Here is a 58,358-nt window from a genome sequence, read left to right as displayed (position 1 = left end):
GTTCTATAATTGACTGAAGTATATTGGCATGATGGTTGAGACAATTTACAGTGTTAATTACTTTTGGGAGTTTCAAATATATAGTTAATATTCTGATTTTGCTGTTTTAGGAGAAAGATAAGGAAGGATTTGAGTGACTATGGACGAATTCTAGTTTATTCGAACTAACGAATAAGTGGCATTCAAAGGTTTATGTAATTATTGGTTTGTATTTATAAGTTCGATAAACAGTTTTATAACCTCTCGGAAGGGTATGCCGGTGCCTCGCTCCACATTATAAGTTAAATATTTTTAAATGCGGTTGTTGGATTTGGGGTGTGACATTTGAAGTTTGAGTATCCCTCTAAAAATCTCCATTTTCCTGTGGAGGTTGCTGAACAATTTTCTTCCTTTTCCAGAGGTGTTACAGAAATTAGGAGTCCATTTGCCATATAAATGTCCTTGTTGCACAAATGCTGACAGTATATATCATTCTTTCGCTGTTTGCACTTTGCAGTAGAGCGAGGGGCACATGCAAAGCTTTCGAAGGCTCCTGGAAATCCCCTCAACTCAAAGACTTAAGACATCTTCCTCAAGCTGCAACATTGGTGGTGTTTCTCCAGCAAATCATCACCTATCGGAGAAGTAATTCTGATCCTGCCTACTTTGATTTGTTGGGAGTTATGGAAGGTTTGGAATCGATTCCAATTTGAGGGAATTCTACTTTTGTCGGTACAAATCATTCATCAAGTGCATGTTAGTTTGAATTTAATAGCATATGCATGGCCATTTCAAAATCTAAAGTCTGCAGACAGCAGACTCCTTTCTTTTGGAGTGGTTCCATTTCTTTTAAAAAGGAAACGGATGAAGCATTTTCCAGTCTTTTGGATAAGAGCTTCAGACAATGTTTTAAAACTGAATGTTGATGGCTCGTCTTTGGGAAATCCAGGCTATTCGGGAGGAGAAGGAGTCAGGAATAGTGGGGGAAGCGCTCTGGCAGCATTCTCAACTTTTTTTGGTCTTTGTTCAAAAATAGAAGCCGAAGCCAAAGCTTGGCTCGAGGGTCTTCAACTATGCCTGTCCTTAGGTCTCACGCACGTCGTCGTTGAGGTGAACTCACGGGTGCTATTATCTTCTATTTCTTCTAGCTCCCCGGAGAATGGATCATTACATGGCAAGTATTAGAAGGTTTAGGTCCCAAGGAGATTTCTTTTTTTTTTTTGTCGAATACGATAGGTTGTATACTATATCTACTCCTATTCTATAATAGGAGAAGTCTATAATAGGGGAAGGGGGACCCTAAGGGGTTAAAAGGGAAACTCGACGAGGACTGAACTACCACCGGTTTAGACAGATACCTACTCCTACTCTATACTGGGGAGAAGGGGTACGCTAAAGGGTTAAGGAGAACTCGACTGAATCACCATTAGTTCAAACGGATACCTACGCACTCACTAACGAAACATTTCAAAAAACTTTAGATATTAGAATGATGCGAAGGATAGTAGAGATCACTGAGGAATACTCTCAAACAAGAGTTGCAATTTGGAGAAGACAACTCAAGTGAGAGTGTGAGAACCCTCATTTTTAAAATACAATTTCCCCAAACTACATGCTTTGCACCAAGATTTAAACCACCTCTTATATGCCCTAGCATTATATTTTACAATGTGTTACAACAAATCCCTTGTATTGACCCTCACTTTAAAACACAATTTTCTTATTTACATGCCTTATTAGAAGATCTAGACCATTTAATATATGCCCTTACAATATATTTCCTATGTATTATAATAATTTCCATGCATTACATTTCATTTCATTTTACTTGAAGTAAAATATTATCTTGAGTTGGATTCTAATAGTTCACCACTTGCATTTTACCAAGTGTTCTTTTATTAGTGGTTGGAACTTTACATGTAGGATTAGAGGTGTTAAATATGTATTGGTACATTTGGAAAAGTTAGTATGTCATTAGTCAAAGATTAAGAAAGGATTGGACAAGGATGGAGCCAAGTGGCAAAACCGTAGCCATGGATCTTGTTTGACCAAGGGATTAGAAAGAATTTAAACCAAAATTGGCCCATTTATTTCCTCCTTGTGGCCGACTTTCATGAAGCTTAGAGAGGAAGAGAGAAACTCCATTTTCCTTACTTTCTAACCCTAGTAAATCAAGAGCAAAAATCAAAAGAGAAAGATCTTGAGTGGGTTGAGAAACTTCCCTTTCATTCCTAGTGGTTGATCCAAGCTTGAAGCTTCCATCTTGGTGGACTGTTTGGTGACCTAAGCAACTTGTAAGAGAGGTAAATGACCAAATTTGGGGGTTATGATGTTATATCATCTATTTTAAGTTTTCATGATGAAATACAAGTTGTTTTAGTTGAGATTTGGGGTTAATTTCTTGAATTAAATAAGTAGTAGTTAAGCATGTTAGTATGCCTACCAAGTGTTTGATGAAATGTCTAGCCCTTGTTCATGTGTGTGTATGAGGTATTAACATGTTTTTAACCCCTTTTTAGTAGATCTAATACTTGGTATGTGATTTAAGTGGAAATCATGAAAGGATGAAAGTTAGAAAATTTGGAGAACGTGCTGTCCGAAATTTCAAGGGCTTGCTGCCCTGTTTTGCTTTGATAATTTCGTGCTTAATTTGGCTACAAGTGTGAGGGATATATGTTGGGTTATATGTGTGGAGGTTCTCTACAAAAAATTAGCCAATTTGGTTGGATAAATCTTGAGTTATGAGCAAAGAGGCAAAACTGGACTAGGTTCAGGAATTTTCTGACCAGTGATCTTGTGAGGGTCATAACATTTTACTCGATGATTGAAATTGAGTGCCGTTTGTGGCATTTGAAAGTAGACTCTTATAGCTTTAAAATGGTACCAAGTTCATTTTCTGGTTCATCCCGACCGATTCATGGCGAGTCTTGAAAGTTGGCTGCCCGGTTGTTACTATTCATCCGAGACTGTCCAGAAAATTCATTTGGTTGCTCGATTTTGACCCACTTACGTTTGGGTTTTGGAAATGATTTCTTCTACACAAATATAGCCTTGTGAACCTAGTTTCTAACGGCACTGACGGAACCTATTTCTGACTTTTCTACAGTGAATTATAACCGTTTTCCCGAGACTGCCGGGCAAGACTGTTTAATCCGAATAAAGAACCTTCAAGTCTAAATGAAACATTTCTTTTGCCGAGCTTTCATGTACACACTAAAATTATTTTCTCATGAACTTTTACCATTGTATGGACCTCATTGCAGGCTGGATTAAGTAGCCTAGACTGCTCACTCGGTTTCTTAATGAACCTATACTTTAGTAAGGAACGAATCCAATTGTTAATGATTTCACTCGTTGACCTAGGTTTGGGAAACGAAGGTGATCGTAACTGAGACGTTTGACGTCGATTGCTACTTTTGCTTGATAGGTGAGTGTTCCACTACCTGCTACCTATTACTGAATATTTGAAATACTTGATTTATGACTGTTGGAGCCAAATACTGTTTTGATAAAATGGAGGCGAGTGTGTACTTTATCGCACTCGACCTCACTTGTTTTCCAATGAGGCTCTGTATACTGTTATTATGAGATGTGATTTCTCTATATATGACTGTATTTAAGTTGTTTGGGTGATATCCCATCAACTACTACTACTGTTTGGATACCCAACCTCTTAGGTGAGTCGGTTGTATCGAGCCAGTAAGGGCTTGGTCGAGAAGGCCGATAAACCTTGGGGACTGATGTTTGGAGGTCCCTAGTGAAGTATAGCCGTTGTGCTTGCTTGTTGTGTTGCCCAGCACCACCAGTGATAAAATCCTCGACTTGATCATGTTTCTTTGGAATCTTGAATTCCTGGTACACTCGAGTATTACCAAACTACTGTTTGTGGCGTGCGGGCCCGGTAGGGGGTTGATTGATGGACGGAGACTGGTGAAAATGGTGTTCTACGGACCCTTTTATACTGTGCATACAAGTGTTGACGGAATGTCAACAGGAGGCAACCATGATCAAGCTCAAGTAGATCTTTGGCTTTTGAAAGCCACCCGTATCCTTGAATTGAACTGTGATTAAACTGTTATTCTACTGTACAGTGTTTATTTGATTATTTTGTGACCTTATGTGACTATCTGTTTACTTGTTTTACTTGGAATCTCACTGGATTTTAGCTCACCCCATTCCCTTTGTTTTCCTTAACAGATCGGGGATGGATTGATCAAGAGCTTTCTTAGCTTTGTTTTGTTTTGAACTTGTATTTTGAGATTGTAACCTGTTGTTTAGGGAGACCTTACTTTTGACTTCCGTAAGCTTGAATCTATAAGTTTGACTTATGTTATGTAAGTTATGTGGAGAGTGATAAGTTGACATTTAATTATGTGTATGCTAACTTTCAGATTGTTGGTGTAGTGTTTATGTTTAATTGGGGTTACACTCCCGTGAATTAAAGATATCTCATCCGCTTCATTTGAGTTATTAGTACTTTGATCGACTGAGTTCCGGCGAGAGTTGGGCAGGCAGTCCGCTGATACCCTAGGGTTCGCCCTAGGGAGAGGTGGGGCTGTCACAGAGAGAGAAAGTGTTATTTCAAAAAAGAGAACAGAGAATTGAAATGAATACAATTGGAAAAGAATACTTCAGACTAGCCTTCCTCCCATCCCCCTATCTCCTTTTATACTACTTCAACTAACTAACTTCTAATTCAGCAACCTTTCTATTTTCGTACCAGACTTCCTGCACAATCTTTCCCTTCCTACACAAGCCTTCCATTTCCAGCTACTAACTAATTAACAGAATAGATGACATGGCGTAACTAACTCAACCATCTCTCTGATATGGCATAACAAACTTCTGGCAATACAACTCCAGCTGTCATCATTCATTTCAGACGTAACAATACTCCCCTCCCCAAACAGTTCTTGTCCTCAAGAACTGAAATGAGGATATTGCTGATGAAGATCAAATTAGTATTCCCACATTGCGTCCTCTGGGAAACTGTTGCTCCATTGTACCAGGACCTGTGTGGCAGCAGTCCGCCCCCGGCGTACCAATCTCCTATCCAAAATAGCAATTGGCTCCATGAGCAGATGACCCTGGTCATTGACACGAGCAGGAATGTGTTGCTGCACAGGGTGATCCCCTACATGTTTTTTCAGAAGGGAAACATGAAAGGTGGAATGTATCTTGACATCTAGTGGAAGTTGGAATGTATAGGCAACAGAACCAATCTTGGCAATAATCTGGAAGGGACCAAAATACCGTGGAGACAGCTTCTGGCAAGAATGATTCCTGAGTGAGTACTGCCTATATGGTTGGAGCTTAACATAGACCCAATCTCCTGGCTCAAAGACTCTCTCAGACTTGTGCTGATCAGCCTGTTGCTTCATGCGATATTGAGCTTTTTGCAAGTTGTGCTTCAGCAGGTGTAAAGTGGCCTCCCTCGCGGCTAGGCTCCTGTCCACACTATCAACTGAAGAGCTACCCGTCATGTAAGGAATGTGTAAGAGAGGTGGCTGACCATAGAGAACCTCATATGGAGTGCTCTAGATAGCTGAGTGAAAGTTTGTATTGTACCAGAACTCTGCTAGTGGTAGCCAAAAACACCATTGCTTGGGATGATCACTACACATACACCTCAGATAGTTTTCCAAGCAGCGATTAACAACCTCAGTCTGGCCATCTGACTGAGGATGGTAAGCAGTAGACAAACACAACTGTACCTTCAACAAATGAAACAATTCCTTCCAAAAGTGACTAATGAAGGTTGCATCCCTGTCACTAACTATAGTTTTAGGAAGGCCATGGAGCCGATAGATGTTATCCAAAAATACCTGTGCCACTGAGAGTGCAGTGTAGGGGTGCTTGAGGGCCATGAAATGAGCATACTTGCTGAACCTATCCACTACCACAAGAACAGTATCCTTCCCATGAGATTGAGGCAGTCCTTCCACAAAGTCCATGGATATGTCAGACCACACACGGTCTGGAATGCTTAATGGTTGTAGCAAGCCTGGGTACGCTACATTCTCCCCCTTATGCCTCTGACAGACATCACAAGAAGCCATATATTGTTTGACATCCCTCTGCATGTTCCTCCAGTACACTAACTCCTTAAGTTTCTTATAGGTCACCTGTACACCTGAATGCCCCCAATGGGGGTGTCATGCCACAATCGAATGAGTTTCTGCCTTAAGGCAGGATCATTTCCTACTACCAACTTTCCCTTCCTCCTCAGCTGCTGATGCTGGTAGGAGTAGTGCACCTGCTGGGAACTACTTGTAGGGTCCTGCAACTGCTGGAAAATGCCTTGCCACAAGAGGTCCTGAGTACAGCTCTGTTGAATCTCAGTAAGCAATGCTGATCGAATGACTGAGATGGGAGCTAATATTGCTGCATCGACAGGAGGCTGCCTTGATAATGCATCTGCCACCACATTATCAACCCCTTTCCTGTAGTGAAGCTCGTAGTCAAACCCTATAAGTTTAACTACCCACTTCTGTTGCATAGGCGTGGATACCCTTTGCTCAATCATGTAATTAAGACTCTGGTGGTCAGTCTTAATGACAAAGTGCCTACCCAACAGATAAGGCCTCCACTTTTGAACTGCACTCACGATAGCCAACATTTCCCTTTCATACACGGATAGACCCTTATGCTTGGTGGCCAGGGCCTGGCTATAGTAAGCCAAAGGTCTTCCCTTCTGACTCAAAACTGCCCCAATACCATCTCCTGAGGCATCTGTCTCTACTTCAAAGACCTGGAAAAAATCAGGTAGAGCCAGCAGGGGGGGTGAACTCATGGCCGTCTTCAATGCTGAAAATACTGCTGTAGCCTGGTCCGTCCACACAAAGCTGTTCTTTTTGACAAGTCTGTCAAAGGTTTGGCCAACTTCCCAAAGTCTCGTATAAACCTCCTGTAGTATCCTGCCAATCCCAAAAATCCCCTTAACTCCTTCAGGTTAGAGGGTATAGGCCATTGCTGAATGGCTTGTACCTTTTGAGGGTCTGCCTGTACTCCCTCTCCTGAGATTACATGCCCCAAATAAGCCACCTGTGCTTGAGCAAAGGAGCACTAGCTTTGCTTCACCTTTAAACTATGCTGCCTTAAGGTGTCGAGCGTGATCTGCAAGTGCCTAATATGGTCAGACCAGTTTGAACTAAACACAAGAATATCATCAAAAAAAAACCAAGATGAACTTCCTCAGATAAGGCCTAAATACAGTATTCATCAAGCTTTGGAAAGTAGAATGTGCATTGGTCAGGTCAAAGGGCATTACTACAAACTCATAATGTCCTTCATGAGTTCTAAAAGCAGTTTTGGCAATATCATCGACACACATTCTTATTTGATGGTAACCAGATCTGAGATCCAGTTTAGTGAAAAAATGGGATCCAAACAATTCATCAATTAGCTCTTCTACCACTGGTATGGGAAACTTGTCCTTCACAGTAGCTGCATTTAGCTCCCTATAGTCAATACACATCCTCCACGTTCCATCCTTCTTTTTGACCAAAACTACTGGGGAAGAACAAGGGCTTGTACTGTGCCTGATGACCCCAGATTGTAGTATTTCCTTAATCAGTTTCTCAATCTCATTTTTCTGAAAGACAGGATATCTGTAAGGCCGTACATTCACTGGTGCTATCCCTTGAGTATAATTTGGTGGTCATGACTTCGGTGTGGAGGGAGCTCAGAAGGCTCTTCGAAAACGTCCTCAAACTTCATTAACAGCTCCTGCAGTTCACTTGCTTCAGGATCGTAGATAGAATCTGTTACCTGAGAATTCCCTTCTAGCTAACAACAGCTGCCTGCTTGTTCATTTGTTGCTGCCTGCACAGGTACAATAAAGCATAGTTGTGCAGAAGCAATCTGCTCAAGCTTATGTAGAATCTTCTGCATGGTCCTTCTTTTCACTAGCTGAATGGCCTGTTGACCCTTTCCTTGCAGCACTACCTTCCTTTTCCCCTTCAGAAATTCCATTTTCAGCTCACCAAAGTTCCACTTGATATTCCCCAAGGTTGACAACCACTGCACCCCCAGTACCAACTCACATCCTCCCACCGGCAGCACCATAGCATCAATCTTGAACGTCTGATTTTGTATTTTCCAAGTAAAGTTAGGGCACAATTTGTTAGTGTTGATTTTGTTGCCATCTGCTACTTCCACCACCAGAGATGGTACTTCCTGCAACTTCAGACCTAGCTTGTTAATTAGATCTGGATGGACAAAGTTGTGAGAGCTTCCACAGTCAATGAAAATATTTACTGAGGTCTTTCCCACGTGTCCAGTTACCCTCATTGTTCTAAACTGAGGGACAGTAGTAAGGGTCCTGGCATTTAAAGAAATGTGAGCCAAGTTACCCTGTGAAGCTTCTCCCTCCCCCTCGGACTCGACTTCCAGTTCCTCACCATCATCCTTTGCACATACTTCCAATCGAAATAGCTTTCTGTTCCTACACCTGTGGCCAACTCCATATTTTTCATCACACCAGAAACAAAGGCCTTTTGCTCTCTTCTCATCCATCTCAGTGGAGGTCAACCTTTTGAATGGTCTTCGGGGGGAGCCTTCTGGAGCCCTTTCACCTCTCTTCTAGCTAGGAGTGGGCAGCAATGCCTTATCATCTCTTCTCCAGGCTCGATCAAGGTTGATCTCCTTTTTCCAAGATCCTTCAGAATTCCTGTCTCTCCTCCACCTGTCTTCTACATTCGAGTGGAAGCCAACTTTACTTACTCCTTTCCTCTGCTGAGTCAAAATCTTGGCTTCCTCCAATTTAGCTAGCGTTCTGGCATGTTGCAGCGTCTTAGGCATGAACATCCTCACAGCTAGCTGTATCTCTGTCTTCAAGCCACTGAGGAAGCAACTTGTGACATAATCTTTAGGGAGGTCTACCCTATTTAGCAGCTCTTCAAACTACTCTTGGTATTCCAGGACTGATCCTTCTTGTTTCACGGCCTTCAATTCTCCCATTGGATCATCATACAAGCATCCTTCAAACCTCGACGCCATCTCCTTAATAAATTCTTCCCAGGCAGGTAATTCTCTTGTGATGCGTGATCTTAGAAAAATCTGATGCCATTGGAGAGCCTTCCCCTCCAAGTTCATCGCAACCATCTTCACCCTCACATGAACTGGCGTCTCGTTCACCTCAAAGAACTGTTCAATCTTGAAAAACCACCCTTGGAAGTCCTCCCCATGGAATCTGGGGAATTCCAGACGAGAAAAACGCGTAGGAGCTTGGTAACTCCTCCCCTGAGATACCTCATTTTCAAACGGTGAATTTCTGGCAGATTATCCTCTTTGAGAGTGCAATTCCAGTACCAAATTCCTGAGGGCTGCCATCTCTTGCTCAAACTGCTCCTTCATCATAGCCTTCACGCTTTCTTCTAAGCTTCAGTTATCCTGCGATCTAGTACCCTCCGCCATTGTTATACGAGCTGGTCTGTCCCCCAGCTCTGATACTGTGACAGCCCGACCTCACCCTAAGGCGAACCAAAGGGTTCGACGGACCGCCTGCCCAGCTCTCGCCAGGATTACGGAGTCGATTCACACAAATCCAATATAGTACGCGCGATAGGACCCAAAGAAAACGAACAATCGGAACCTACTAAGGAGAGAACATGCTTACCGAACCATAAAATCATAGTCTCGACGGAATACATTTAATAGACACCGTTTCGAAGCTAAGAGAAAGGGCTACAATGTTGAAGAAGGCCACTCAGTCCAGTTCTCATTCTAACTAGGTCAAAGTTACCAAAACAACCCCAGATTTTCCAGTTCGAAGCTCACTGTGAAATTCAACTAGCAGTCCTGATTCATTCAATCATATCTCATCACACACAACTCCGATTCAGGTAATTCCAAATCCATTTGAAAGCTAAGAGACAAGGCTATAATTCTTAAGAAGACATCAACAACCAAATCAGTAGTATTTCTGGTCAAACTAACCAATTACAGAAGCTGATTATTAGTTTCAGACAGAAACAGGGCAGCAAGGGTAATTCGGTCTTTTTACAGGCTACGTTGCTCCGATTGGACTGAAATTTTGTAGCCAACTATAAAACATCATTCTCTACAACTTTCATGTTTTAAACCAAGACCAATTCGGCCTCTAACTAGGGGTAACAGTACCGGGCAGAATATGGGAAATTGAAACCCCAACCTAGAATTTTTCGCACATGGAAATTTTTCGCATGTAGCTACAATTTACGCACTATAGCTTCATTCTAGACTATCCCAAGCCATAATCCATGGCCACACAATATTAAACATATAAAAACAGAAAAATCAAGAATAAATATAAAAATCATCATTCTCCACCAATAGTCATGATATTGTCCACAAATTCACCTCTTTGACTAACACAAGCTACTAATTTAACATTAACAAGACCAAAGAATGAACTCCTTAGCTACTCACCTTGCAACTCAAGAGAAGAGCCAACCAAGCACTACTTTCTTCCAAACCACTTCACCAACAACCTTAATTCTACCTTGCAATTGATTTTTATGGAGAAATTTGGAGTTTTATCGGTTAACTTGTAAGATTGAGCAAGATTGGAATGAAGAAAGTTGAAGGGTTTTCTTTCTTTTCTCTCCAAGGAGTTCGGCCAAGAGGATGAAAAATGTGATGAATTTTTGATCAATTTTTGGTTAATTGGTAAAGGTAAGTAAGATGGTCAAAGTCCAGAACCAACCGTAGCGCGACACCTAGCATCTTTAAGGTTTAAACTTATCCTTTTGTCTCTCCAATGATAATCCATCTAGGTAACCTCTAATTATCTCTTAACACCTGATAAATTAAACCCGGTATACACAACTTAACCTAATTGACCGAATTTTATCAAACTTACCGCACTAGTGGGTCCCACATCCGATATACACTCTTAAAACCTTATAAACTAACTTATACTAGAAAAATAATTTAAAAACCATATTTACTCATAAAAATTATTTTTAAAATTTTTCGAAAAAAGAAAATGTGGAAAAACGTGTAATTAAAAGAAAATAAAACCTAGAAATTAAGAAAATTACGGGTCCTCGCACTCTCTCCCCCTTAAAGAAATTTCGTCCTCGAAATTTCTTATCAACGGAATCTATCAAAATCTAAGGTACCCAACGGATCGTACCTTCTACGTCCTCAGACGAGTCAGGGACCTGATGGTGCTCTAAAGAATATACCAGAGCCGTACCTTCACTCCAGCCCCTTCCTTTTTCGACTGTCCAGGGTTAGTCTTCATTGGTTGCAGGGTCCCTTTTCCTTTTCGCAATCGAACTGGGCAGTCAGCAATCCGATGATTGGCACTTCCGCAGCATAGACATTTTCCCTCTTTTTTCCAACAATATGCCTCCGTATGATTGGGCCCTCCGCAATATCCACAGGGACCACGAGTAGCAGAGACCGGTCCCCCATGAGAGACATCACGCGACATCCCCGGTTGTCGTACTCCTCCGTTTCCCTTTCCAATCTTAGGGGGTGTACTTATACCTACTTGCTTAGAGCTACTCCCAGGAAAGGCCCTTTTCTTGGCTTGGAAGTTTTTCACCTGCAGCCTAGCATTCTCTACTCGTTGCGCCTTCTCTACGGCATCGCTAAAGGCATTAATTTGGGCTACGGTTAGATCTTTCTGGATCTCCACGTTCAGACACTGGACGAATCGCCGTATTCTTCGTTGCTCGGTCACGATGAGTTCGGGCGCAAATTTGGATAGCCGAGTGAATTGACTCTCGTACTCGGCCACTGCCTGGGTCCCTTGACGAAATCGGATAAATTCATCCTCCTTTTGTTCATGAACTAGAGGAGGGAAGAATTTTGCGTTGAACTCCCGTATAAAGTTCACCCAAGTCCTGGGTGTTTGCTCTCGGTCCCACTTTTGTCGTATTACATTCCACCAGGAACGGGCCGCTCCTTCCAGCTGGAAAACAGCAAAAGTCACCTGCCGTTCCTTCGTGTAATGCAGGCCAGCAAAGATATCCACCATTTTCTCTAGCCACCTTTCGGCTACATCTGGATCGGATCCCCCAATAAACTTTGGTGGGGCAAACTTCTGGAACCTCTCAAGGGCCCGGTCCTCGCTCTCCACGTGATTACTAGGGTTCCCAGGGTTAGGGTTGTGACCCTGTTGGTGCACCACTTGGGCAAGCAAATCAGTCATTTGATGCATAGCAGCAGCTATTTGGACGTTGGGGTTAACCCTAGGTTCAGGGTTTGGTCCAAACAAGGTTTTCCCAGTGCCCCTTTTAGACGTGGGTTGCCTAATTCCATGCCCACGGCCTCGTCCACTACGAGTGCCCTCCATTGATGTAAGTCAATCTAAGGTCGAGGTGCAAAAATAAGATTAAAGATAATTATCGGCATAAACAAATAACAAGAGGAACACACAGATCAAAAGCATATATACACACAACTGTACTGAACCAGTCACACAGTAGCAGTCGGCTAGATACAACCAAAAGAGATCCATGAAGGTAGCGGGGTCATCCAAAAGTACTATAGACGAACTAGGTTAAAAACACAAAAACAACTAACGAAAAGTTATTTCCCCTCTAAGCCTCCGTCCATAATCTACGAGAATACCACAATTTAAATCTTAATCCAGGTTAATCATACTCACTAACACCCGAACAAACCACATGAAATTTCATAGAATCAAATTTCTAGTTCGCCCAAGTCCTTTCTAACCTAGGCTCTCATCGATTTAGTAGCCGGGCACTAGAATCCCAAATAAGATAATTCACAACTCGAGCCGGCCGGTCCCAAGAGTAAATAATCCGTATTAAAGATTCCTACCCGACATACATACCTAGTTTCCTCAAGTCCCATGCTAAAGATCTTTACACTTATGACATGCACGGTTCATAGCTTATGATCAAACGAGCACTTAGACACATTCACGAAATCAGGACCATAACACCACTGGCCCAAGCTCACTCCGCGCAGAGACCACGCGAAGCAGCTCTGATACCACCTGAGACAGCCCCACCTCACCCTAAGGCGAACCAAAGGGTTCGGCGGACCGCCTGCCCAACTCTCGCCAGGACTACGGAGTCGATTCACACAAATCCAATATAATACGCGCGATAGGACTCAAAGAAAACGAACAATCAGAACATACTAAGGAGAGAAAATGATCCAAAGCACAGAGCAGAGAGGAATCGTTCAAAACTTCATGCATCAGAAAAAGGGGTTATAAGCACCAGTAGTTTTATGATGCAACTAAATGCGAAATTGCAGCAGAGGCGAAATGACACTCACGGCAAACATTTTTCTATTTTCCCCATAAAACTTCAGATGTTGACACACAGATCAGAAGGGAGACCCTGCGGCCCTAGCCAAATTTTTGAAGCTTATCTGATGCTTTACCATTTAGCAGTCTCACGCGACAGTAACATGCAAACAAAGAAAAGCTATGACAACTAGCAAGTTTGAACTCATTCATGGGTTCGTTTCTACAAATGTTTCAGCTTCTATATGCGCAGGAAGACGACCATGAGCATGAACTCCAAAGAAACGTGTAAGCCTGTCCACCGATTCCACAAAACTCAACTCAAATCACTTTGAATCAAAACAACTAAATCATGATATAAAACCATAGCTACGGTTGCTGGATGAACAACGCAAGCAAAAGGAAATCAGCAGGACAGAATGAATGCACCCGTGAGCTTAGCCGTGAAAGTTTCTAACTTTTCATCTCCTTTTTCCTTTTTATAATGAATCCATTTCCGTAAGAAAAATAACTTAACCTGCTTGACCCAGAGGTGACTTTCATCCAAGAACCCTTTCGAAAACTAAACAACAGCAATCTCCCATGTACTCAGGAGCAGAAAGTAGGCATACAGATCTCTAAGATAGTCATTACTCTATACAGATTTCCAAGATAGCAATGAAAAATCATGCGAAACATGAATCAAGAAAGCGATGGTTACCTTCAATGAAGATGCTTGCTAAAAAAAAGGTTCTGACTTTGGAACAAATCTTTTCAGTTTGCTCTTGGTTCCCCTCGTTTTTTCCTTTTCCCGACAGTTTCCTTCCTTGCTAATCCTGGTCTGCCGCCTCCTTTGCTTGTGAAGCCCTCTGCCTTTCCCTTAGTTTTCCGGCTGGCTCTTTTTCTTCCTAGCCTCCGCAGCCGTCAACCTCTCTCTGGTTTTCTCCAACAAATCTAGCCCGAAGCTTTCTTCTTTTCCTATTTTTCCTCAGCCCCGACACCCTCTTGCTCAGCTTTTCTCCCCTCCAGTCCGTCCAACTAGATTCTCAGCCTCACTCCCAAAAACCCCCAGCCGCTGTTTTCTCTATTCTCTCCCTTACTCTCTAACCTTAGCCGTCAAAAAAAACCTCTCTCTCTGTGTTTTTTCGTTTCTTTTCCCGTCGCCCTCTCTAGCTCTCTCTAAGACTCCAGCTGTCATAAAACTCTCACCTTCCTCAAGATCCTATGCCCTCAGCCGTCATTGCCCTTCTCTGTTTTCTTTCTTCCCTACTCACAGCCGCCAATGTTTCCCCTATTTTCAGATTTTCAGCCGTCACTAAAATGCTCCCCCATTCGGCTGTGTTTTCTGTTCTATTTATACCAAAGAAAAACACCTCTCAAACCCTCACCTCAAGGGTGAGGATGAAAGTGGAGATTTCTTTCGCAACCCAGGCCATCCGATGAGCCTATGATTTTTTTTCAAACTTCTGCCCTGCTGCCGCGATTTTGCTACGCGCAGTTTTTTTTCCTTTTTTTTTCAGAAAATCTTAAACAGCCCAAAACCCGCTCTCGGGTTTCCCTTTTTTTCTTTTTTTTTCTTTTTTTTTGAAAATTAGTATGAAGACAAAATAATAATAAAATAAAAATAACCAATAAAGAAAAAATTAAATGAATTAAACCAATAAAGTTAAAAAGTTAAAAAAATCAAAAATTTGGTGGCTACAGGCACAAGAATCCCAAATAAGATAATTCACAACTCAAGCCGACCGGTCCCAAGAGTAAATAATCCGTATTAAAGATTCCTACCCGACATACATACTTATCTTCCTCAAGTCCCATGCTAAAGATCTTTACACTTATGACATGCACAGTTCATAGCTTATGCTCAAACGAGCAGTTAGACACATTCACGAAATCAGGACCATAACACCACTGGCCCAAGCTCACTCCGCGCAGAGACCACGCGAAACAACTCTGATACCACCTGAGACAGCCCCACCTCACCCTAAGACGAACCAAAGGGTTCGGTGGACCGCCTGCCCAACTCTCGCCAGGACTACGGAGTCGATTCACACAAATCCAATATAGTACGCACGATAGGACTCAAAGAAAATGAACAATCGAAACCTACTAAGGAGAGAACATGCTTATCGAACCATAAAATCATAGTCTCGACGGAATACATGTAATAGACAAGGTTAAACACTTATACATATATTTACATTGAAGTCTTGAACAAATTAACCTACAGTGCGATCCGATGTACTCATACTATGTGACAGCCCCACTTTCCCCTTAGGCGAACAAGAAGGTTCAGCGGACCGCCTGCCCAGCTCTCGCCGGGACTCAGTCGTTCACTCACACAAATTAGAAATAGAACCACAAGAAAGAGCAAAACGAGGATCCAAAACTTAAGTGAAACTTATATTTACATTGTTATCTCAGAAAGAAGTACAACCGTCGAGAATACAAAAGTTCTCAAGTCACCATACAACCAGCCCGTGCCAAGCACTAGGGCGAGAACCAAAATAAAACCAAAACTAGACCCAGCCAGTCTATACAGAGCTCTCGTCCTTGCTCGCCTTCCCCTGTTAAGGAAAACAAAACTAAAGGAATGAACTAAAAGCTCAGTGAGGTTCCGAACATAGAATCAAATCATAAATCCAATGATAAGTCAAGAAACAGTTACAACATTTACAATAAATCATACATGAAAAGGATACGTTCGTTCGTTCATTCGTTCGTTCGTTCGTTCTCCTGTCATTCCCCTTTCCTTCATTCATTTGAAAATGCATTTTTCGTTTATACATAAAACCCTCGTTCGTTCGTTCATTCGTTCATTTCATTCACCCTTTCCTGGACATTTGCCAGGCTCCACCAACCTCCACCAACCTACAAAGTAATACTCAAGTATACCAAACGTTCACCCAGGCCACCATATCGCCCGACCGAGTCCGCTTCTGGCTCGAGTCGATCGGTAACAAGGGGCAGTGGCCAGTTCAGCCAAAAGGCTTACATTCATGCACAAGTAACATTTCAATCTTTCAATCATTGAAAAGTTCACAATCATTTAGGCTGAGTGCGATAAAGTACACACTCGCCTAGAAAACTCATTTTGGAAATCATTAAAAGCGTTTAACATGTTATCAGTCATATATACAAGCCATATAATCAAGAAACATACAAACAAGGAACACTCACCGAATTATGCAAAATAACGTCCAAAATGTCCTATCGGATCTTAACCTCGGTCATCGAGAAAACCTATATTACTATTCATCTAGCAAAACAAGTAAGTGGAATCAAGGAACTCGACTAGTTACGAGTAAAACGGATAAAAGTGACTTTAAAGTGAAAACAACCATTTGGATCTGTGGACGAAAATAACCAGGGTGTCATAAACCAAACTCAAAGGGTTATAACAGTTCCAATGGAAAACACTTGAATCAAAGTCAAGTCGGAATCCAACTAGATAGGCTCAGAAATATTATTTTTCGGAATCGTGTATGTGGTTCAAAATCGATATACATTCAAGTAGGTATTATAGCCTACATGTCTTGACTGAGAAAATCTTAGGTTATACCTCGATATTTTGGTATGAAGTAGTGAATAAACATTTGAAGGTTCAAATGGAAAAGGAATCATGTTTTAAGATGGAAAACGGGCATAGTATTTGCCAAACGAAAATATACAAGTTCAAATAGAAGCTTAGCCCTTGAGCGAAAATTTGGGCAGCACGCCCTTTGTATTTTCCTATTTCCAGCCATTTATGGCTTCATTATTTTTCTCATCCAATCCCAAAGTCACACACAAAATAAGTTCATTCAATAGCCGTTCAGTAAACTCCAAGTAGTACAAGCACAATTCAAGCTAGGGAAAAGTCCGGAAATGAAAGTCAAACCCTAAAATATTCAAATAAGCACAATAAGACTCGATTACAAATCATAAACCAATTCCACATACTACCAAAATAGGGCTCCATAAGCATACACAAGCATTAGAGGAAACCAGAAAAATCCGGAAATGGAGTTAAGTGTTAACCCAAAAAAAATAGTTTTTGACATTATTTTGCGGTTTTGGTACCAATGGCACTACGATTATCGGATAGAGGTTCAGGATACACCGTTTCGAAGATAAGAGATAGAGCTACAATATTGTAGAAGGCCACTCAGCCCAGTTTCGAGTGTAACCAGGTCAAACATGCAAGATACTACACCAGAACCGGAAAAACAGGTTCACAAATCACATTCTGGTACAAACATCATAAATCAGGCTACCTAAGTCCAAATCCAGTAATTCCAAATCCATCCAAAAGCTAAGAAACATGGCTAAAATTCATTAGAAGACCTCAACAACCAATTCCGAAGCATTCCCAACCAAAATAACCCATTACAGAAGCAATTCTCAAATTCGGGTAGAAACAGGGCAGCAAGGGTAATTCCGTATTTTCATAAGCTACATTACTCCGATTGACCTGAAATTTTGTAGCATCTCTAAAATATCATTCCCTACAACTTTCATGTTTTAACCCAAGGCCAATTCGGCCTCTAACTATGAGCTACAGTGCCAGGCAGAATGAAGAACATTGAAACCCTAACTTTCCAATTTTCTTTCCAAAACAGAAATTGCTTGCAATTAACCACTTTTTCCACCTTCTAGCTTCCTTAAATATCATTTCCAATCATCATACATGACCACATAATCATATTCATATGAAAACAGAAAAATCACCAATAATTATAAAACTTCACCAAAAGTCACAAAACCTTGCACAAATCCAACTCTATGACTAACACAAGTCACTAATTAAACATTATTAAGAACAAAGAAAGGATTGCTAGACATGATACCTTGAAATCTCAAGAAAGGTGATGGCTTAGTCCTTTCCCTTCTCCAATCACTCCACCACTACCTTCAATCTTCCTAAACAAGTGATTTTTGTGGAGGAATTTGAAATTTTAACGGTTGATTCACAAGATTGAGCAAGAAATGGAGTTGGAGTTGAAGGCTTTCTTCTTGTTTTTCCTCCTCAAGAATTCGGCCAAGATGCTAGAAGAATGAAGATGATTTTGGTCAATTTTGATTTATTGGTAAAGTTGGTCCAAAGGTCAAAGTCCAACCAGATCACAAAGTGACACTTGTCACTCTCATTAATGCTTGGCTATCCTTTTGTCTCTCCACTCTCATCCATATAACAACCTTTAATTATCTCTTTGCACCTGGTAAAATAAATCCGGTATCCAAAACTTAACCTAATTGGCCGAATTTTTCCGAACCTTTCGTACTAGCGGATCCCACATTCGATATACACTCTTAATTTCACATGAACTAACTTATACTAGAAAAATGATTTAAAAACTATATTTTGCTCATAAAAATTATCTGGGGAATTTTCTAATAAAGAAAAGGTATCAAAGTGTGAAATTAAATAAAATAAAGCCTAGAAAATCGGTAAATTTTCGGGTCCTCACATACTACACAAAATATAATTAGGGCTTCGTTTTCAAAAGAGTTTAACAACATGACATATATACTAGCTTGACCACTTTTTCTCCAAAATCGTGATTCCCAAGTTTGTCCCCTGTAAGGAAAACATAGGCAACAGAAGGGGGTGAGCTTACGCTCAATGAGGTACCAAACATATAGGGGTAAAATCATGGCCTTTCACGTTTAATCAATCAGATACATATACCAGATATAAAGGAAAGCATTTAGACACAGTGATTCAAAGGGAAAGGATACAAGTGGCTCTCAGGAGCCAGATTTCCATTTGCAGTATTTGATCCGAACCCGTTGACTCTCCGTCAACGTAAATAGAACCAACATATCCGTAGACCCCACTTTACACCAATTTCCGTCCACCAAACATACCCCTACCGGGTCCGAACTCCATTCAGGAATAGTAATGGTAATACTCGAGTATACCGGAATCAAGAGTCTCAATACCCAAAGATTTTCAAAACAGACTACCGTGGTTCGTTATATAATTGACCAGGCCCTTGCCGGCCCGACTTGAGTAACTAGCCACAGGTGTTGAGCTCAGAGGTCACAGAAAGGTCGTTGGATACCAGCCTCCAAACAACGTCCGAACAGACTCAGATACAGTTAACAGATTATACATAGTAAATAGGCATATGGACAGACAAGAGAACAAATGTGATAAAATACACCCTAATCTCAAACAGAATAAACAGATAGTGCAGTCATTTAAATTGTAGATTACAAGGGTAGAAACCAAGTTAAGCAGCAAATGAGGGGAGTGGTACACTCACCGGTTCAAGTACAGATACTTCAAAAGTTTTGACTTCAAACTGGATTTAATCGCCAAGAAACCATAAAATCATCAAAATAAAACAATTGAAGGTTTCACATCCAAAATCGAGTAAACGGAATGCACAAGTGAGGCTCGACTACATGTCGTACGCCTTTCCAGTTTAAGTACTAGTACAAAAGAATAAAATATGACTTTTGAGCAAAAAGATAACAGTTGATTCTAGGGTTACAAACAACCCCCAAAACCCTTCATTTGTACTAAGATCAACTCAATTGAAGGAATCGCGTAGCCCTAAAATTTTGGGCAGCATGCCCTCTGTATTTACCTATTTTCCCAACCACTTATGGCTTCATTATTTTTCTCAATCAATCCCAAAGTCATACGCAATATAAATTCATCACAACAGCCGTTCAATAGGCTCAAAGTCATTCAAGTACAAGATTTAGCTAGGAAAATGACCGGAAATGAGCTTTAAGCTAAGGAATCAAAAAGGCAGATTTGCTGTTACTTAGCGGAATTAACACAACTAAAGTTACCCTTGTCGGATTGAGGTGTAATTTACACCGTTTCGAAGCTAAGAAAAAGGGCTACAATGTTGAAGAAGGCCACTCAGTCCAGTTCTCATACTAACTAGGTCAAAATTACCAAAACAACCCCAAATTTTCCAGTTCGAAGCTCACTGTGAAATTCAACTAGCAGTTCTGATTCATTCAATCATATCTCAGCACACACAACTCCGATTCAGGTAATTATAAATCCATTTGAAAGCTAAGATACAAGGCTATAATTCTTAAGAAGACATCGACAACCAAATCAGTAGTATTCCGGGCCAAACTAACCAATTACAGAAGCTGATTATCAGTTTCGGAGAGAAACAGGGCAGCAGGGGTAATTTGGTCGTTTTACAGGATACGTTACTTCGATTGGGCTGAAATTTTGTAGGAAACTATAAAACATCATTCTATACAACTTTCATGTTTTAAACCAAGGCCAATTCGGCCTCTAACTAGGGGTAAAAGTACCGGGCAGAATAGGGGAAATTGAAACCCTAACCTGGAATTTTCCGCACAACATGGAAATTTTCCGCATTTAGCTACAATTTACGCACTATAGCTTCATTCTAGACTATCCCAAGCCATCATCCATGGCCACACAATATTAAACATATAAAAACAGAAAAATCAAGAATAAATATAAAATTCATCATTCTCCACCAATAGTCATGATATTGTCCACAAATTCACCTCTTTGACTAACACAAGCTACTAATTTAACATTAACAAGACCAAAGAATGAACTCCTTAGCTACTCACCTTGCAACTCAAGAGAAGAGCCAACCAAGCACTACTTTCTTCCAAACCACTTCACCAACAACCTTAATTCTACCTTGCAATTGATTTTTATGGAGAAATTTGGAGTTTTATCGGTTAGCTTGTAAGATTGAGCAAGATTGGAATGAAGAAAGTTGAAGGGTTTTCTTTCTTTTCTCTCCAAGGAGTTCGGCCAAGAGGATGCAAAATGTGATGAATTTTTGATCAATTTTTGGTTAATTGGTAAAGGTAAGTAAGATGGTCAAAGTCCAGAACCAACCGTAGCGCGACACCTAGCATCTTTAAGGTTTAAACTTATCCTTTTGTCTCTCCAATGATAATCCATCTAGGTAACTTCTAATTATCTCTTAACACCTGATAAATTAAACCCGGTATACACAACATAACCTAATTGACCGAATTTTATCAAACTTACCGCACTAGTGGGCCCCACATCCGATATACACTCTTAAAACCTTATAAACTAACTTATACTAGAAAAATGATTTAAAAACCATATTTACTCTTAAAAATTATTTTTAAATTTTTCGAATAAAGAAAATGTGGAAAAACGTGCAATTAAAAGAAAATAAAACCTAGAAATTAAGAAAATTACGGGTCCTCACACTCTCTCCCCCTTAAAGAAATTTCATTCTCGAAATTTCTTATCAACGGAATCTATCAAAATCTAAGGTACCCAACGGATCGTACCTTCTACGTCCTCAGACGAGTCAGGGACCTGATGGTGCTCTAAAGAATATACCAGAGCCGGTACCTTCACTCCAGCCCCTTCCATTTCCGACTGTCCAGGGTTAGTCTTCGTTGGTTTCGGGGTCCCTTTTCCTTTTCGCAATCGAACTGGGCAGTCAGTAATTCGATGATCGGCACTTCCGCAGCGTAGACATTTTCCCTCTTTTTTCCAACAATTTGCCTCCGTATGATTTGACCCTCCGCAATATCCACAGGGACCACGAGTAGCAGAGACCGGTCCCCCATGAGAGACATCACGCGACATCCCCGGTTGTCGTACTCCTCCGTTTCCCTTTCCAATCTTAGGGGGTGTACTTATACCTGCTTGCTTAGAGCTACTCCCAGGAAAGGCCCTTTTCTTGGCTTGGAAGTTTTTCACCTGCAGCCTAGCATTCTCTACTCGTTGCGCCTTCTCTACGGCATCGCTGAAGGCATTAATTTGGGCTACGGCTAGATCTTTCGCGATCCCACGTTCAGACCCTGGACGAATCGCCGTATTCTTCGTTGCTCGGTCACGATAAGTTCGGACGCGAATTTGGATAGCCGAGTGAATTAACTCTCGAACTCGGCCACTGTCTGGGTCCCTTGACGAAATCGGATAAATTCATCCTCCTTTTGTTTCTGAACTAGAGGAGGGAAGAATTTAGCGTTGAACAGGGATAGCTAGCTCACCATACCGAACCCTCTCCTTCAGCTGCCTCTTCATAGCGAAGAGGTGCTGCTGTGTGTCCTGAAGCTGACGGCGTAAAGCGTCCGCCCTATGCATCTCATCTCGGAGACCCCGCTCCAAGTCCCTAAGGCGCATCGCCTGACCATGGCCAACCTCTCTGGCCTCCTCTAGCTGACTAATCAGGCTGCGTCGCTCATCGTCCACTGCCAGGACGACCTCGTCAGGATAACTGTACGTATACCAACACCTACAAGGTCGGTGTGACACCTGACCAAAAGGGGAGTACAAAGTGTAAGGCTCTCCAGGTCTCTACCGATAACGGATCGCCCGCTTACGCAGCGCTCGATCCTCTGGGCCCCTCGCACTCGGAGGTCTCGGTCCCATGCCACTGGGTCCCGCACCACTCGAACTGCCCGGATACATACCTACAAAACATTAATTCGTCAGCTCACCAGCATTTCAGCTTAAAGTATATCATTCAGCTTAAAAGAATAAAATATGCCTAGTGCCTATCGCGTATGTCCCACTTGCCCAAGTCCTCTAACCTAGGCGCTCTGATACCACCTGTGACGACCCCACTTCTCCCAAGGGCGAACCCAAGGGTATCGGCGGGCCGCCTGCCTAGCTCACGCCAGGACTCAAAACCTAAAGTAATAAAACTAGGTAAATCGAAAGAGCACAATATACAATATATACAAACTCCAAAAGTGTTCTAATTACATTCTTCAAAAGTACCTGCTCATACTATTACATCCTTATAATTATAACCAAAACCAAAGAGTAGACCCTAAGGAGGGTCCTTATACATACCACCACAACAAAAACAAACATCCTAATTGTCCAACTATTACAAGGAAACCCAACTATACTAGTGTATGTGTCAAAAGTCCCCGCGTCGGCCCCTGCTAAGGAAAACAACAGGAAAGGGGTAAGCTATATGCTTAGTAAGTAAACATGGGCAAAAGCGTAAATTTCACGTAACAACAGTTACACAGTAAGAGTAAAGCAAAAGCAGAAAAATAACATCACATAATAAGGATACGGGTGGCTCCAAAGCCAATTCATGTGCCATGTATGATCTCCTGCCGACACTCCGTCGACCACAAATAATGGTCCGTAGAACTCCACTTGTTCTCCCACCGTACACTTTATCACCCTCTCTGGCCAGACACCTCACAAACTTGCTCGAGCGAACGAAATTGAGCTTGGTTCACAAGCTCGGGTCACAAACTTGGTCCACATACTCGGTGAACCGGATTCACAAACTTGGTGACCTCAAACCAGGTTGGACTGACTTCGACCAAGCCCTAACCGGCTCGAATATTCCATCTAGGTCATGAGATCGGGCCCCAAACTCACAAACTTCACAAAATTTACTCAAAAGTCACCCCGAGCCACAAGCTCAAGGGGTTTAGTTCCAAAATGATTCATAGACATATGCCATGTACAACTATGTGCGTAAATTAGGGTTTAGGTCGAGTGCGATAAAGTACACCCTCACCTAGGTACCCTTTTTATATATATCGAAACACATAAGCAACTAACACATAAGAGCGGCCTGAATACTTACTCAACGAACAAAAGAGCAAAAGTTCGAAATTTGTGCCGCAAGGAGTAGCTAGTAGGCCCCACCGGCTTCACCTAGCTCACCAACGTCTGAAAGAGAAGATTGCGTCACATAACATCATAAACGGCTACTAATATGCCTAAAACAAGCAAAACGGCAAAATCGGCACATACGAGTGCGGAAACGGCATACGGAAACGGGAATGGTGGCCTAGCCATTTTGCCGTCAAAACGGTTTTGAGCCTAAGCGAAGCTACGAGTGTCGGATCAAGGTACATGAGGTACCTTTACGAAGCTAAGAGGAAGGGTTACAGTTTTCATGAAGACACCTCAATCCGGATCTAAACGGAAATAGGTCGAAAGTACAGAAAACCGTTCCAGGAATTCGCACTCTAGAGTAACGAACAGGGTATGTTTGCTGGACCATAACTCCCAGCTCACAAATCCAAATCAGGAAATTCCAAAGGCATTAGAAAACTGAGACATAAGGATAAAACTTCGATGTTTTGGTGAAGACCTGAATCAACTCATAATAGAACGAAATTTGAGTGTCAAAGTACCCGTCAGAACTGTCCAGATTCAAGGCAGTTCTAACGATCGATCTTGTTTTGGTCATAACAGGAGCTATGGAACTCGGATTTTGACGCACTTTATACCGTTTCGAAGCTAAAACCAAGATATACATTTCTTATGAAGGAGTTGACACCCATATCGTACGGGATCAAAACGGAAAAAAGCACGGTCAGAGACTGACTTCAAAACGCAGCACAAACTAATGTCTAAGACAGGCCTGAGTGTTCTGTCTATAACTCAGGATACACTAATCCGTTTGACCTGAAATTTTACAAGAATATTCAAGACTTAAGGGGTTACAATGTTGAAGAAGGCCACTCAGTCTAGTTTCGAGTGTAACTAGGTCCAAAATGCAAGATACTACACCAGAATCGCAAAAACAGGTTCACAAACTGTATTCTGGGTCAAACATCATAAGTCAGGCTACCTAAGTCCAAAACAAGTGATTCCAAAGCCATACGAAAGCTAAGATACAGGGATACAATTCATCAGAAGACCTCAACAACAAATTCTTAAGCATTCCCAACCAAATTCACCAATTACAGTCGCAGTTCTCAAGTTCGGGTAAAAACAGGACAGCAAGGGTAATTCTGTCTTTTCTCAAGCTACGCTACTCCGATTGACCTGAAATTTTTCAGGCATCTCTAAAACATCATTCCCTACAACTTTTATGTTTTAACCAAAGGCTAATTAGGCCTCTAACTATGATGAACAGTGCCAGGTAGAAAGTAGAACTTTGAAACCCTAACTTGCTAATTTATCTTCCAAACCAGAAATTTGCTGCAATTAACTACCATTCACACCAACTAGCTTCATTCTCAATCATTTCCAACCATCATACATGACCACATAATATTAATCATATGCAAACAGAAAAATCCCAAATAAATAGAAAACTTCACCAATCTTAACTAAAATCAAGAAATAATCCACCAAATCACACTTATAACAACCACAAGTCATTAATTAAACATCATTAGATAGAAGAGAGGGTTTCCATAGTCACTCACCTTATCAACACAAGAAAAGAGACCACTTAGCACCTTAAGCTTCCAAACAACTTCACTAGTCACCTCACAACTACTAAGAGAAGGATTTTTATGGAGAGTTTTCGAATTTAATCGGTTGAAATCGAAGATTGAGCAAGATTGAAGCTAAGAAAGTGAAGAGGTTTTTCTTCTTTCTCCTTGGAGAGTGGCCGGCTATAAGGAGCTAAAAATGAAGATGATTTTGGTGATTTTTTTTTTTGGTTTATTTGGTCAATTAGTAAAAAGGTGAATAGTAGTCAAAATTGTAAGGTTTAATCATATGGTGACACTTGTCACCCTATTTAATACATAAATATCCTTTTGTCTCTCTCCACTCTCATCCAAATAACAACCTTTAATTATCTCATAACACCCGGTAAATTAAACCCAGTATCCAAAACTTAACCTAATTGGCCGAATTTTACCGAACTTTCCGCGCTAGTGGGTCCCACGTCCGATATATGTTCTTAATTTCTCAAAAACTAACCGATACTAGAAAAATCATCTAAAAACTATATTTACTCAATAAAAATTATCTGGGGAATTTTCTAATAAAGAAAATGTAGAAAAAGGCGGGCGATAAATAAAACTCCACTTAAGCTTTCTAATAAATTGTAACACTAGAGGTTTGCTAATATAGAGTTTGCTAACCATTTCAAACTAATACATAAACTAGGGTTTTCAATCTTAACCGAGATTAGGGTTTCCTCCTTAGCCCTAACCCTAACTTCACCACACCGAAATAATGAATAACCCTAATATCAACTTACGAACTGATTGGGGCCTCACACATTCCATAAGTAGTCAGATTCCTGTAAGGAAAACAAAAGGAACGGGGTGAGCTAATTGCCCAGTGAGATAGTACCACTCAAGCAACCGAGTTCATAGATGCATCAAGCTTTTCAGTCCAATTCATCAAAAGTAAATACAGACACACATCAATAATGACGATAAAAGGATACGGCCGGCTCTCAAGAGCCATTTTCCTCGTTTGCATTCTTGATCGGATCTCATTGACTCTCCGTCAATGTTTAAAAGTACCCAACCGTAGACTTCACTTCACTCCCATTCCTTCCACCTAACGTCCCCCTACCGGGTCCGAACTCCAAACACTTGCACTGTGGTATTACTCGAGTATACCGGAATCGAGAGTCTCTCATACTACAAGATTCCTTATAACTTTACCCAAGGCTCATTAATTGTCACGACCAAGCCCTTGCCGGCTCGATTCAATCAATTACCAATGGGGTTGAGCTCAATGGTAACAAGCATGGTCGTTGGATACTCGTCCAAACTCCACCAAGTCAAGTACTTTTCATTTCATGTAACATTTCTTGTAACATACCAATAACATGAGAAATAGGTGAGAGTGATAAAGTACACCCTCACTTCAATCAATCTCAATGGTACAATAAACATTTAACTCATCAACTTCAAGTATCAAAGCCATATAGTAACACACAAGTGAGTAGTACACTCACCAGGGTCAGTGCAGATACCTCCCAAAAGAGAGCTTTAATTACCAAGAAACCCTAAAATAATCCAAGGAAAACAATTGAAGGTTCCACTTTCAAAATCGAGTATACAGAATGCACATATGAGGCTCGACTACCAGTCGTATGCCTCGCCAAATAAATACTAAAGCAAGGGTGCAAAACATGATTTTTGGTAATGAAAAGGTAACATGAAGACCTAGGCTCAAACAACCCAAAAGCCCTTCATTCAAATCACAAGTAAATCCAACTAGCTTTCAAGAAAAATTTCGGCAGCATATCCCTTGTGTTTACCTATTTTCCAGCCATCATGGCTTCATTATTTCCTCAAATCAGTCCCAACAGTTCGTACAAAAATAATCTCATTCCCAAAAGCCGTTCACTAGGCTTAATGGCATTCAAGTACAAAATTTAGCTAGGAAATGACCGGATATGAAAGTCAAGCCCTAAACTATTCAAATAAACACAATAAGACTCGATTACAAGTCATAAACCAATTCTACATACCACCAAAACAGGGTTCCCTAAACATACACAAGCAATAGAGGAAACCAGAAAATCCGGAAATAGAATTAGCTTTGCCCTGAAAAAAACAGTTTTTGACCTCTTTTTACGGTAATGGCACCCAAGGCACTACGATTACCGTATGAAGGTGTAAGATACACCGTTTCGAAGCTAAAAGACAGTGCTACAACATTACAGAAGGTCACTCAACCCAGTTTTGAGTGAAACCATGTCAAAAATGCAAGATACTACACCAAAACCGTAAAATAGATTCACAAAACGCATTCTAGCGGAAACATTATAAATCAGGCTATCCAAGTCCAAATTCAGAAATTCCAAAACCCGCTGAAAGCTAAGAAACAGGGATACATTTCATCACAAGACCTCAACAACCAATTCCGAAGCAATTCCAACCAAAACAATCAATTACAGGCGCAATTCTTACATTCGGATAAAACCAGGACAGCAAGAGTAATTTCGACTTTTCTCATCCTACACTACTCCAATTGACCTGAAATTTTTCAGGCACCTCTAAAATATCATTCCCTAAAACTTTCATGTTTTAAGCCAAGGCCAATTCGGTCTCTAACTAGGAGCTACAAAACCGGGCAGAATGTTATCATCATAAACCCTAACTTTCCAAGATTTCTTCCAAAACAGAAATTGTTTGCAATTAACCACTTTTTCCACCTCATAGAGTCCTTAAACATCATTTCCAATCATCATATATAGCCACACAATCATGTTCATATTAAAACAGAAAATCCCCAAAAAATTATAAAAGTTCATCAATTCAACCAAACATCACAATATAATCCATAAAGTGGCACCTTATACCACCACTAAGCATCAATTAAGCATCATTAGAGGGAGGAGAGTGGTTCTTCATAACTCACCTTAGAAACAAGAGAGAGAGAGCAATAGGTCCTCTTAGCTTTCCAAATAACTCCACAAATCAACTCACTAACACTAAGTGAAGAGGTTTTATGGAGAAATTGCAAGATTAAATGGTTGGTTTGATGATTTGGAGCAAGATGGAATCAAGAACTTGGAGAGTTTCTTTCTTTCTTTTCTCCTTGAAGTGGTCGTCCAAGAGAGCTTGAAATGGAGCAATTTTTTTGGTAAATTTTGAGTTTATTAAGTCAAATGGTAAGACATGAAATAGTAGTCAAAAGTCCCATCCAATCTCCAAGTGACACGTGTCACTTTATTTAATGCAACTCTATCTCTTTGTTCCCTCTCACACCAATCCAAATAGCAACCTCTATTTATCTCTTAACACCCGGTAAATTAAATCCAGTATCCAAAACTTAACCTAGTTGGCCGAATTTTTCCGAACTTTTCGCACTAGTGGGTCCCACATCCGGTATACGCTCTTAATTTCTCAAAACCTATTTGATACTAGAAAAATCATCTAAAAAATTATATCTGCTCTTTAAAAATATCTAAAAATTTTTCCTAATCACGAAAATGCAGAAAACAAGCCATGAAAAATAATAAAACCTAGAAAATGGGAAAAAATACGGGTTCTCACATCGAGTATACCGGAATCAAGAGTCTCAATACCCAAAGATTTCCAAAACAGACTACCGTGGTTCGTTATATAATTGACCAGGCCCTTGCCGGCCCGACTTGAGTAACTACCCACAGGTGTTGAGCTCAGAGGTCACAAAAAGGTCGTTGGATACCAGCCTCCAAACGACGTCCGAACATACTCAGATACAGTTAACAGATTATACACAATAAATAGGCATATGGACAGACAACAGAACGAGTGTGATAAAGTACACTCTCGTCACAAACAGAATAAACAGATAGTGCAGTCATTTAAATCGCAGATTACAAGGGTAGAAACCAAGTTAAGCAGCAAATGAGGGGAGTTGTACACTCACCGGTTCAAGTACAGATACTTCAAAAGTTTTCACTTCAAACTGGATTTAATCGCCAAGAAACCCTAAAATCATCAAAGTAAAACAATTGAAGGTTTCACATCCAAAATCGAGTAAACGGAATGCACAAGTAAGGCTCGACTACATGTCGTACGCCTTTCCAGGTTAAGTACTAGTACAAAAGAATAACATATGATTTTTGAGCAAAAAGATAACAGTTGATCCTAGGGTTACAAACAACCCCCAAAACCCTTCATTTGTACTAAGATCAACTCAATTGAAGGAATCGCGTAGCCCTAAAATTTTGGACAGCATGCCCTCTGTATTTACCTATTTTCCCAGCCACTTATGGCTTCATTATTTTTCTCAATCAATCCCAAAGTCATACGAAATATAAATTCATCACAACAGCCGTTCAACAGACTCAAAGTCATTCAAGTACAAGATTTAGCTAGGAAAATGACCGGAAATGAGCTTTAAGCTAAGGAATCAAAAAGGCAGATTTGCTGTTACTTAGCGGAATTAACACAACTAAAGTTACCCCTGTCGGATTGAGGTACAATTTACACCGTTTCGAAGCTTAGAGAAAGGGCTATAATGTTGAAGAAGGCCACTCAGTCCAATTCTCATTCTAACTAGGTCAAACTTACCAAAACAACCCCAAATTTTCCAGTTCGAACCTCACTGTGAAATTCAACTAGTAGTTCTGATTCATTCAATCATATCTCAGCACACACAACTCCGATTCAGGTAATTCCAAATCCATTTGAAATCTAAGATACAAGGCTATAATTCTTAAGAAGACATCAACAACCAAATCAGTAGTATTCCTGGTCAAACTAACCAATTACAGAAGCTGATTATCAGTTTCGGAGAGAAACAGGGCAGCAGGGGTAATTTGGTCGTTTTATAGGATACGTTACTTCGATTGGGCTGAAATTTTGTAGGAAACTATAAAACATCATTCTATACAACTTTCATGTTTTAAACCAAGGCCAATTCGGCCTCTAACTAGGGGTAAAAGTACCGGGCAGAATAGGGGAAATTGAAACCCTAACCTGGAATTTTCCGCACAACATGGAAATTTTCCGCATTTAGCTACAATTTACGCACTATAGCTTCATTCTAGACTATCCCAAGCCATCATCCATGGCCACACAATATTAAACATATAAAAACAGAAAAATCAAGAATAAATATAAAATTCATCATTCTCCACCAATAGTCATGATATTGTCCACAAATTCACCTCTTTGACTAACACAAGCTACTAATTTAACATTAACAAGACCAAAGAATGAACTCCTTAGCTACTCACCTTGCAACTCAAGAGAAGAGCCAACCAAGCACTATTTTCTTCCAAACCACTTCACCAACAACCTTAATTCTGCCTTGCAATTGATTTTTATGGAGAAATTTGGAGTTTTATCGGTTAACTTGTAAGATTGAGCAAGATTGGAATGAAGAAAGTTGAAGGGTTTTCTTTCTTTTCTCTCCAAGGAGTTCGGCCAAGAGGATGCAAAATATGATGAATTTTTTATCAATTTTTGGTTAATTGGTAAAAGTAAGTAAGATGGTCAAAGTCAAGAACCAACCGTAGCGCGACACCTAGCATCTTTAAGGTTTAAACTTATCCTTTTGTCTCTCCAATGATAATCCATCTAAGTAACCTCTAATTATCTTTTAACACCTGATAAATTAAACCCGGTATACACAACTTAATCTAATTGGCCGAATTTTATCAAACTTACCGCACTAGTGGGTCCCACATCCGGTATACACTCTTAAAACCTTATAAACTAACTTATACTAGAAAAATGATTTAAAAACCATATTTACTCATAAAAATTATTTGTAAAATTTTCCGAATAAAGAAAATGTGGAAAAACGTGCAATTAAAAGAAAATAAAACCTAGAAATTAAGAAAATTACGGGTCCTCACAGATACCACTGATGCGAAGGATAGTAGAGATCACTGAGGAATACTCTCAAACAGGAGTCGCAATTTGGAGAAGACAACTCGAGTGAGAGAGAAAGTGTTATTTCAGAAAAGAGAACAGAGAATTGAAATGAATACAATTGGAAAAGAATACTTCAGACTAGCCTTCCTCCCATCCCCCTATCTCCTTTTATACTACTTCAACTAACCGACTTCTAATTCAGCAACCTTTCTATTTTCGTACCAAACTTCCTGCACAATCTTTCCCTTCCTGTACAAGCCTTCCGTTTCCAGCTACTAACTAATTAACAGAATAGTTGACATGGCGTAACTAACTCAACCACCTCTCTGATGTGGCATAACAAACTTCTGGCAATACAACTCCAGCTGTCATCATTCATTTCAGACGTAACATAGAATGTGGGGCAAAGAATTTGATCCCTTGACTTACACCTGAGTAGAGCATCGGTTCCAAGGCGGTTTCACCTTCTCACATATCTACAAAGAAGCCAAGTCAATTGCTGATTTTTCGCTAAGCAAACTGCATCGAATAGGGCCTCTACGAGGTTCTCTCAATTTCACATTCCTCGGCATGCCAATGGACTTATTAGACTACATAGGATGAGCTTTCCATACTTTCGTTCGGTGAAGGAGTAGCACTCCTCGTTTATTGGCTTTCTTTGATTGTATCATTTGAGATAAGGCTTTAGCCCCCTTGTTCATTTAATTAATGAAATTAAGGTTGGCATCCCTTCACCATCGACAGAGCTTTTTGCCAAAAAAGAAAAAAAGTACTTCTGTTGTCATTTCAACTAAAACTTGAACCAAATCTCAAGGAATATTCAGTCATAATGTAAAGGGGAAAAAAAGATTGCTAAAGAGTCAAAGTAAAATATCTATGAATCTAAATAACTATTTTTAATTGTATAGTTGATATAATTGTGTTAATATCTTCTATAATAAGGTAAAGCCAAAATTGTAAATTTTCAATTGTACAGTGTACACCAAACCAATCAAATATGTATAAGAAATGTGAATTTCTTTTACGGATGACCTCTTTCATGGAGGAGGTAAAGTGTGTTTATTAAATTAGACTAATTTTATGAGTACTCCATCATACGTGATTAAATTATAAACTATTAGGTTGCATTTAGATTGAGCAATTTGGCAAAGGATTTGAAATCCTCTCAAATCCCTCTAGTTGTTTAAATTCTTTCGAAGATATTTAAATTTATGAATCACCAATTATTGTAGTGAATTTAGAGCATTATGGCTATGCTAGTTATCAAATGGCAGTGCTTAAGATCTACTTCAGTTTTATAAGAGGTTCAACTCAATAGTTAGTTAACCAAAAAAAGATATTAAGAGGTTCAACCAAATAGTTAGTTAACCAAAAAAACTTTTAAAAGTGGAAAGCCATGGTAACTAAAATATGGAAAATCATGCAGTATGATAGAAAGTGTAACTTCCTAAGACATTAATTTTGATAAGTAGAAAATAAAACAAAGTCTTTGTTTTTTGGAAAGTAGATATTCAAGATTAATTGGCCAAAAAAGAGAGAAAATACTATATTAAAGCATTTGTAAGTATAAAAGGAGAAAAAGCCGTTTGCATTAGTAGTTTTGTGACGCCCCGAAAAGAATGAGTGTGAGAACCCGAAAATTTTCTAATTTTCTAGTGTTTATGTTTTTAATCGCCCACCTTTTCTACATTTTCTTTATTAGAAAAATTTCCCAGATAAAGTTTATGAGCAGAGATAGTTTGAAAATGATTTTTCTAGTATCGGTTAGTTTTTGAGAAATTAAAAGCGTATTTTGGACGTGGGACCCGCTAGTGCGGTAAATGCATTATATTTTTGACAACTTGTTGGGATTTTGTATTAAGTGACATTATTTTACAAGGTGTTAAGATATTTGTATTGGAGAGACAAAAAGATAAGTTTTAAAACCAAAAGGTGACATGTGTCACCTTCTTATTCAAAGTTGGACTTTGACTAATTTGCATCACCTTTACTAAACCTCAAAAATTGACCAATTTCTCTCCATTTTAAGCTTGTCTTGGCCGAACCTCTTGGAGCAAAAATACAAGAAGAAAGCCTTCAACTCCAACTCCATTTCTTGCTCAATCTTGTGAATCAACCGTTAAACTTTCAAATTCCTCCACAAAAGTCACTTGTTTAGGAAGATTGAAGGTAGTGGTGGAGTGATTAGAGAAGGCAAAGGACTAAGCCATCAACTTTCTTGATATTTCAAGGTTCATGTCTAGCAATCCTTTCTTTGTTCTTGATTATGCTAAATTAGTGACTTGTGATGGCTAAAGAGATGGTTTGATGGATTATATCTTGAGTTGTGGTTGACTTGATGAAGTTTTATTATTTTTGGGGATTTTTCTGTTTTAATATAAGCATGGTTGTGTGGCTATCTATGATGATTGGAAATGGTATATAATAATTCTAGAAGATGGAAAAAGTGGACAATTGCAATCAATTTCTGTTTTGGAGGAAATTTCAGAAAATTAGGTTTTGTGAAGGAACATTCTGCCCGAATTTTTAGCTCCTAGTTAGAGGCCGAATTGGCTTTGGATTAAAACATGAAAGTTGTATGGAATGACATTTTAGAGGTGCCTACAAAATTTCAGGTCAATCGGAGTAGCGTAGAGTGAGAAAAGTCGAAATTACTATTGCTGTTCTGGTTTTACCCGAATGTAAGAATTGCGCCTGTAATTGGTTGTTTTGGCTGGGATTTCTTCCGAATTGGTTGTTGAGGCCTTCTGATGAAATTTAACCCTGTTTCTTAGCTTTCAGCTGGTTTTGGAATTTCTGGATTTGGACTTGGATAGCCTGATTTATGATGTTTCCGCTAGAATGCGTTCTGTGAATCTGTTTTTGTGATTCTGGTATAGTATCTTGCATTTTTGACCTGGTTACACTCGAAACTGGGTTGAGTGACCTTCTGCAATATTGTAACCCTATCTCTTAGCTTCGAAACGGTGTATCTTGTACCTTCATCCGACCATCGTAGTACCTTTGGTACCATTACCGCAAAATGACGTCAAAACTGTTTTTCTGGTTTTGAGCTTAACTTTCATTTCCGGACTTTTCCCTAGCTTGACTTGTACTAGTACTACTTGGAGCTTGCTGAATGGCTATTGGATGAACTTGTTGTTGTGTGTGTACCTTTGGGACTGATTTGAAGAAGTAATGAAGCCATGATGGCTGGAAAAGTTAACAAATTCAGGGGAAGTGCTGTCCGAACTTTGAAGGAACTTGTTTGCATTGAGTTTGTGATTTAAGACTTGGATTTGAGCAAGGCAATGATATTTGATGGATGATTTCTGAGCCGTGGAGGTGAGTGACCCTAAACTATTTCCAACGTACTTGTGAAATGTTTCTTGCATTATGTACTCGATTGCATATCATGCGTGCTTGCATGTGAGTTCATGACATGATTTGGCTTCAATGAGTTCTGGGAAAGTCTTGTGCTGGACACCAACGTCTCCACTCTGTTTATGGTTCATGTTCATGTTTATCTGGAGCTCAAAAACGGGCGCCCTCTCTGTTAATGTTAAATGATCTATTTGAGCGTTGGGTGTTCAAGTGCTATGATTTCACTAGCTCACGAAAGCAAAAGACGTACATTTGATCTCTGATTCATGACATCATTGGAATACATTACTGTTCAATATATTTGATGACTGCTTTTACTGGTTACTCGCTGAGCTTCTAACTCACCCCAAAAATGTTTTATTCCCCTCCACAGGGCTCAAGGCGAAGGAAGGGCTTGTAGTACTTATTCACGTGACTGGATGGCTTATTTGGAATTGTTTCCGCTTCGCTTATGACATGTAATTATTGGAGAATTTGATGTATATTGGAGATTTATATTGTAATATGTGAGTTTTATCTTGTAATCTGTTTGAGGAATGTAGTAAACGACTGAGTCCCGGCGAGAGCTGGGTAGGCGGCCCGCCAAACCCTCTGGTTCGCCTTAGGAGGAGGTGGGGCTGTCACAAGTGTTGTCTATATGCTGCTGAAATAAAAACATTAAAGAATGAATGAGTTCTTAAATCACAAATGCTTTCATGCCAACAATCTCAATATGAAAATTAAAAATGAAACAATAATTTTTCAAGTTTACTGCTAGGCTTATGTCATATTAGATATCTTAATGTTTTACCCTTTTAAGTCTTACTAAACTATTTCATTTAGATATTAAGAATCATGGTTGTAGCTCTTAGGATTATGTACCTATATTTCATAATTCTATTGAACCGAGTCCATATAGAAATAAAAGTCATAGCTAAATAATATTGATATTTGTAAGTTACATGAGTTTGTATAAGTTATATACTTTAACACAAAAACAACCATTATCAGTTATGATACAAAGTAAAAACTCATAATGGAAAAATAAAAGTTATCACAAAATGTTATATTAAATATTCTCAGAAAAAAGAGACAGCCTTTTTCTTATTTTTGAGAAGGATATCCCTTCATGCATTACACATTAAAGCAGACAGTAAACTAGAGAATGGATGAAAAAAGAAAGTCTATAAAGTTTGTAAACCATACAAATCTTCATTATTTTTATCGATTTTTGCTCCACTTGAATTCCTTATTTTTTGAAAAACAAGTTTTTTATATACAATTCTACAGTAATATACAAACAAAAACAATTACAAAAACATCACATCCATACAATATATCAAAAACAACTCCAAATATATAAAAAATAAAAAAAAATTTACACCATTTTCTTCTTCCATCTATCACCACCACTCATACCCACCACCGCCACCATCCCTTCTTTCTCCTATTTCCTCTACCTCTCTCTTCCTCCTCCTCTCCTCCCTTTCCGTTCCTCTCGCTTTTCTCGCCACACCCCACCGCCTCCTTTCCCTCCCAAATCTAGCCTCGACAAAAGCCTATAATTTGGCCGCGATATCGTGACCCGAGGTCTCGATCTGTCCAATGGGGAAGAGGAGGGGTGAGGCATGACAGGAAAAGAGAGGAGAAGGGAAAGGAAGGAGGGAAGGAAAAAAAAGAAAGAAAGAAGATGGGAGGAGTAAAGAGATGGAGGAGGGGGAAGAAAGAGGGAAGGAGAAAAAGGGAGGGGGAAGAAAGAGGAGGAGGAGAAGGGTAGGGGTGGTGGTGGTGATGGTAATTTTTTAAAAATACTAAGAAAAAAAATTTAAACTTTAAAACTACTCCAAAATATATCTTAAAAAACCTCCAAAAATTTCACGAAAAACATGTACGATAAAAAAATTTTCATATACACTGTTATAATAAAATATTTCAAAATACCCTAAAAAACAGCTAATCCAAATGGAGTCGTATTAGTCGTCCAGAAAAGTTTGTAGAATTTGTTCAATCTTTTTGCTTAGAATTGAAGTTTGATGGTTTAATATATATTTTCCAACTTAATCAATTGCATCTTTTTTTCATAAAGCCATGGCCATAGTTTTGCACTTGATAGTGGATTCCTTTCTTTTTTTAATTTGCTCTAAGAACAATACCATAGGACCAATTCCACTCTAAGCATCCACAGATTCTCTAACATTTGATTTTCTTGCTTACAATGAAATCAATTTTGATTAAGTTCAATATCATATATATAATCAACATTACTCATTATAATCAACATTACTCATTTCCGCAAGTGCATTTTCCTAGTTCCCTTAAATGTGTGTTCATTACCGTGTTTTATATCAATATCACATGAGACCCTACGTATATATTTATTGCCTAAGAAAGTAGAAATCTCTTCATCAACATTTCGAGTGACAGCATGCCTTCAATGTTCTATTGCTTTATTAGCACTTACACAATCATCAGTTGCTCTTATACAAGGCATCGACCACATGACACATGAACCAACATCCCACAGAAAGACAATACAGTCAGCATCAGTAAAGCAACGCTCCATAATGCAGATTCCTACTCGTTGTGCTTACCAATGGGTTGAACAGTGGTGAATGAAGGCAAGATCTGCACTTCTATGCATACTGAGGTCTTGATACCAGTACATATGATTATTTTCTAGATGCCATGAGGCCCACAGCCATGCCTCTGATTTGAATAGCAAAAGCTGGAGAGAGGCAAAGAAATCTTATAAAAGAAAGAACAATCTTATTGGCATACACAAGGATAATGATGCTGATAAATAAGAATGATAAGAGAGTACACTTCATCTAAATGACTCCAGCGGTCAAGAATGCAAATAATCCATAATGCGCAAAAAATGGCTGTAAGCCTCATGGCTTCCACAGAATGGTTGTTTCTGCAACCATAGAAGTAACAACACAAAGATCCATGTTTGAAGCAGGCCTCCTGTCTTTCAAAATAACCAGTGCCACCCTTCTCTGTTTCCCTGCCAACCCTTACAGAGGCTCCACGATTTGCTACACCATGTGAATCAGTTGTATGCACAAGGGTATCAGCAGTTTGAATGACTGCACAATTAATGAAACAAGACAAGACGGTATAGATGAAATAGGTGCTTAAGACAGTAGAGATGAAACAGTAATCCCAGAAACCAAACAATATTTGGAAAATGTAGAACATTAATAAGGAAAGCTTCTGGACGACAACAATCATACACCAGGAATGTAAATCAACCAATCGAAAATAAAGTGGCAAGAAGGTGGCCATGTCTATAATTACTGTTTTGTTTTGCAACTAGAAGGTAATTATCTAAGTAACCAGTCACAGCTGCAAATCAACACTGTGATAGAATCAAAAGTGAAGAAGTTTTTACCCATGAGAAGGTGTTAATGTCTGCTGTTTCATGCTTCCCAGTAAGACGATGTTCATTGTCCTCTCCATAAGCACAATATGATCCTTGTGCCTAAATTTAAGCTTTTCAATAGCCTTCCTTGTAACATTGAATCCTCCATTGCTTCTCACTGACTTGGTGCTGATAGCAACGTCAATAATGTTTTACCTACAGGCTAGTATTGCATCTTAAAGAAGATATGCAACTTATAAAATGAGTTTAACCGTCTTGCAATAAATATCCAGGGAATAACTGACAAAAGAAAAGGAGTTCAAAATTCAACCTGTGATTAGTATGAGCAACAGTCCAATCATCCTACCAAATTTTAAAAAAAAAAAAAATTATGTTCCCAACTGAGAATGGATAAGTGGTCCAAAACAAGCAGCTCTATGATATAACATCATGGCTACAATAATCTGACAAGATGCTAAAACTGGTGAAAAGGCAGATCTATAGAGCGCATGATTCTATCCAGAATAGATTCTATCCAGAATAGGTTTTGGATCAAATGAGAGGATCACTCCAGCAATTTCAGTTATCCTCTGTCAACTGGGAAAAAGACTCTAGAATGTAGCGAGCCATCCAAAGCTCATCGCCAGCAGCGATGCTGACAGCAGACCAACTTGGAATTCCCACTATGCAAAAAGAAGAGTTTTATACTTTTCAGCCACAAGCATGATTAACATTTTCTAGTTTCAAATCATGAAAAGCAGGTAATTCTTTCACAAGCTAGCCCACTACCAGGAAAAAAAAATTGTGAATCCATGAGATATACTGGCCTGGTATAACTTCTCCATTGATACCACTTATGTTAATGCCAGCATAGAGACGAGCTTTATAATGTGAGTCAACAATGTCACGATAAGCCTTGTCAGCTCCAGCCCTGCAATAATATGGTCCCTGTGAGTTATAGATGAGATAAATTACCAAATCAACAACTCTGTATAGAAGATACCTCAAATTCAAGCAAAAAGCCAGTAACAGGTAAAATATGACTTGAACGATTGTATATAGGAAGCCAATAATGAATAACAACAACCAAGCAACTTAATGGACATCAAATGAACAAAGACACAGCACCTGCGGTCCAGGATACCCTCCGACTGGCCATCCAATAGGCCATTTAACTTCCTTCTGCAGCAAGGTGTACTCTTGCTCGATTCCATGCCTGCATTATTTCATTTGATTAACTTACATGTCTGAACAAAACAATATAAAAAAAATTCTTTTCTAGATCAGTAAAAGTAAAAAGAGTTAGAACATACCAAGGTTCCTCGGCAACAACTTCAGAACTGCTAAATATCTTTGCAGCATTTTGCTTCTCGTTTGTTAGAATAGGTTCCCCAGCAGGACTGTAAGCATCACATATAACTTAGTCATCACGATAAAAAAATTACATTGAAACTTAAAGCAGAATAAGATCAACTAGTCTTAAATTGAGCAACTAGTACTAGATAAAAAGGCCCTCACAAAAATGTTATTGCCCCTCCTGAATGGATCGTTAAATATTGCCTGAGGACTATATTTTGGCACCAAATTAAAAAAAAAAAAAAAAAGAAACGTATTAGTAAGTCTCTTGCAAATAAAATAAAAAAATAAAAGCGAAAATAAAAAGGACAACAAAAAAGTACTGAAGTATTAAAACAACACAGTTAAAAGAAACAACATATTATAAGACCACTTCCCTATCTTCACCAGGGGTTTGACCAGTGCTTGACCAATCATAGTTCCACATGGGAAGCTTAGCAGGATCATTAACTGGTCCAGCTAGAGTCTGATTCACAGAAACAATAAATCAACAACAACATCAGAAGAAGATCAAAAATTACACCCAAAAAGCTTGACTAAACTAATCATTGTTAATCAATACAGGAATTACACTGGCTTTGCTTCTGACGTACATATTAGATCCACCTATCCTGGGGCTCAATAGTCAAACACCATACAGACATCAAAAGAAAGAGAAACACTCAGTGGGGAAAAAAAAAAAAAGAAACAAACAAGTGGGGCAAGACATTACACAAGGAATACTTGCAAGGTTCCTCAAAGAGCAGGAGGGGAAAGCAGATGTCTGTAACAATCTGCAAAGCATGTTTAAACGTGAAAATATTTGACAACTAAGTCATTCATTTAGAATGCACTTCTATGAGCATTCCCACAAGCAGCATTCCACCAAAGCAGATGCTTCCTTCTGTGATTTTTACATTCCCATTTTTTCTGGGCATTCTTAAGAAGGAGGAGAAAGGGATTATACATATATAGGTTGTGTATTAAACAAGCAAAATAAAACACAACCACCAAAATTGCATTTCAAAACAAAACAAATGAAAAAAAGAATATACAGGAGCGACTATATGACTCTTGCTGCTCTCTGAATGCTTGAAGAGTTGATGAATTAAAGGTCTTTCTCAATCGTATGCCTTCTCCCAATCGTCCACTACATCAGAGATCTCATTGAGCCCTGCTCCTTGTGGTTGTCCAGGCAGAACTGAACTACTTGAACTCGGCTTAACACTGGAAACTAGAGGAGTTCCTGGCTTGTTCCTAGAATCGTCATTCCTGCCAGATGATGTAGACGAACTATTTTCAGAACCTAGAACACTCCATCTGTTTGTGGCAGATATCGGAACTTCATTTCCTTTCCGAATGGATGAGTGCACATCAACAGAATTATCTGACCAGTCCTCAGCACCCCATGAACTCTCCCTCCCATCAGGTTCCTGCATTACAGCTTTCTTCCAAGGATTCGTCTTGAGAGCTGTAACTGCACCACCATCCTTGGATGGTCCCGTCGCTCCCCAAGCATTGGCTGCAGCTGCAGCTGCTACGGCTGCAGCTGATGCTCCACCATGGTGAGGAACTACAACAGCACCATAATACAATGAACCTTGATCCAATCTCCTCATGGCAGTTGCTGCTCGGGCAGGATCACTAAAAACAGCCAAAGCATTCTTGTCATTCAGCCAGACCAGCTCACATTCACCACCAAACCTCAGAACCAATGCGCTAATGTCGGCATCCCTAGGCAAATCAAATAGAGCAACAACAAGCCTGGGATCCATGTCTACCAGAGGATCGAAAACTGGTGGCTGCAACATGTTACTGGCAAGACAGCCCTTCAGACCAAGTATGCGAGCGGGAGCTTTGGACTTTGGTGTGACATGAAGAACAATGAATCTTTTTGGCTCCCAACCAGCAGCATTTACTGAAAGTTTCCATCTTTCGGCTATTAACCTGACAATGTCTCTCTTTTCCTTTGACATTGGGCAAAAGACATGAACTTTGACAGCATTAATTCCACCTCTGCCCCTTCCTAGAACCAGATATTTGCATCTCTCTTCCACAGACAGCACCCATTTAGGTTCCCTACGTAGTAGATCACTGAGCACTTCAGAAACAACAGCATTCTCACCAAAGTGAAGTGCATCCAAGTTTGGAGTTGTAACACCAAAAGCATCAGCAAGCACCTTTTTTCTTTCAGTCTTTGCACATTCATCATCGCACATCAGTTTCCTCTGACCAAGTGGCACCTTTACATTACCTTCAACAGGTTGAAGAGGCGCCGGCAACTTCTGGACTATAGAAGCTTCTAAAACTGTATCGCTGCTATACCCACCACCGCTGCCTCCAGCATCACAAGGAACAGTAGCATTTATTCGCCCACAAGAACATGTAATTGAAACAGGAAACTCACATCTTACATCAGGACAGGAACCAGATGGGTGACAAAGAGCAGTACATGTATGCCGGCAATCCCTCCTCGGAGCACCACAGGGCTGCCCACAAGAAGCTCTTGAGCCAATACTAGTTCCAGTAGGAGTATCACAAGGTGAAGGATGACAAGTTCGAGCACATGCATGCAAACCACACTGCCTCGTCTTACCACAAAGTTTGTTACATCGTATATCCTTTGAACCACAAGGAATGTTCCTCAGGACCACATGTCCACCAATGCACTCTTTTGCTATAGGTATCGTGCAGGGTGGACAATCTCCAAGGTGGCAGCTGTGAGTGGATGGATGGCCACAAGGCTGAGGAACTGAGCAGGGATACTGACAAGAAGGAGGAGGTGTACCACAAGGCAGTGGAGGAGGAATTGATGTCCTTCCACAAGCGCAAGTCAAGTCGGTGAAAATTGTATCTAGGCAGGGAGGACAATGGCCACTGTGACAGAATGAGTGGCAGGAATGCTGCCTGCACCTTAACTTCTTACCACATGGCATTGAGCACAAGTGTGGATCCCAATCACCAGAAAAGGATTTGTTTGGATTTGACAAAGGACAGCACCTCTCGCTGCATCGGTGCCTCCCACAATTTTTCTTCTGCCCACAAGGTCTGTCACAAGTAAAATTTTCATTTTCTGCTGTTGTTCTGTAGCACTCCACAGTCCGAGAAGTCGAACCACAGCGGCATTTTTGAGTAACCAAAACAGGACAAGGTGCACAAACTCCAGTATGACACATCTCTTTACAATGATGAACCCCACAGGGCAGGCTTTTACCACAGGTTTGTGAACATGTTGAAATTGGGTCCAGACAACTCTCTCGATCTTCTTTTAACCTCATTTTACCACAGCAGCATGTTTTAATTTTACTTGGCAACAAGTCACATTCTCCACACGGTCCAGGATGGCATATATCATCACAAAAATGATTCCTGCAGCCCAATTTCTTCTCACAGATAGAACTACAAGAAAAGACACCATCGTCTGCTCTAATTTCTCCTTTCACAACCATGTCTCCACAGAGCACAACCTCAATCTTCTTCTTGCAGAAACACGAGGCATTAACCAGCACGTCACATGGATCACAAGGACCAACATGGCAAGTCCGCTCACAACGATGACGCCCACAATCAAGAAGCTTATCACACCGCTGTCCACATGTAAGAACAGACTTTCGATCAGAGCATCTTGTAGTGATTACTTGCTTCCCACAGGGGCACCTTCTTGACGGAGCAAAAGCTTTACAAGGAGGACAAGGACCAGGATGACATTGCAGGACACATAGATGAGGACAAAGATCCTCCTTCGCCATACCTGAACCAGGAACTTCCTTCTCAAGTGCCTTGCCACAAGGCTCTCCACAAGAATGGGGAGTCAAATACAAATCAGGAGGAGGATCCTGCCTTTTCCCACAAAAACAAACATACCGAATCTCCTTCGAGGACATGAGCTGTACAGCTTGACAACCAGGGCACCTCCAGTTAAACCCCTGACTCTTCTCTGCTGACAAGTCGACTGAAGTAGGAGCCCTTGCCCATTTCTTAATACATGCTAAGTGAAAAATAGAATAACAGCTAGAACATGACCAGATTGGTGCAGACCTCCTTACCATATCATAACAAATCATGCACTCCACAGAACCTTTCATCAACTTATCCTGAATTTCTTGGACAAGTAAAGGTAAGTTCAGATCCTTCGACCCTTTTACCTCTCTACTATAATCCCTCTGCTTCTCTTTATCCCGCTCCCTCCTTTGATTCGAATGCTGACGCATAATGCCTCTGGCTCCTGAAGTGTTCCTGGTCCTGTTAGCAGGTGGAACTGACCTGCCATTCTGGTCCCCATTGTTTCCATTTCTAATCACATCATCAGCGGCCACCGCAGGGCTGTAATTGGTAGGAGGTATAGCGGCAGTAGTGGGAGTGGGAGCAGCGGTGGTGGCAATGGGAGCCGGACCACGCAGGACCCACTCACGTCGAGCACCTTGAACAGGATTAGTAGTTCTATTCCTTGACCGATTATCTCTTCTGTTGCGCTGTACTGGAAAGCTCATATTCTGATTTGAAGATGTGAAATTCCTAATATCCCTAATTGCCAGACAGTCGAAATTTTAACCACAAGAATCAACCCAACACAACCTTCAACCGCTAATTAATCTGTAGAAAGTAAAACAGAAATCCAACTTTAAAAGAAACAGAACAAGTGACCATTCTGAGAAAGGCGTTCTATGAACAAAACAGTTAATTCAATTCTACAACTAAATTGACAAGAGAAACAAGAAAGGCACAAACTTAATGGCTTATCTTACACTATTAAACGATCAGAAACCGAAAAACCAGACAGAAAGATCCGAAATCAAGCATCACATGTAAATCTCCACATAAAAATGAAAAGTACACAGCATTCGATCGTTGAAAATGCTGAAGCAGGAACAGATAAGTACCTGACGAAGAACGGTCGACGATAATTCAGGCAAAAAATGGAACCCCAAAAAATGTTACTTCAGATTATTCGTTAAGTATAAATCAGACCCAAGTAGGTTCTTGTGATTTTTTCTTTTTATTGTGCCACAATGTTCTCTCTTTGACAGAGAGGAAGGAGAATCGAAGGGAGAGGGATGCAGGACTGGGAGGATTTATAGGGGGAAGAGGGAGGGGAAAATCAAGAAAATCTGGCTTGGAGGCCAAGGCGGTAAGATTGGACAGTTGCCAGAAGTTTGAGGTGGCAAATGGTAATATAAGCAATTTGTGTGAGTCGGTCAATGAACCGTAGGATTAGGCTACTGATCTCGTTGTGTACGGTATGCGTGGGGCTCAAACTATACCTTTATCATTTTCAATGTCAAAGTGTATATTATATTAACGTATAAACGTGTAATCTTTGGGAAAAGTTGGTTCAAAAACCATCGTATGCTATGACTGAAAACCACCGAGTTTGAACATTTAGATAATATCAAAATGTATATCAAAGTATATTCTTATCATCGTACTATATAAGAATGAGTTGTGATTTTGAATTTCAACCGCATAGATAGGGGCATTTTGGGAATGTGAAATGATGTGCAGTTTTTATAAACATTTTGGTACAATTGATAGCAGCATATTTTTGGATATGTTTACGGAAATGTCCTCATATTTGTACATTTAAAACTTTTATTTATAGAGATATTTGGGTAATTTTGAAATATGGAATTATTTTACAAACTTTTTGCATTTAGTACAACTCATATAAGTTTATATGTTGGTATAATTACTGAAATGATGTTATAAATGTAGACACCAAAATTTTTCCATTTTTATTTTCTTCATTTTATTCCTATTTTTGTTCATTTTAGTTAAATTTTTATTTATTTTTATTTATTCTGTTTCATTTCTATTTCTTGAGAAAAATCTTTTTTTAGAAAAATCGAGAAAAGAAAAGAAAAAAAGAAAACAAAAGAGAAAAATTGCAGTTTAAGCAAAAAAAAAAAACCGAGGAGTTGCACACGCGCGTTCATGTCTTCGTACCAGAAGCCATGAACGGAGGGCATGGTACCAAGTTTTTGCAGCAAGCATTTGGAGCCACTCATTTTTGCATTTTGCTATCTTTCAACTAGAGGGAGCTGCCCGTTCCTGGTGGAATGTCATTCGAATGAAATGGGAAAGAGAACAAATCCCGAGGATGTGGGCGAACTTTACGAGAGAATTTAACGTCAAGTTTTTCCCTCCTCTAATCCAAGAAAAGAAGGAAGATGAATTCATTCGGCTTCGCCAGGGAACTCAAACCGTAGCCGAGTATGAGAGTCAATTCACTTGGTTGTCTAAGTTTGCGCCCGAACTGATCGTAACCGAACAAAGACGGATAAGGCGTTTTATTCAGGGACTAAATGTTGAGATTCAAAAGGATTTGGCGGTAGCTCAACTTAATACCTTTAGTGATGCTGTGGAGAAAGCCCAGCGGGTTGAAAATGCAAGGCTACAAGTTAGAAATTTTCAAACCAAGAAAAGGGGCTTTCCTGAGAGCAGCTCAGAACAAGCGGATAATAGTACAACCCCTAAAGTTCAAAAGGGAAACGGGGAAGTACGGCTACCGGGGGTGACAGGTGGTGTTCCACAGGGGGGATCAGTTTCTGCTACTCGTGGTCCCTGTGAATATTGCGGAGGGTCAAATCATACGGAAGCAAATTGCTGGAAGAAAGAAGGGAAATGCTTGCGCCGTGGAAGCGCCGAACATCGGATTGCTAACTGTCCAGCTTGCCTGCGCGAGCGGAGAAGGACTCTGCCACCAACCAAGACCAATTCTCAGCAACCAGCCAAGATCGACCCTGGACAGACGAAAGGAGAAGGGACTGGATCGAAAGCACCAGCTCGGGTATATTCTCTAGAGCAGCATCAGGTCCCTGACTCGTCTGAGGACGTAGAAGGTACGATCCGTTGGGTACCTTAGGTTTTGATAGATTCCGTTAATAAGAAAAATTTTGAGGACGAAATTTCTTTAAGAGGGAGAGAGTGTGAGGACCCGTAATTTTCTTAATTTCTAGGTTTTATTTTCTTTGCATTGCACGTTTTTTCACATTTTCTTTATTCGAAAAACTTTAAAACATAATTTTATTAGTAAATATAGTTTTTAAATGATTTTTCTAGTATCGGTTAGTTTTTGAGAAATTAAGAGCGTATATCGGATGTGGGACCCGCTAGTGCGGTAAGTTTGATAAAATTCGGTCAATTAGGTTAAGTTGTGTATACCGGGTTTAATTTATCGGGTGCTAAGAGATAATTAGAGGTTACCCAAGTGGATTGGTGTGAGAGGGAACAAAGTGATAGCTATGCATTTAATGAAGTGACAAGTGTCACTTAGAGATTGGTTGTAATTTATGACTATTATTCACCTTTTACCATTTGACCAAATAAATCAAAAAAATTACCAAAAATTTACCATTTTCTTCTTCTTCTTGGCCGGCCATCTCAAGCAAAAAGAAAGGGAAAAGCTCTTCAAATACTTGCTTCTATCTTGCTCAAATTCAACAAATCAACCATTTGATCTTGCATTTGTTCCATAAAACCCCTTCACTTAGTGATTGTGAGGTGTTTAGTGGAGTTGTTTGGAAGGCTAAGGTGATTAGTTGCTCTCTCTCTTGTATTACTAAGGTGAGTAGTGAAGGACCCCTCTCCTCCATCTAATGATGTTTAATTCATGATTTGTGGTAGTTTAAGATATAATTTTATGGATTATATCTTGATTTTGGTTGAATTGGTGAAGTTTTATAATTATTGGAGAATTTTCTGTTTTCATATGATTATTATTATGTGGTCATGTATGATGATTGGAAATGATATTTAAGGAAGCTAGAAGGTGGAAAAAGTGGTTAATTGTAGGAAATTTCTGTTTTGGAAGAAAGTTGGAAAGTTAGGGTTTCATTATTTCACATTCTGCCCGGCACAGTACCTCATAGTTAGAGGCCTAATTGGCCTTGGGTTAAAATATAAAAGTTATAGGGAATGATATTTTAGAGATGCCTGCAAAATTTCAGGTCAATCGGAGCAACGTAACTTATGAAAAGACTGAATTACCCATGCTGCCCTGGTTTCACCCGCATTTGATAATTGCGTCTGTAATTGGTTATTTTGGTTGGGAATACTTCGGAATTGGTTGTTGAGGTTTTCTGATGAATTGTATCCATGTATCTTATCTTTCGGATGGCTTTGGAATTACTTGATTTGGACTTAGGTAGCCTGACTTATGATGTTTGAACCAGAATGCGGTTTGTGAACCTGTTTTTGCGGTTCTGGTTTAATATCTTGCATTTTTTACCTGGTTACACTCGAAACTGGACAGAGTAGTCTTCTTCAACATTGTAGCCCTATCTCTTAGCTTCGAAATAGTGTATCTTGCACCTCTATCCGATAATGGTAGTGCCAATGGTTCGAAAACCGCAAAATGATGTCAAAAACTGTTTTTATGGTTTAGAGCTTAAGTCCATTTCCGGATTTCCCTGGTTTACTCTAGTGCTTATACATTCTTATGGAGCCCTATTTTGGTGGTATTTGGAATTGGTTTATGACTTGTAATCGAGTCTTATTGTGCTTATTTGAATATTTTAGGGATTGACTTTCATTTTCGGTCATTTTCCTAGCTATTTTCCTAGCTATTTTGTACTTGAATGACTTTAAGCCTAGTGAACGGCTTTTGGAAATGAGATTATTTTTGTATGAGATGTTGGGACTGATTTGAGGAAATAATGAAGCCATTAATGGCTGGAAAATATGTAAACACAAGGGATATGCTGCCGAAATGTTACTTCAAGGCTAGTTGGATTTACTTGTGACTTGAGCGAAGGGTTTTAGGGTTGTTCATGTCTTTGATACCAACCGCCACCTTTTACTCCAAAATTACATTGTTATTTCTTTGCACTGGTAGCTAATTTGATCAGGCACACGACTTATAGTTGAGTCTTATTTATGCATTTCGTGTACTGGATTCGTGAAAGTGGGAACCATAATTGTTTCACCTTGATTATTTTAGGGTTTCTTGGTGATTAAAGCTCTCTTTTGGGCAAAAAATTTTGAGGTATCTGTACTGAAACCGGTGAGTGTACCACTCCCCTCACTTGTTATTGTTTAACTCGGTTTCTGTACATGCAATATGTGATATGAACGACTGAACTATCTGTTTATTCTGTTTGAGACGAGGGTGTACTTTATCACACTCGTTCTCTTGTCTGTTCATATGCCAATTTTGAGTGCGTTTTTGAATCTGCTATCTGTATCTAGTATCTGTATCTGTATCTGTTCTGACGTCGTTTGAAAGCTTGTATCCAACGACCTTTCTGTGACCTCTGAGCTCAACCCCTGTGGCTAGTTACTCAAGTCGGGCCGGCAAGGGCCTGGTCGATTAGATAACGAACCACGGTAGTCTGTTTTGGGATCTTTGGGTACTGAGACCCTTGATTCCGGTATACTCGAGTATTACCATTTCTGAACTGATTGGATTTCGGGCCCGGTAGGGGTATGTGAGGTGGAAGGAATCGGAGAAAGTGGAGTCTACAGTATTGGTTACTCCTTTAGCGTTGACGGAGTGTCAACTATTATTTCGATCAAGCTTCGGTGAAGCAAATGGGAATTTGGCTCCTGAGAGCCACCTGTATCCTTCCTATTTGAATCATTGGTTCTAATTACTTTACCTTACCTCTGGCATGTGTACCTGATTTGTTAAATGTGAAATGCCATGATTTTACTGCTATATGTCTGGTACCTCATTGAGAGCAAGCTCACCCTTTTCTGTTACCTTTGTTTTTCCTTACAGGGTTCCATGTTTTGAAACCAAGATTTTTGGAAGAAAAGAGTTGAGCCAGTTGTAGGACTTCTTTTGTTTATGCTCTTCTGTAACTGAAACCCTAATTGTCTTTTGTATAGTGTGAATACTCTGGCTCGTATTTTGGTTCATTGGTTCAAGACTCCGATGTAAATCTATGTATAAGCGTTTAATTGACGTCTCGTACTTCCGTATGGTTTGGTAAGCTCTGTTTAACCTTGGGTGGTCTCCAATTGTACGTTTTCGTTGAGTTCTCGCGCGTCCTATCTAGGGTTTGAGTGATTTGACTCCGTAGTCCTGGCGAGAGCTGGGCAGGCGGTCCGCTGAACCCTTTAGTTCGCCTTAGGGTGAGGTGGGGCTGTCACATTATGAAATAGACGTCTTGAGTTCCCAAAGAAGTTTTACTCATGTTTGTTTGTCCAATGCAACAAATTCGGTGCCCACATTACTGATTGCTTTTAGGAGAGGCAAAAGTGCAAAAATTATCCTCAATAAGTTCTACGAGCCAACTCTTAATTTCAATTTATTAGTTCTCAATGGATTTCCATCAACATGAGCCTATAAATTTATTTCCTTCTAAAAATCCTACTTTTGGATCATGTTATGTTTTGTTTTCCTATTGATCAGAACAATTATAAATTCTATGCTCCAATCCACATCATACTTGACGGATTGCTTGATAAGGCCAAAAATATACACTACAACAAAAATAGTCTTTCCTGACATTCCTATAAGGACACTTTCTGGTTTGTGTTATTATAGTAATCCTATCATGACACTTATTAATCAACTCAATAATATGTACTATAAATTTTTTTATTTTATCTGATATAAAAATAATAATGTGCCTTTAGACTACCTATCATGACACTCGAAAAAATGTGAGATGACAAAAAAAAGACACAAAACGATGTCGTTTTATTTTGCCAAAACTTGGTGAAAATTTGCCAAAACATTTTGCCGGCAAAATCCAAAACACTTTGGTGAAATACTTGGTGAAACACTTGGTGAAATACTTTGAAGTTTCATTCTGCCGGCAAACAAGCTATATGTGTCGACCAAAATTTTCTTCTTGTCATCTCTCTCACCTCTCCGCAAACAAGCTATATCTTGGCCAAAAGAAAGTTATAGGAATCCAAGCACCTTGAAAACCATCTTCATCTTTTCTAACATCAACTGTTGTCCCTCGGCTAAGACATCTGGAAGGGCAGGCAAGGAGTAAAAGTTAGAAGATTGGAGTTCTACATTGGGAAAGCGGGAAGATACTTCAGGCATATGTTGTTCCAAAAGAAAGTGGTAAACACAATGAACCTGTTGCCCATAACCTGTTCGATAAAATGTCAACCCCCCTCCCCCCCGTTTTTCATTATTTTCTCTGAATCTCTTTTAATGTTAATCTATGAAACTTAGTTATAATTGAAGTTCTCTTTAAGCAACAATCTTCATATTTTTCTTCATTCTTGATTTTGTGCAGCAACATTTATCCAAATGTGAAAAGAACCCCTTACTATGTTCTTGTGATATATTTTTCTTTCAAGTTTTAGTTGGCTTAAATTTAGTCGGCTAGTGTAGAGGTTTCTTGGTTTCCTTGTTTCTTTGGATCTAATGCTAAGCAACATTATTGGTTTCTGTTTCTATGCACATTGATACAGCTAGTAGATATTAAATAATCTGTCACACTGATACAGCCAAGCAAGACAGCAAGCTGAGAGCGAAGCGAGGTTGATGGCTGAAATCTAACCCCATTGGTCATCTAACTTCAATAAATTAATCAATCAAAACCTTCTTAACAGTCACCGTGCATTTGTCCCTATCAACCTAATTCAAGCTTCTTTGAGTTACAATTATGTCAATGTGTATACTTTCATGCATCAAACTCCCATAACTTGGAAACTAGTCCATTAAGACATGACTGTGACAGATGTATGTATACTTTGATGGAAATTTAGTAAGAGTCTTGAAATTCAGCTTTAGTCTTCACGGTCATATGTTTGTTTAACCTTTGACATTTCAGATTGAACTTAGGAATTTTGTGAAGACGCAAACACAGGCGTTGGTATGAAGAGCTTTGTCCTGTTATTAGGTAAATAAAATTTCTATTCGCTTGCTTGCAATTTCTGTTTTGACAGATTGTTGAGAAATTGTGCATTTTGTTGATTTCCTTTATTCGCTGGGCTGCTTGATTTAGGAGTCTGTAAATTCTTGAACTTGCAATTAGAGACTGCTTGATTTAGTACTAATGTGTAGTTGTTATTTTCATGCTGTTGGAAGCTTGTTGGAGAACATTTATTTATATTAAAAGTATGGATAAAAGTTGGATGGATTTTCCAAGAACAAGTGAAAAGTATGAGGCAGGACTTCAAATGTTTCTAAACTATGCATTTTCTAGATCAAGTTGTGACGGAATGATTTTGTGTCCTTGCAAAGATTGCGGCATAGGTGTTTGTGTGACTAAAATAGAAGCATATGATCATTTGAAAGTGGTAGGCTTTATCAAGGGTTATAATAATTGGATAGCACATGGAGAACTTTCAAACTACAATGAAGCCACATCTAATTCTGAAAATACATCAATTGGGGTTTCAAATGGGACTAATGACATGCAAGACTTGGTCCATGATGTGTTTGGGATGCCACATGGAACAAATGAATTGAATAGAGAAGGGGACTTTCCTATTTCAGAGGCTGAAAAATTTTACAAATTGATTGATGATTCTCAACAGGATTTGTACAGTGGTTGCAAAAATTTCTCAAAGTTGTCTTTCATTATTCGTTTGCTTCACCTAAAATACCTTGGTAAGATGAGTAACAAGATTTTTAATATGCTTGTTGAGCTGCTAAGAGAAGCATTTCCGGAGGCCATGACTAATTTGCCTTCTTCTTACTATGAGGCTGAGAAATTGATGAATACATTGGGGCTGGGTTATGAAAAGATCGATGCATGTCCTAATGATTGTTCTCTTTATTGGGGTAGTGCTGAAAAAAGAGCTTCATGCGAAACATGTAACGAGCTTAGGTGGGTTGTTTCAGAAAATAATCCAACTGGTGAAAAAAGAAAAATTCCTCAAAAAGTGTTGTGGCATTTTCCCTTAAAAGCTAGATTACAAAGACTATTTATGTCTTCTAAAATTGCATCTCAAATAAGATGGCATGAGGAAAAACGTACAAAATATGGTTGTATGAGACATCCAGCTGATTCTCCAACTTGGCAAACTTTTGACCATCTATATCGAGAATTTGCTAAGGATTGTCGAAATGTTAGATTGGGGTTGGCATCTGACGGGTTTAATCCATTCAACAACATGAGTTCTACACACAGTACTTGGCCTGTAGTTTTAATACCATATAACTTACCTCCGTGGATGTGTATGAAGCAACCGTACTTCATGTTGTCCTTGTTAATACCCGGACCATCCTCTCTTGGAAATAATATTGATATTTATCTACAGCCTCTAGTTAAAGAACTGACCGAATTGTCGGATTTTGGCATTCAAACTTATGATGCATCCCAAAAAGAAAATTTTCAATTGCATGCAGCTCTGTTGTGGACCATTAGTAATTTCCCTGGATATGCAATGTTATCTGGGTGGAGCACTAAAGGTGAATATGCTTGTCCTGTTTGTCACAAGTTCACTCATGCATGACGGTTGACTCATAGTTTCAAATATTGCTATATGGGTCATCGTAGATTCTTAGATAGTAAGCATAAATTTAGAAAGCAAGCCCAATTCTTTGGTGGCACCGAAGAATATGGAAAGCGACCACCTTTGCAAACTGGGGATATGATTGTGAGTGAATTGGGAGACTTGCAAATTAAATTTGGAAAACATCTGAAAGGTAATCCGAAGCTGCCTTTTAATTGAAAAAAGAGGAGTATTTTCTTTGACTTGCCATATTGGAAAGATAATGTCTTAAGACATAATCTTGACTTCATGCACATTGAGAAGAATGTTTGTGTGACAGCCCCACCTTTCCCTAAGGCGAACCAAAGGGTTCGGTGGACCACCTGCCCAACTCTCGCCAGAACTACGGAGTCGAATCTCACAAACCCTATATTACGCGCGATACGATCCAAAGAAAAACAAATAATCGGAGACTACTAAGGTGAGAACATGCTTACCAAACCATAAAATCTTAATAGCTCAAATGAATACACTTAATAGGTTAAACACTTATACATATATTTACACCGAAATCTTTAACAAATTAACTAAACTAAAGTACAAAACAAAGTATTCATACAATTAAAAATACAATTCGGGTTTCGGTTACAAAAGAGTTTAACAAAATAATATTTACACTAGCTCGACCCTTTCTTCCAAAATCAAGGATTCAAAGTTTCTCCTGAAAGGAAAACAAAGATAACAGGAAGGGGGTGAGCTTACGATCAATGAGGTACCAAACTAATAACAGGCAAATCTTGGCATTTCATGTTTAACCAATCAAGTATACAAGCCAAATATAAAGTAAAGCAGTTAGGCACCATGATTCAAATAGGAAGGATACAGGTGGCTCTCAAGAGCCAGATTTTCATGGCAGAACTTGATACAAACCCGTTGATTCTTCATCAACGTATATAGAACCAACATGTCCGTAGACCCCACTTTACACCAACTTCCGTCCACCAAACATACCCCTTACCGGACCCGAACACCTCAACAGAAACAGAAGTAGTAATACTCGAGTATACCGTAATCAAGAGTCTCAATACCCAAAGATTTCCAGAAACAGACTACCGTGGTTCGTTATCTAATCGACCAGTCCCTTGCCGGCCCGACTCGAGTAACTAGCCACAGGTGTTGAGCTCAGAGGTCACAGAAAGGTCGTTGGATACCAGCCTCCAAACGACGTCCGAACAGACTCAGATACAGATAACAGATTACACACAGTAAATAGGCATACATACAGACAAGAGAACGAGTGTGATACAGTACACCCTCATCTCAAACAGAATAAACAGATAGTGCAATCATTCAAATCACAGATTTCATGTATAGAAACCAAGTTAAGCAACAAATGAGGGGAGTGGTACACTCACCGGTTCCAGTACAGATACTTCAAAAGTTTTTACCCAAAGTGGCTTTAATCGCCAAGAAACCCTAAAATAATCAAGATAAAACAATTATAGTTCGCACATCCACAAACCCAGTAAATGGAATGCATGAATGAGGCTCGACTACATGTCGTACGCCTTTCCAGGTTAAGTACTAGTACAGAAGAATAAAAATATGACTTTTGAGTAAAAGATAACAGTTGGTCATAGGGTTACAAACAACCCCCAAAACCCTTCATTTTTACTAAAATCAACTCAACTTGAAGGAATCGCGTAGCCCTACATATACCAATCAAAACTCCATCAATCATATCCAACATATACCAATCAAAACTCCATCAAAACTCCACTTTCAACCATCAAACCTACTACAAATCAATATATTTAGCCACAAAAGCCACTAATAAACCATTATGAAAGCAAAGAAGGAACTTTCTTAGCAACTTACCTCAACAACTCAAGAAAGCTATCAACTTAGGTCTTCCCTTTCCAAAACAACCCCACCAACCTCCTTAATCCTCTCTAGCAAGACGTTTCTATGGAGTAATTTGAGATTCTAATGGTTGGAACTTAAGATTTGGCTTGGATTTGAAGTTGAAGATGAAACTTTTCCTCTCTTTCTTTCTCTCAAGTGTTCGGCCAAGAAGGAAGAAGAAATGGGATATTTTTGGTCAAATTTTTGGTATTTAGTAAAGGTAAGAAAGTTAGGTCAAAGTCCAACTCCAATCGGATCGCGACACCTAGCACCTTTTAATGTTGTTCTCATCCTCTTGTCTCCCAATACAAATTATTCTAGCTAACCTCCAGTTATCTCCTAGCACATGGTAAAATAACATTTCTTAATACAAAACTTTAATTAATTGTCAAAAATTTATCGCACTTAGCGCACTAGCGGGTCCCACATCTATAACACACTCTCTCCCCCTTTAAGAAATTTCGTCCTCGAAATTTTCTTATGAACGGGATCTATCAAAATCTAAGGTAACCAACGGATCGTACCTTCAACGTCCTTAGGCGAGTCAGGAACCTGATAGTGCTCTAGAGAATACACCTGAGTCGGTGCCTTCGATCCATTCCCTTCCCCTTTCGACTGTCCAGGGTTAGTCTCAGTTGGTTGCCGGATTCCTTTTCCTTTTCGCAATCGAACTAGGCAGTCGGCAATCCGATGATCGGCGCTTCCACAACGCAGACATTTTCCCTCTTTTTTCCAACGATTTACCTCCGTATGATTTGGCCCTCCGCAATATCCACAGGGACCAAGAGTAGCAGAGACCGATCCCCCCTGTGAGACATCACGCGACATCCCCGGTTGTCGTACTCCCCCGTTTCCCTTTCCAATCCTAGGGGGTGTACGCTTATCTTCTTGTTTCGAGCTACTCCCAGGGAAGCTCCTTTTCTTGGCTTGGAAGTTTCTCACCTGTTGCCTTGCATTTTCAACCCGCTGGGCTTTCTCCACAGCATCACTAAAGGTACTAAGTTGGGCTACAGCCAGGTCCTTCTGAATCTCAACATTTAATCCCTGGACAAAAAGTCTTATATGTCTTTATTCGGTTACAATCAATTCGGGCGCAAACTTAGATAATCGAGTAAATTGACTCTCATACTCGGCCACGGTCTGAGTTCCTTGGCGAAATCGAATGAATTCATCTTCCTTCTTTTCTTGGATTAGAGGAGGAAAAAATTTGGTGTTGAATTCCCTCATGAAGTTCGCCCATGCGCTCGGGGTTTGTTCTCTTTCCCATTTCAGTCTAACGATATTCCACCAAGATTGGACTGCCCCCTCCAATTGGAAGACAGCGAAGGTCACTTGTCTCTCCTCCATATAATGTAACGCAGCAAATGTATCGATCATCTTCTCTAGCCACCTCTCAGCCACTTTAGGATCTAGTTCTCCAAGGAATTTTGGTGGAGAGAATTTTTGAAATCTTTCAAGAGCTTTATCCTCGCCCTCTATATGGTTACCACGATTTCCAGGTTGAGGATTAGGGTTCTGGCCCTGGTGTTCCACTACATGGGCTAGCAGATCAGTCATGCACTGGATAGCAGCGGCTACTTGAGCATTTGGGTCAACCCTAGGTTCAGGATTTGGTTCAGGTATAGATTCTCGATTACCCCTTTCATTCGAGAGTTGCTTACCTCCGCGCCCACGTCCTCGTCCACTACGAGTACCCTCCATTGGTCTAACCAATCTAGGGTCGAAGCGGAAATATAACTTCAAAGATAATTACAGGCATAAGCAAGTAACAAGAGGTACACACAGATCAAATATACATAACACAACTGTACCGAACCAGTCACACAGTAGCAGTCAGCTAGATACAACAAAAAGAGATCCCTGAAGGTAGTGGGGTCATCCAAAAGTACTATAGACGAACTAGGTTAAAAGCACAAAAGCAAATAACAAAAAGTTATTTTCCCCCTAGGCATCCATCCATAATCTACGAGAATACCACAATTTATATCTTAATCCAGGTTAATCATGCTTTCTAACACCCAAACAAACCACATGAAATTCCATAGAATCAAATTTCTAGTTCACCCAAGTCTTTTCTAACCTAGGCTCTCATCTCTTTAGAATCCTAAATAAGATAATTCACAACTCGAGCCAGCCGGTCCCAAGAGTAAATCATCCATATTAAAGATTCCTACCCAACATACATATATATCTTCCTCAGGTGCCATGATAAAGATTTTTACACTTATAACGTGCACGGTTCATAATTTATGCTCAAAAGAGCACTTATACCTTTAGACGCATTCACAAAATCAGGACCATAACACCACTTGGCCCAATCTCACTCCGCGCAAAGACCACGCGAAGCAGCTCTGATACCACCTGTGACAGCCCCACCTCCCCCTAAGGCGAACCAAAGGGTTCGGCGGACCGCCTGCCCAAATCTCGCCAGGACTACGGTGTCGAATCTCACAAACCCTATATTACGCGCGATAGGACCCAAAGAAAAATGAACAATCGGAGACTACTAAGGTGAGAACATGCTTACCAAACCATAAAATCTTAATATCTCAAATGAATACACTTAATAGGTTAAACACTTATACATATATTTACATCGGAGTCTTTAACAAATTAACTAAACTAAAGTACAAACCAAAGTATTCATACAATTAAAAATACAATTCGGGTTTCAGTTACAAAAGAGCTTAACAAAATAATATTTACACTAGCTCGACCCTTTCTTCCAAAATCAAGGATTCAAAGTTTCTCCTGAAAGGAAAACAAATATAACGGGAAGGGGGTGAACTTATACTCAATGAGGTACCAAACTAATAACAGGCAAATCTTGGCATTTCATGTTTAACCAATCAAGTATACAAGCCAGATATAAAGTAAAGCAGTTAGGCACCATGATTCAAATAGGAAGGATACAGGTGGCTCTCAGGAGCCAGATTTCTATGGCAGAACTTGATCCAAACCCGTTGACTCTCCGTCAACGTATATAGAACCAACATGTCCGTAGACCCCACTTTACACCAAATTTCATCCACCAAACATACCCCTTATCGGGCCCGAACACCTCAACAGAAACAGAAGCGGTAATACTCGAGTATACTGTAATCAAGGGTCTCAATACCCAAAGATTCCCAGAAACAGACTACCGTGGTTCGTTATCTAATCGACCAGACCCTTGCCGGCCCGACTCGAGTAACTAGCCACAGGTGTTGATCTCAGAGGTCACAGAAAAGTCGTTGGATACCAGCCTCCAAACGACGTCTGAACAGACTCAGATACAGATAACAGATTACACACATTAAATAGGCATACAGACAGTCAAGAGAACGAGTGTGATACAGTACACCCTCGTCTCAAATAGAATAAACAGATAGTACAGTCATTGAAATCACAGATTTCATGTACAGAAACCAAGTTAAGCAACAAATGAGGGGAGTGGTACACTCACCGGTTCCAGTACAGATACTTCAAAAGTTTTTACCCAAAGTGGCTTTAATCGCCAAGAAATGCTAAAATAATCAAGATAAAACAATTATAGTTCGCACATCCACAAACCCAGTAAATGGAATGCATGAATGAGGCTCGACTACATGTCGTACGCCTTTCCAGGTTAAGTACTAGTACAGAAGAATAAAAATATGACTTTTGAGTAAAAGATAATAGTTGGTCATAGGGTACAAACAACCCCCCAAAACCCTTCATTTTTACGAATATCAACTCAATTTGAAGGAATCACGTAGCCCTAAAATTTTGGGCAGCATGCCCTCTGTATTTTGCTATATTCCAGCCATTTATGGTTTCATTGTTTTTCCTCAACTCAGTCCAATTAAACACATAAGAAATCTCAATACAATAGCCCTTCAACTAGGCTCATGGTCATACAAGTACAAAATC

General features: G+C 39.8%; 3 protein-coding genes across 8 annotated transcripts; 1 reads left to right on the top strand and 2 right to left on the bottom strand.

The window, feature by feature from the left end:
• Positions 1 to 36,939: 36,939 nt before the first annotated feature.
• On the bottom strand, positions 36,940 to 39,944 carry LOC113742191 (glutamine synthetase nodule isozyme). 6 transcript variants are annotated; one of them, XM_072047812.1, is made up of 8 exons: positions 39,805 to 39,944; positions 39,377 to 39,699; positions 39,191 to 39,277; positions 39,006 to 39,093; positions 38,705 to 38,808; positions 38,209 to 38,240; positions 37,908 to 38,112; positions 36,940 to 37,602 (listed from the first exon to the last, which is right to left on the bottom strand). In XM_072047812.1, the coding sequence occupies exons 3-6, from the start codon at positions 39,237 to 39,239 to the stop codon at positions 38,236 to 38,238; spliced, it is 246 nt and encodes an 81-aa protein (XP_071903913.1). In that variant the 5' UTR covers positions 39,240 to 39,277; positions 39,377 to 39,699; positions 39,805 to 39,944; the 3' UTR covers positions 36,940 to 37,602; positions 37,908 to 38,112; positions 38,209 to 38,235. The 6 variants fall into 6 exon arrangements, with proteins under 6 accessions (XP_071903913.1, XP_071903914.1, XP_071903915.1 ...); XM_072047813.1 differs by having other exon boundaries at positions 37,908 to 38,093; XM_072047814.1 differs by having other exon boundaries at positions 37,908 to 38,066.
• A 34-nt stretch (positions 39,945 to 39,978) lies between these two features.
• On the bottom strand, positions 39,979 to 44,415 carry LOC140004096 (NF-X1-type zinc finger protein NFXL1-like). Its single transcript, XM_072047808.1, has 2 exons — positions 44,093 to 44,415; positions 39,979 to 43,805 (listed from the first exon to the last, which is right to left on the bottom strand). Exon 2 carries the CDS (start codon positions 43,700 to 43,702, stop codon positions 40,334 to 40,336), a length of 3,369 nt encoding a protein of 1,122 aa, XP_071903909.1. The 5' UTR covers positions 43,703 to 43,805; positions 44,093 to 44,415; the 3' UTR covers positions 39,979 to 40,333.
• A 6,827-nt stretch (positions 44,416 to 51,242) lies between these two features.
• On the top strand, positions 51,243 to 52,583 carry LOC113740916 (uncharacterized). Its single transcript, XM_027268430.2, has one exon. It carries the CDS (start codon positions 51,243 to 51,245, stop codon positions 52,581 to 52,583), a length of 1,341 nt encoding a protein of 446 aa, XP_027124231.2.
• The last annotated feature ends 5,775 nt before the right edge of the window (positions 52,584 to 58,358 follow it).

The sequence above is a fragment of the Coffea arabica genome, chromosome 4e (genome assembly GCF_036785885.1).
Source record: "Coffea arabica cultivar ET-39 chromosome 4e, Coffea Arabica ET-39 HiFi, whole genome shotgun sequence".
Classification (NCBI taxonomy): Eukaryota; Viridiplantae; Streptophyta; class Magnoliopsida; order Gentianales; family Rubiaceae; genus Coffea; species Coffea arabica.
This window is presented reverse-complemented; position numbering and strand designations above follow the sequence as displayed.

Bases quoted from the DNA above. Each gene is read 5' to 3' on its own strand.
- LOC113742191 (XM_072047809.1), bottom strand. From the start codon at position 39,239: ATGCTGCAAAGATATTTAGCAGTTCTGAAGTTGTTGCCGAGGAACCTT. The intron at 39,094-39,190 runs GTATGTTCTAAC...GAAATAATGCAG, and splicing joins GTTGTTGCCGAGGAACCTTG to GCATGGAATCGAGCAAGAGT. The intron at 38,561-38,666 runs GTAGTGGGCTAG...CTTTTTGCATAG, and splicing joins TTCACAATTTTTTTTTCCTG to TGGGAATTCCAAGTTGGTCT.
- LOC140004096 (XM_072047808.1), bottom strand. From the start codon at position 43,702: ATGAGCTTTCCAGTACAGCGCAACAGAAGAGATAATCGGTCAAGGAAT.
- LOC113740916 (XM_027268430.2), top strand. From the start codon at position 51,243: ATGGATAAAAGTTGGATGGATTTTCCAAGAACAAGTGAAAAGTATGAG.